Consider the following 72,089-nt stretch of genomic DNA (forward strand, 5'->3'; position numbering starts at 1 on the left):
TTTCTATACATATAATGGGTTGATATTCGGCATTCCAGTAGTATATCCTGCCCACCGTATCCTTCTGGCTTTGCGAGCACGTGGCTAACCCTCTGCCGCCACACACCGTTATCTAGCACAGAGCGAAAGATTACCTTAGCACTCGTCATTCGAAAACTCCAAATATTTGCAAGTGTTCTTTGAGCATGGTTTATGTTTCTTTTTTATAAAGGACCACCTTGTTAGCGTTATGCTCATCTCATTTCCCCGCGCAGAGATATGGAAAATCATGGACGAAAACGGCTTTCCTCGGAAGCTGGCTAGACTGATATTGCTGTGTGCATTCGAAACGCAAATATCAAATGCAGGAACACCAAATGCGGTAAGATTTTCTAACAAGTAACCCGATGTTAGTGGGAGCATTTACATCCTAGGTTGGTGGTGGTTTTGGATATGGTTGCTAGTTTGCCTTTGGTAACACTGTGTTACCGCGTTTGAAGCGCATTTGAGCACCGTTTGCATCTTAAACGCACACAGCAATAAAAGCAACGATATTTTATAAATATTTGTTCAGAATTTTTAGAGCCCACTTGCGCTACCTAGCGAACAAACCTACAACCAACTAGTTCACAATTAGATAGCTCTTGTAGTCTTGATTGTCGAGATACAGAAGTTCAGAATGTTTAGAGCTCACTAGCGCCACCTAACGGATAAACCCATAACCAACTAGTTCACTATCCGTTAGCTCTTGGTGTACTGATCAACTTTGCCAACTTTGTTCAGAATAATTAGTGCCTACTTGCGCCACCTAACGGACAAACATACAATCAACTAGTTCTCTATCGGATAGCTGTTGATGTCCTGATCAACCTTACCGATGACAGAATTCTTCTATGTAGTCGGATTCTCGAGATACAGAGGTTTAATTTTTTTTGGACTCACTAGCGCCTCCTAACGGCTAAGCCCAGAACAAACTAGTTCACTATCGAATAGCTATTGATGTCCTGATCAACCTTGCCGAAGACGAATTTTTTCTATGTAGTCGGATTCTCAAGATGCAGAGGTTTAATTTTTTTAGGACTCACTAACACCACCTAGCGGACAAACCTACAATCAACTAGTTCACTATCGGATAGCTGTTGATGTCCTGATCAACTTTGCCGAAAACAGAATTCTTCTATGCAGTCAGATTCTCGAGAGAAAGAGGTTTATTGTTTTAGAGCCCACTAGCGCCATCTAACGGACAAACCTAGAATCAACTAGTTCACTATCGGATAGCTATTTATGTCCTGATCAACTTTACCGAAGACGAAATTTTTCTATGTAGTCGGATTCTCGAGATACAGAGGTTTAGTTTCATTACGACTCACTAGCGCCACCTAACGGATAAATCTAGAACCAACTAGTTCACTATCGGATAGCTATTGATGTCCTGATCAACCTAGCCGAAGACGAAATTTTTCTATGTAGTCGGATTCTCAAGATACAGAGGTTTAATTTTTTAAGACTCACTAACACCACCTAGTGGACAAACCTTCAATCAACTAGTTTACTATCGGATAGCTGTTGATGTCCTGACCAACTTTGCCAAAAACAGAATTCTTCTATGTAGTCAGATTCTCGAGATAAAGAGGTTTATTTTTTAGAGCCCACTAGCGCCATCTAACGGACAAACCTAGAACCAACTAGTTCACTATAGGATAGCCCTTGATGTTCTGATCAACTTTGCTAAATATATTTGTTTTCTATGTAGTCTGTTTCTCAAGATACGAGGGCGACAGTATTGGCAATGGCTGTTGACGAAACACCTGTCAAAGCACAATGTTTCGTGATCACTAGTGCCACTTACTGGAGCAAATACGTACTAAATTACGTACTATCGAAGAGTCCTTGATCTTCTCAACAACTTTGCTGAAGACACCAGTCTTCCAAAATGCTTCATTTCTCCGCAGTTATCGCAAAAGTTACTGATCTATAAATAGATCACTGGGCGGAAATGGGTTAATCAATCAAGCCCAAATTTGTACCAATGATGCACACATAACAGGTTGACAAACAGTCAAAATTTGAGATTTTTTGATGCGCTCTTTGAAAAGTTATAGCTTGTTGAACTTTTTTGTGAGAGCAAAAAAGATGCCTATCCCAAACATTTTGGCCATCTCCTGTATATTTGTTGACAATGATTGTGTAAAATCGTATTTTATGCCAAATGAAATTACAATTTCGATTTCGTTTCATATAGTCCTCTCCGAACATAAAAGGTGCTAGATACTATCGGTAGGATCGCACAGAATCGGATAGAATCGTAAAGAATCATACGTTCTGAGTGTTGAGCTTCAAGTTCGGTAGCATCGTATATGTGATTTCTTTAGATCGTGAAAACTGTCGATTTACATCGTATATAAATCCGCTAAATCGAGCTGCCTTCCTAGAGGTATGATCGAAATCGGTGCAATCGTATTCAACGATAATAATATTGTATATTGATCGTTTGTGTCATACTTGCGTCGTATACGAAGTGAACGAAATCATAGAAATCGTATATACATATTAAACAGTCGCATATGATTGTTACTGCACTTTAAATAGTCGAATTTCAATCTCGGAAATCGTAAATGGTTTTGTTTACATATTTCGGCACCAACATTTCAAAAGGGCGTAACTGCTTTTTGAAAAAGTGCCTTCTCTCAAAGCTGTGGATCGTATGTTCAATCTTTTGGACAATCTATAAGCACTAAAAGAAAGCTAAAATCCCCCTCTTTCTGATAGTGGGGATGGATTTCATGGGAAATATGAAATACGATCCACAGCTTCAAAAAAAGGCACTGTTTTGAAATGCAGTTACGCCCTTTTGAAATGTAGGTGCCGATTTGTATGATGGAGGAGAGGAAAACTTTTGATTTATCACAAATTTGTTTATTTTTTTTTTGTAGACACATGGCAATTATGGAAACAATAATTTCAACCAAATAGGGTATTGGCTCCCTTATTAAGCATGTGGCTCCCATTTTCATCCTACGAAAAACAAAGGATTGAAGCGCTGTTTGTTTTGTTTCTTATTTTTGTATTTTTTGTTAGAAGTGGGCACCCATGAAAACAACAAGAACGGAATCAATCGGTGCCGTAATCGTTTGTTTTCGAATAGGATGAATATGGGAGCGTGAGATTACTGATGGCACACATACCCTATTTAGGCTTTCATACTATTTACATACAGCAGCTCACTTATAATACATAAGTTTGGATTCCAACAGCGATGTAAATTCCGAACCTCTTGCACGGCACCACTTTTGTTGCCACTCAATGCACAACAACAACGCTCCCACCACAAGTCCCACACCGTATCATGCTAATTTTTATTCGTTTCATCCCATTCACTTTGAACTCTTTACTTCCAACTTGGCAATATAGCCAATCGAGATAACGCGCAGTTCTCAATCAAAGAACCTAAGTTCGATTCCCATCGAACACCAATTGTTTTTTTATTTGAAAATCTTGAGTCGTATATCGGTACACTTAATCATAATAAGATCATGCAAATCGTATATTTAAATGGAGAAAATCGGCGAAATCGTAGAAATTTTTTGAGAAATCCATTGGATTCCTTCTGAAACTGATCCATGGACTCCTTTAGAAGATCCCTTTTGAAAATAAATTCAGAACATCTTCAATAGACTGCTTAAGGAATTCCTCTATACAGGGGATAGACAAAATGATCGGGATAGGCAAAATTTTCATTTTTCAAAAAATGTCCAATTAGCTGTAACTTTTCGAAAAGTGCATAAAATCAAATTTACACTATAAGTTGATCAACTAATTGTGTACCAGTGGACAAAATTTGAAAAAGATTGGGCTATACTGCATGAAGTTATAGGCATTTTAGAAAAAGGTAGAATTATTCGATAGCCATCTTTGAGCTGTTATATCTCCGGATTCAACGAACCGAATGCAATGAAATTTTGTCCATTTATGACTTATATAATGAACTCTGAAAAACGTTTGACACAACTTGAAATTATTTACAATAGAAAAAGTTATAGCGATTTAAATAATTTTATGATTTTTTAGTAAATTGGTCTATTTTTAATAGACCAATTTTCAACAACAACATTTTCAATGAATTGCCGCCTATGTTGTTACTTTACTTTAAAACATATCTGTATTTAAGACAAGGGAATTTAAATGAACTATAATTAACATCTTGAATTTTGAAACGATGTTGAACTTTAAGAAAATTTGGTGTTTTATTAGAAAAATAATCTAATCGTTATAATTTTCTTCCGTGTTGAAAATTTTAAGTTATGTCAAAAGTTTTTCAAAGCTCATTATATAAGTCATAAATGGTCAAAATTCCATTGCATTTGGTTAATTGAACCCGGAGATATAACAGCTCAAAGTTGACTATTGGATAATTCTACCTTTTTCTAAAATGTCTATAACTTCGTGCAGTATGGCCCGATCTTTTTCAAAATTTGTCCACTGATGCACAAATAGTTGATCAACTTACAGTAAAAATTTGAGAATATTCGATGCACTTTTCGAAAAGTTATAGCTATTTGAAAATGTTTTGAAGGGAAAGTTTTGCCTGTCCTGATCATTTTGTCTATCCCCTGTAAATCCCTTCAAAATTTCCTCTGGGGGGGCCTCCAGAAATTTCTCAAAGAATATCTCGAGAAAAGCGTCCATGAGTTTTCTCAGAAATTCCTTCATCAATCAATTCGGAAATCCACACTAGATTCATTTTTGGAAATCATCCACGGATTACTTCAGAAATACTTTTGGGAATTCTTTCAGAAAATCAAAAATTCAGAATTCTTCCTCAAGTTTCTCCAAGCATTTCTTTAGAAAAAATAAAACCGCAGACTCCTTCAGAGATACTTCCTTCCTTCAGATTCCTTCAGATCCTAGATTCCTTCAGATATTGTCCTGGGGATTTCTTCAGAAATTCTTTGTGAGATTTCTCCACAAATTTGTTCGAGTCTTCTATGGATTCCTTCCAAAATTAATCCAAGGTTACCTTCAGAAATTTGGCCTTAAATATATCAAGGTTTATTTCAAAATCATTCTTCCAGGGCTTCTTTCAGATATTCCTTCTAGAACTTTTTACTTCTCTTCTTTCGGATATTCTACTGGGATTTTTTTCAGAAATTCTTTTCAAAATTCTTTCATAAACTGTTCCAGTAGTTTCCTTCGAAAATCTTCCAAAAGAATTCATTCAAAAGTTCGTATATATTTTCTTCAAAAAGTCCACCAATGATTTGTTGAGGAATTGCTCTAGGCATACCCGCTTGGTTTTCTAGGAATTCCTTATGGGATTTATCCAGAAAATTCATTTAGAGATTCCCTCAGGATTTCTTCCAGAATTTTTTGCCGGCATTTAAACTAAGAAAATCTCTAAAAATTTCTCCATGGTATCTCAACGGAAATAATTCCTTCAGAAATATATCTTTTTTTCATTTCTTTTCTTTCTTTTTTGTTTTCCAATTCTCGTCCCCCCATGTCACAATTTTTGTATGAGACCTCTGAAATTTTTGTATGGATCATCATATTTTCCTAAACCAACGTACCCCCCCCCCCCGCCTGCAGCTCCAAGAGCGACGTAATTTATGGCATTCTCTTTGAGGATTTTCCTGAAATCAAATTATCAATAAATTTGGATAAGCTATGAATTTCACTAAGGTTTCCTGAGGTTTGCAGGAGTTCTAAAGGTATTCTTTCAAGAAATATCCCGGGGATTTCTCCAGACATTCCTGTAGAGATTCATAGAAGACTATTTCCTGAGATTTCTAGAGTGTTTCTACTGGAAAATTCTCCAGAAATTTCTGGAGTTAGAATTACATGAATATAGCTCTTGTACAACCAATCACCTGCACTGTCGACACTTCTTTGTGATTTGTGTGCTGATTGGGTTTCGGGAATGGGTGCAAAGACTCCTGCATGGATTTCTTCTGAAATTCATCAGGGATTCCTTCATAATACCTCCAGAGGTCATGATTTTTAAAGAGGAATTCCTTCTGGGGATTTCATTAAGGGATTTGTTTTGACGTTCCTCCACGAAGTTCTTAAGAAATTCCATGAAAATTTCTTTGAAAATCCTACAGAGGTTCCTTCCAAGGGAAGTTCTTTCAAGGGTTCCTCCAAGAGTTCATATTTTTTAGACATTGCTGCAGAAATTCATATAAAGATTATTTAAATTGCTCTTACGATTCCGTCGAATGCATTTCATGGAATTCTTACAGAGATTCATGCAGAAATTCTTTCAGATATTTCTCCAGAAATTGTTCCAGAAGTTTCTCCAGAAACTGCATAAACAATTACTGGAAGAATTATTGAAAGAATCCCTGGAAAAATTTCTAAACGAGTCCCTCAAAAATTGCCTGAAAAAGGTGTCCTAGAAGAACTTCTTGATAGCTTTCTGGAGAGGTTCCTAGGCAAAAATCCCGAAGCACTTTTTGAAGTTATCTCTGGTGGAATTCTTTAATTATTACTGAGAGAATACTTGAAGAAACTGCATAAAATGCCTCCTCAACTCGCAGATAAAAAATCATGAGAAATTTCTGGACGAACTCTGAAAGTAATTCCAAACGAAGAATTGGAGGAATTCCTGAAGAAATCCGTAGAGGAAAATCACAAGTAATCTTTGGAAAAATTATTGAAGCATCACCGGAAAAGTTTCTAATATGTAGAATTCCAGAAGGTACCTTCAAGGGATCTTAGGTCAGAAAAAAAAATCCGAAGCAATCCCTAGAGCAATACCTGTAGAAACTTCTGATGAACTTCCATAAAAATCTATTGAATATTATCTAAAGGAATTCTTAAATAAATGCCTGAGATATCCACTGAATATATAGAAGCAATACCTGAAAAAAATAATACAGCAACAGTTTCTGAAAGAGTTTCTGATGAACTTTCTAAATCTTAGAGGAATCACCTAGAGGAATTTCTAATAGAATCGCATATGAAATATTTCTCATAAAATTGCACCATTGAAGAAATCTTTGGAAGAATTGCTGGAGAAACCCTTGGAAAAATTCATAAAAGATTTTCTTAAGAAAAATGTAGATGAATTCCTGGAGGGAATTTCCTAAAAAATCTCTGAATAAATCCCAAGCAGAATTTCTGAAAGAACCCATGGACTAGTTTCAAAATGTTTTTTTTTTTTTGAGAATTTACATGAGCAACTTCTGAAGAAGACTCCTGAAAATTATGTTGAAAATTCCTGTAGGAATTCCTGAAAGAATCTCTGGAGGATTTTCAAAGAAAGAGATGAACATGAATGCTGTCTAGAGGGATACCTGAAAAAAAATCGAAAAGAAAGTTGATAAATCCTAAAATAATCCCTCGACATTATTCCTGGATGTTATTGTGGAGAAAATTCTAAAAAAAAATGAAAATGAAAACATTTTAAAATGTTTCCTTAGGAAATCTTTTTTTGCTGCACTCAAAAAAAATCCTGCAAGAATGCCCCATCCGATTTAATTGCAGAAAAAAATCATGACATATATTCGCTTTCTCGAATGTTTTGCACCTTAAGACGAGGTCCAGTGACCTGTAGAAATGGGCATATCAATGCACCGAGTGAAAACCTAACAAACCTAACGAAAAATATCGCATCGGAATAAAGAGAAATCTACATGTAGGGAGGTTAAATGAATGCTGATTGAAGGGACCGATGGGGAGAGTTATCGAGATGTAGAACATGGAGCCGTTGTTAGGAACTAAGCTTTGTTTATCTACTCTGAACTACAATCGCCCATGTGTATTTTCTCTACACTGGAACCTCTTTTTATGCACATGGCTGGGACTGCATAAATTAAAAATGTGCATAAATTAAAAAAGGCATAAAAAGAGGGAAATTTATGCATAAATTAAGTTTGGGCTTTAATTAGAAAATCTAGTTTGCAAGAACAGATCTTGCTCCTGGGCAGATGAGGTGGGGCTAAGGGGGTTTCCAGAATGTTCCCAGAGAGCCCAAAAAGGGGGTTCCAAGGGGCTTCAGGGGCGTTTTAAGGGGTTGTTTCGGGGGGTTTGAGGAGCCTTAGAAGGGTGTTCTGTCAAGATTTTTTGGTGTTTTCATGGAATTACGGAGAATTCTGGGGTATTTCAATAGTATTAAGTGGGTTTCAGGGGCGTTCCAAGGGGCTTTAGGGACAATTCAAGGGATCTCAGGAGACATTAAAGGGTGCATGAGGTTTGAAGGCCGATTTAAGGTGTTTCAGAGTCTGCTCTGAAACTTCCTGAAATGCCTCAAAAATCCCCCTTGAACCCCCCGGCGACCCCATGTAACGCACCTGAGAGGCTTCTAAACCCCATAGAACTTCTCCGTAACGCTACCGTAACGCCTCTGCATCCCGCCGAAAATGCTCCGAAACGTCTTGAAATGCCTCCAAAATCCCCCTTAAACCCCCTCGGACCCCATGTAACGCACCTGAGAGGCTCCGAACACCCCAAAAACTCCTCCGTAACGCTTCCGTAACGCCTCTAGATCACGCCGAAAATGGTCTGAAACATTTTGAAATGCCTCCGAAATCCCCCTTAAACCCCCTCGGACCCCATGTAACGCACCTGAGAAGCTCCGAACACCCCGAAAACTCCTCCGTAGCGCATAAGTAACGCCTCTGCATCCCGCCGAAAATGCTCTGAAACGTCTTAAAATGCCTCCAAAATCCCCCTTAAACCCCCTCGGACCCCATGTAACGCACCTGAGAGGCTCCGAACACCCTGAAAACTCCTCCGTAACGCTTTCGTAACGCCTCCAAAGCACGCCGAAAATAGTCTGAAACATTTTGAAATGCCTCCAAAATCCCCCTTAAACCCGCTCGGACCCCATGTAACGCACCTGAGAAGCTCCGAACACCCCGAAAACTCCTCCGTAACGCATAAGTAACGCCTCTGCATCCCGCCGAAAATGTTCTGAAACGTCTTAAAATGCCTCCAAAATCCCCCTTAAACCCCCTCGGACCCCATGTAACGCACCTGAGAGGCTCCGAACACCCTGAAAACTCCTCCGTAACGCTTCCGTAACGCCTCCAAAGCACGTCGAAAATGGTCTGAAACATTTTGAAATGCCTCCAAAATCCCCCTTAAACCCCCTCGGACCCCATGTAACGCACCTGAGAAGCTCCGAACACCCCGAAAACTCCTCCGTAACGCATAAGTAACGCCTCTGCGCCGAAAATGCTCTGAAACGTTTTAAAATGCCTCCAAAATCCCCCTTAAACCTCCTCGGACCCCTTGTAACGCACCTGAGAGGCTCCGAACACCCCGGAAACTCCTCCGTAACGCTTCCGTAACGCCTCTGAATCACGTCGAAAATGCTCTGAAACATTTTGAAATGCCTCCGAAATCCCCCTTAAACCCCCTCGGACCCCATGTAACGCACCTGAGAAGCTCCGAACACCCCGAAAACTCCTCCGTAACGCATAAGTAACGCCTCTGCGCCGAAAAGCTCTGAAACGTTTTAAAATGCCTCCAAAATCCCCCTTAAACCCCCTCGGACCCCATGTAACGCACCTGAGAGGCTCCGAACACCCCGAAAACTCCTCCGTAACGCTTCCGTAACGCCTCTGAATCACGTCGAAAATGCTCTGAAACATTTTGAAATGCCTCCGAAATCCCCCTTAAACCCCCTCGGACCCCATGTAACGCATCTGAGAAGCTCCGAACACCCCGAAAACTCCTCCGTAACGCTTCCGTAACGCCTCTGAATCACGCCGAAAATGATCTGGAACATCTTGAAATGTCTAAAAAAAATCCTCTTAAACCAAAACTCCTAAAAACGCCTCCATAACGGCTTTGAAACCAGCCTAAAATGCTCTGAGACTCCTGAAATGACTCCGAAATCCCCTTAAGACCCACTCGGAGTCCATGTAACGCACATGAGACCTTCGGACACACCCATAAACGAACCTGTAACCTTCCTTTGCTCTCATCTGTAAACACCCCCCGGTCGCCGTTGCAATAGTTCCTGTCATTATTAAATATTCTTATGCACAATATTGGTTCTGAGTAGCTCTCCCTCTTTTTATGCAGGGCATAAAAAAAGGTGCATAAATTAAAAGTGCATAAAAAAAACATGCATAAAAAGAGGTTTTAGTGTATCAATCGATTAAACAAATGAGTGTATGAGATTATGTTATTCAAGTGTCCAATTTAACTTTTTGAGATGATCCCAAGCTGAAATGTGATGTGCCAGGAGATTATTGAAAGGTGGAAGCAGCACAAAGAAACACTTCTTATGTCTAATGATTCATCAAGATTAATATTGATTAATATTGATTCTTCTAGCAATATTTTTTTTCCAAAATTTCATTCATTCATAGAAGTGATTGTTGTTGTTCGGATTTAAACAAACTTCAGTCGTATAATGCGCAAAAAATACAGTTTATTTGTACCATTTATATGACAAAGTACGTGTGTTTTTATTGTGTATTTAAATATTTCGGATTTCATTTATCCAATGTAGGTATGACTCAATTTCGTGACAGACAGACTTCCACCATTTCCACTATTATTTGGTTTTGATTTTTACAAATGATTGCGGCAAATTTCGTTCAACTTTTGCTTCACTAGAAAACAAACACTATGTTCTTTTATGTATTACTTATAGTACTGAGACTTACAACTGCGGTACACATGGGCTTACATACAGTGCGGGATGTTTCTTTCTGTTGATGCTGTGATTTTTTTTCTCTAAACGTTAATCAAGAAAAGGTACATAAGATTTGAACGTAGCTTCTCTAACAAACTAAATTATTCTACATGGGTTTTATCAGCTAGCACACGGTTTTGTATTTGGGGTTGGCGTGGGATGAAATCTACGGCACAGTTGAGTTCTATTGAATCTAGAGAGGTTTGGTACGGATGAAAAATAAGATTTCTGTAAAACTAGGCACCATTACTTGCCCAAGACAATGTAACAATTGATCTGATGAGTAGCTTAAAACAAATTGGCACATGTTCCTTCACCATTGCATTGCTTTTCTTGATTGGTGGTGGCATTCTACAGTCATGGCATATTCGGTTTATCGAAAGAAAGGTTAATTTCAGTGCCTTGAATCGATTTGCCTTTACACGACGTCGGTATCGATGTTTTAAGGGAAAGAGTGTTTTTGTTTTCTATTTTGAACTGTTTGCTGGAATGTTCAGGACAAATCGATTCTTTTAACATTGTTTGCTTTTGTGTTTTTCTTTTTTCTTGTGTGGTTGTCACAACATCAATACCCCTACCGATTTTTGTTCATGTATTTACAGTATTTATTGATCTTATCTTGCATTAGATGAGTATTGTTATCTCCGTACCCGGGGAATAAATTATAGATTTTTTGCTTATTTTGAAACTAAAGTTTTACCAAATCACAACTAGGCTTCACAGAGTATCTTATTAAACTAACAGCGTTCATCATCTAGGATGACTTTTCACAAATATCGACGACATTTTCCAACGATCGTTTCAGACGGGAAAATATAAAACAAAACAAAAACAAAACCGAATCTCTTAAAGATATGGCACATTATTATATCGATTCCTTCTCCTTTTCCTACAATAAATACTTGGGCTGACACTAAAAATGTAAACAAATTCTCAAATAAATAGCACTATTTAATAATTACGTTATGTTCATATGTCAAACTAAAATAAAAACAATTGGCCTACTACTCTTCAGCAACACGTGACTCCAGGAAGCTGAAGATCTCCTTGTACTCCTTGACGCGGGCAATCATCAGCGGTGTCACCTTCTTGTTGTTCGCCGGATTGGTTTTGGCGTGGTATTTGTCAACAAGTAGCTTCACGATGTTGATATGGTTTCGTTGCGTGGCAACGTACAACAGCGAGTTCCCGTAGGCATCCTGTTCGTCCGCGTTGAACTGATAGTGTTCCAGCAGATAGTCCAAGATCTCCTCGTAGTTCTCCTGCACCAGGTACAGCAAGACCGGTGGTTCACTGTTTCGTAACCGTTCCACGCTGGCACCGTTGTTGAGCAAGATTTTCACTATTTCTAGATTATTGCACACGACCGCTTTGATCAGCGATGTTTCACCGTGGAAGTTCAGTTCATCCACGGCACATTTGCTGTCCAACAGCAACTGAACGAAGCGAATGTTTCCCTTCGTTACCGCCAGATGGAGTGGCGTAGTTCCAGAGCGGTTCTTGGCGTTGATGTCCGCTCCGTAGCGGATCAGCTCTCGGGCGATTTCGTATTCGTCCCGATCGGCACAGATATGTAGCGCCGTTTGGCAGAACTCATCCTTGTGGTTGATGTGTTTGGATCCAGCGCCTACTAGGATGCGCACGGCCTCCTTTAATTGAGCGTAGACGGCATTGATGAAGCACTGCGGAGCGCTGTTGACATCGACGTCATGTTTCAACAAAAACTTCAGCATAGTGATGTTTCGATTGAGAACGGCCATGTTGATGGGTTGGAAATCTGAGCTGAGCGGGTAGCTGATCTTGGCTCCATGTTGGAACAGAAGCTTCATCAGCTTGAAATTGTTTGTATACATGGCGAAAGCTAGGGCGTTGAGTCCGTATTCTCCACAGGTGTCGGTGCTGACCTTACGCTTCAATAGCGCTTTTACAAGCGAAATGTAGCCTTCTTTACACGCAATGTTGAGCGGAGTGTTTTTCACTAGATTTGTGTTGTTGACGAGTTTCATCATACCGGGAAGCGAGAGAAGATAGTTCAATATCTGTTCTCGGTTGTAGCTCGATGAAGCATGGATAACGTTGTTACAGTTCGAGTAAATCCTGTAAGGATCGACCTTCTGCTCTTCCACTAAATATCGAACAACGGCCAGATTGTCAAACTCGATTGCCTTGTGAAGTAAGCATAGCTCGCTCGAGAAAGATGTCAACTCTGTGCTTGAGTCGATTGCCAAGCTAATCACTTCTTTGGAATTTTGATACTGTATCAGCCAGAACACGGGAAGCTTCTCGTCTTCGCTCATGAGGTTAACATCTGCGCCCGACTCGATGAGAGCTTTCACAATGTCTATCAGGTTCAATCTACACGCAAAGTTTAAGGCTGAATAGCGTAAACCGGTGGTCGCATTTAAATCAACTCCTTCGATCTTGGTTAGTGTTTGAACCGCTCGGAAATTGCCACTGTTGACGACCTTATGTAGAATGGTCATACCCGCCGAATCGCTCATGTTGAAATCGAAGCTTTGTAACTGGAGGAGAACCTTACTGATGAACTCGTGGTTTTCCGAATTGACAAACAAGTGTAAGTCTTGTTGAGCGTTGTACTTTGCCAGATTTTTGAGAAACGTTTCCACATCTCCCAAAAATACGCAAAGATAGAGTACTAGAATCTTACGATCTTCCGGCGTTAGCTTACAGTATTGTCCAACAATGAAATGTGAATTGACAGTACGTCTTAGTAGATATTCAAGAAGTTGTTTCCTGGATTGATCAATCTCGTCGTAATCTCTATTCAGCATGTCTATCATATCCTTGAAGCTATCTGCAATGGCACAATCGATCAAACTGTATTGACACAGCTCTTTCTGTATTAACGGTCCAAAACGCTTCCCTCGTAAGTCAGATCCGTTTCTCACATTCTCTTTCACCTTCTTCAAATCCCTCTTACGCACCGAGTCATACAGTACTTCTTGCATTTCGAACCACTTCAATCGTTCGTTATACCGATCCTCAATTGGAGCCACCATAGCTGGAGCCTCCTGCATTGTAAAACCTCCTCCGTACAATCGAAATCCGATATCTTTGAAGACCAACGCATTCAAATACACCGAAGCGCTCGACTTAAATACCAGCAGATCCATCACAATTGAATCATCCGTCAGATAGGTTCTTAAGTTCTTTCCACTCAGCACTGGCACGTTTCCTCGAACGATTCCTCCGTTTCCAACCCCTAATCCATTAACGGACAGCAATATCTCGAGCAACTCCAGCAAACTGTACTCCAACGCAATCTGCACGAACGTCGGGAACTCTCCAACGGATTCCAACACTCCATCCACACTGTAGCACTCAAACTTCTCCAACAGGGCAATCACATCGTTCACCTTGGCATCGAACAGCTCCTGTAGCATTTCTTCATCCCTTTCTCGAAACGCGGCAAGTTGCTGCGCATCCACCTGATGTCCACGCTGCCGCAAAAACTCCTGTACCACTTTATACCGATTCTGCAGCAGAAAGATGTTTTCGTAGTACGTCTTTCGTAACCTCTCGTGCAACTTTCCCAATTCCTCCTCATTCAGCTGAACTCCCAGCTCCTGGACGATCTTCTTTGTGAACTGCTGATGCTTCGAGCTTGATTCGACCGCCGCTCTCCTCCTGCGCACCGGGTTGATCCCGAACAGCCTATCGGGGTCCATCAGCTCTTGCAGCTGTTCCAGATGTTTAACGACCGTCAATGTTTCTTCGGTTTCCCCGCCAGCTGTGCTGCTGTAGGGTCGCAGCAGTTCCTTTAGGGCGAGGGTGGAATCGGAGATGGAAATGGATTTGGAAATGTCGTATTTCTGGTAACTTTGATGGAGATAGGAGTGCAGCAGCTTGCGGAGGCTGTTGTAGCAGGGATTTGCCCGTAGCGCTCGGTACACTACGGCAAAGTTGCTGAGCGTAACTCGCAGGCGGGTTTGATGGTACTGCATGTGGTAGAACCGGAAGTGGATGTTTTTCTCGATAAACGAGAGGAGTTTGAGCTCGTTCGACATGCCGATGTACATCTTCTTCAGTTCGTAGATGATGGTGGCGGTTTCGTCTTCGTTGTAGAATACGTGGTCGAACTTTATATGGCTGAGCGTGTGGAGGTTGTGGTCGCCGATGTACTTGGCGTAGGATTTGATCTGGGCGAGGTTCTTGAGACAGTATGCTGTTCCGAGGAACGTTTTGTACGCCTCTATCAGTTGAATGTTGATGACGTACAGGAAGAACCGATACACTGATCGGAGACTGTCCTGCATAAGCTTGTAGTGAGTTATGTCTAGCGATTTGTTGGATAAGTACTTGGCCAGGGAGTATTTTTGAGAAAAGAACTCTCGTATGTCTTTGTTCTTGTCGGAGATTTTCGCCGAACACAGCACATGGGTCAATACATTATCGAGCATCCGTACGAATGCAGGAAGCTGTTGGCAATTGTTCATTGACTCATTGATGAGTTGTAGTACTCTCTTGATCGCCAAACAACTAAGCGATTCATTTGCCAAATCATCCATGTCAATGACGATGGCATTTTCGACGTAGTAGGCGATCTTTTTCACCGTGTACATTTGCTTTATTTGATCTAAGGTGGCTCGCATTCGCCGAAACACGATTCGATTCCGTCGGCTTACTTGGATTTGACTGAGAGATTGAAATTCACGTGAGCTCATTTCCTTCTCGATGAGTTTCATTTTATTTTTACTCAGCTCGCCGGTGGTGCGCGATTTGATTTTGCTCAACTCTTTTCGGCTGGTCACAAACTGCACCTGTCGCCTCCGGAGGCGGAGCTTCGGATGTCGTTGGTGCCAAATCGCTGCGATTGTTGTGCGCTCACATCTCGCTAGATATACGACAAATTCGCCATCCTCTAGCACGCCCTCCCGCAAGGTTTGGAATTCTTTCCGACGAATTTCATCCATTACCAACTGTTGATCAATTTGACACAGTTCACCGGCATTTCGTAACGATGCAATTCTCTCCAATGCGCTGTTGAGTCTCTTTCTTCGTGACAGATACCGCAAAAGACGTTCCTCACGGATGCAGGCAATGAGATCCAGTAACAGCTGCGCCGTCCATTGAAATTGATAGTTTTGCCTCCTTCTATCCCCCACAGTTGCCATTCTCAGTTCTTCACACACGGCTTCCAAGTACGACATAATCATATTTTTATTAATAACAAGCTTATAAATCTCGAACCCGACTTGCTTCTCCAAGATGGCTAAAAATACTCCGATCAAGTAGGTTATCTCCGAAAGGGGCACGTGTTTGTATAGTTTCCGCTCTCTTCTTCGTTCTATATCCTCCAGAAAGTGGCAACACTCACAAATCATTTTCAGCCTCAGAACAAACCTGTCATCGAGATCGTTCAAATCATCTCCGCTGTAATTTTCCTTCAAATATTTGGTATAGCTCAGCATCAGTTCCACTCGTTTCTCAGCCTCTTGATCGCCCTCCTTGTCTTTCCCTTTCCTCGCTCCAAACCTGTAACTGTACTCGACCAACTGATACTCCACAAACACCTTCATCTTTTCCGCGATTCCAACTCCCTTCACATCAAGCTCTTCAACAACTCTTCGGAAAATTTTCATCCGAGTGTGGACATCGATCATTCGCTTTTCCAGATACATCCGTAGAAGATCCACGTGTCCTCGCCGCACCAGACTATACACTGCACGCTCGTCGGTCACTCCTTCAAACTCCTTCCGTATCATGAACTCCGCCACGCTGCGACAGCCGACTTCCATGGCATACTCCGATGCGGTCAGTCCATCGTAGTTTTTCAAATCACAATCGGCACCGCCTACTCCGATCAGCAGTTCGATCAGCTTGGTTCGATTCCGCTTTGCGGTGACAGCCACGTGCAGGGCACTGTTGGCCGTCTTCTCATCCTGGTAGTCGATGTCCACCCCGCTGGACAGTGCCGCTCGAACCGCATCGTATTGGCCATACTGCACCGCCTTGAGAAAGTCCATTGTGTCCTGGAGTCCTCTATTTGGGTGGTATCAATTCATCTTGATTGGTTGTACAGTGCCTTTTGTGGTTGCTTTGATGATTGTTCTAAAAAGAGACAGAGAGAGGACGTGTTAGTTTGCGGTTGGATTGGACTGTAACTTAATTTGCTAAAAATGACAATTCGATTTGTCGGTGTTAAGTCAGTGAAGAACAGAATGTGAATTCTCACAGAAAATAGGGGTACTCACTAAACAGATTAAATTGCTGCGTAAGCCATGATTTTCCGCTTATTTGAAATGTTTCATGATTTTGCGAATGAAATAATCAAAGATTGCCTTGGTGATCGCGACGTTTAATCAGTTTACGCTGTTAAGTGAATCCCCCTAATATTAAACTTTAAACCTGTGTAATTTATAAATGTTTCTGTGAATTTCTGAATGTTCTATCAAAGAAACTTCATCTACTCATCGCCATCATAACTATGCCCATCTCATCATCACAGGAAACCATGCGTCTCCAGTGGTCAAAAATAAACGCACCTCTAGACATTTCGCCCCTCAAAAAACGCATCCATCACTTTCCCTCACCACGCACATTCCCGTCAAATTGCAGTTCGCCGTCAATTTCGCACCAGAGCTCAAATCACAGCCAACTGCTGTGTAACTGTTAAGCTCCCTAATTTCATTCATAAGTCACCATCATGTCGCGGCAGTCAGCAGCGAAGAACATGAACATTTCATTCAACAGTCGTTTGCTAAATTTAACCACTTTCCCTTCGTTTTGCAACTGTAGGGAAAATGACTACGCTCGTTTCGTTCCACGCTGCAATTACAAAACTTAAAATATCAACGAAAAAAGGATCAAAACAAAATATTTCATAACACGCATACAGCGACGGACGCTACGCACAGCCTGCCACAAGTAGGCACCTTCAAGGCAAGAGATTCTTCAACGGGACGAGTAACTGTACCGGTTGTAGTAGGCCGCGCTCAGTGCAGAAGCAAACATCACACCGCACTGCTGCTGCTGCTATGCAACGGTGCAGAATAAATTGCACTTTCCCGACGGACGGACGAACGGACTAGCAAAAATAACTGCTTCAATTGGTGAATGAAAACTGAATGAACTCGCAGTCGCAGTCGCAACGGTTTCGCAGAGCGGATTATGTTGCCAGCCCAGCATCACTCTCTTTCGCTCTTTCTCCGACTCTCCCCGATTATGTTGGGACCATCACCTACCACCACCAGTGGTCCACCACCCCACGATTGCTTTGTTTCTCCTATCATCATAATGGGAGAGTGCGTCGCGTCCTCAGCCTACTACGACGGCGATGCGGAGCACCATTCGCGCTATGTTGTGCAGCACCAGTCAACGAATGCACGTCGATGTCGAAGGCACCCTCAGGGGAGCAAATTGCATGAAATGCGGTCGCTTCTGGTTTTCCAGTTCCATGACAGGGCAACCGTTTTGTGGTTGCTCGCATTTTTCCCAGCAACAACAACAACAATTCAAAAAGAGAAAATCGAACAATGTGAAAAGCGGATGTCGTAGATCACGCGAAGGCGACGCATCTGGCGAACAAAAGTGATTCATGACAGCGCGAGGCTGCGAAGAGTTTTGACCTGCGATATTTCGCGAAACAATATGGGGAGTTTATTCACCTGAAAACGTGACATCTCAAATTAATGTACCGATGAGCTGATTTGAGGTTTGAGTGAAGCCGTATCTATGGAAAATGAGCTCGTTTTTAGGCCAACTCCATGTCATTGTTCAAATGTCAAACTAGTACATACGTTTGATTGTTTTGTTTTTATTAATGTGTATTTTAACATCAAGCTAATTCTACACTTAGTGTATACGGATATTGATCCATTTTTTATTGCACAACGGAAAAGTTGTGTGAGAAACGTCAAAACAGGAACGAATTTGATTCAATTGGGTTTTACTTGGGTTCTACAATGTTTTACTTGTCTTAAATTATTAATGAATTTGTCCACTATGACGTCACACGCCAACTAAAAGCAAAGACGTGAAACGGTAACAGTAGATTGTGTTTTACTAGAATCTGCTCGAATGTTGAATGTTCATGAATGTGTCATTTTTGTATGCAATACTCGCATTTGGAGAAGAAAAAAGAGAACTCAGTAAAAAAGAAGACCGTTGATAAGTTCATGAATGAGTTGCTATGGAAACAACGTTCTTTAACATAGATTTTCTCCGTTCATGGATTTTGTCACAGAAAGTGTTTGGTAAAGTTAGTTTTAATTAGTATTGCGACATTTGCTAAATTCATTATTATCAGCGCGACTCAGCCCAAATTCATTATTATCACAGTCGAATTTCGCACACGACTTTGCAGCGACTAGCGTTCACAAGTTCGACTGAGTTCATGACTGGGGCGTCGCATGCACAACTGGTCATGCAACTGGTAAAACAAAATAAGTTTGATTAATGTGAAATGTCAATGGGAAATGATGATTCAGTGGATTATCAAATTATCACAGTAGTCTTAACATTATTGAGAAACCCAATATTCCATTTTGCACATTTTTTTTATTCTCCAATCACTTAACCTAATTAACAGCTTTTTTGTCCTCTAGCTCTGCATGAGCGATTCCAATTGGCACTTACACTCTGTACAGCACCTAAATGTATTCTATTTATATTCTACTATATCGAACTGGTTGCCTTTGCGCTGCTGTCACTTTTCTACCCTGTCCATGATAGAATGATTAGCACGAGGATGTTGATGTGTGGCTCTTGCTCCTTTTCCAGTCCGATTGGGGGTCAATTATGAGTTGCCGTTAGCCGATATCCAGGTTTCCGGGTCCGTTGGAGCATATGCTCTGAAGTGGGTCAGATGCCAGCGGCTCTCGGGAGGAAGAGAAACTGACGAAAAATTGCAAGTGCCGGTGCTGGGATCGAACCCATGACCATCCAATTATGAAGTGAACGTGTTGCCACTACACTACGGTCCCCGGCCATTTTGCATATTGTATTGCATATTGGATGAATATTGGACTACAATGGCAACTATTTGCACACGTCTAATGGACTTTCAATAACTTCCTGTCTGTTTTCAGCAACGGTCCAGGTAACGCATTCTTCAGGATGACGGATCCACCAGACGGCCTCTTGAGGAACTATGGAAAGCGCTATACATTTCGCCTCCGCAAGAGAGCAACGGTTTTTTGACTTCTTGAGCATCAAGTAACCACACCTCCTCATTTCAGGAATACAGACCAGCTTACCCATATAGCCGAGGCGGTAAACGCACGGGTATTCAGCATGACCATGCTGAGGGTGACGGGTTCGATTCCCGGTCGGTCCAGGATATTTTCGTAAAGGAAATTTCCTTGACTTCCTTGGGCATAGAGTATCTTCGTGCCTGCCACACGATATACACATGCAAAATGGTCTTTGGCAGAGAAAGCTCTCAGTTAAAAACTGTGGAAGTGCTCATTGAATACTAAGCTGAGAAGCAGGCTTTGTCCCAGTGAGGACGTTACGCCACGAAGAGGAGAGGAAACTGAGAGGAACTTCAGGAAATCACTTCAGGAGTCCCTGGAGCAGTCCCTGGAAGAATTCCCGGAGCAATCCTTGGAGGAATATCTAAGAGTAAACCTAGAGGACATTTCTGGAAGGAATCCCAAGAAAATTTTCTGAAGAAATCTTTTGAGGAGTTCCTAGAGGAAATTTTAGAAAAATTCCTGAAGAAATCCTTGGAAGAATTCTTGGAGAAACCCCTGAAGAAATTCCTGGAGGAATCTCTAGAGAGAATCCTGGAGGAATGCCAGAAGGAGATTCTGAACAAATTCCTGGTGTTATCTCTAGGGGAGTTCCTGGATGAATTTTCGAAGCAATCCCTGAAAGAATTCCTGGAGAAATTTCTGGAGAAATCCCGGAGAATTCTGGGAGGAATTCCTGAAGAAATTTCTGAAAAACTCTCTTGAGGAATCTTCGAAGGATTTCCTGGAGGAGTCGCTGGGAAACCCCCTGGACAAACTCGTGGAGAAATCCCTGGAGGAGTCCCTGAAGCAATTCCTGAAGGAATATTTGGAGGAATGCCTGGAGACATCCCTGAAAAATCCCTGAAGAATCTCCAAAGAATTGATTTGATTGATTTGACTTTATTAAAGAGACTTTCAGCCCTTGGCTATCTCCAAAGAAACCTCAAGAGGATTTCTCTGAAAAAAAAATCCTGAAGGATTTTTTTTTACTGTATGTGTAGGTGAGTTCCAGTAATATGTCAAACAAACAATGAGAATAGTTATTTATGTGACGAGTTGCAAAAAGTTGATTTTCAGCACGAGTCGTACATTTATCCAACGAGGCTTGCAGAGTTGGATAAATGCGAAAAGAGCTGAAAAAATCGAATTTTGCAACGAGTTACACACAAAATTTTATGAAATGATTTTTACATAATGCAACTCATTTGAGTTGCATAATATTCATAATACTTCAAATGAGTTGCATTATGAACATTATGCAATTATTTTTGATTATGCAACTCATTTCAGTTGCATAATGAACCTGTTTGGAAAAAATGACCATTATGATACCGAAATGAGTTATATAAAATAGAAATTATGATATTGAATTGCATAAAGAATTTTTAAATAGTTTTTTTCTTATTGAAAAAAAAATTTCTTCATATATTTTTGGAAATTTTGTTAAAATTTAACGAGATCGTCCCTAAAACTCGTCAATATCTTGCATTTCATCAATCTGACAAAAGCTGCATTCAGATAATTGAATGGTTTTATATTCAGCTCCTAATTTATGGAAAAATAAAAATTGGGTAAAAAAGCGCAAGATATTTTTTGAAGCATGGTTCCGAAATCAGCGCTAAATTGTGCTTCAAAAATTCTGGTCTTGACACAAGTTCACGACTTTTGCTTCATTTTGTTAACTAGTGTAATTGATAGTCTACATCTTTTTGTTTCCATTCGATGAGTTGTTGGCAAAGGTAAGATGGAATATCTTTAATTATCGGCTATTTTCCGTCTGATATGACGGGAATTATGGCGAAATAGATTTCTACCCCAATATTTACCATCATGTTTAATTTTGCATTCCAGTTTTTATTCGGGGCGCTAAGTACGCGACAAAATTCCATTAGGCATTTGTCATTTTAACCAAAAGCAGTCACCACATTATTTGCATGTCAGGCAAACTTCTATTCGCAAAGTTAACTGTCACGTGAAACATTGCAGTCACCATCGCCGGTGCACAAGATGCTAAACACGCGAGTTTCAAATAACAAACATCTGTTTTATTTTAACGTTGCCTTTTTGTCAAAAACTGCTTTCCCCTCGCGTAGGCACAGCTTTCGCACTCACTGCATTCTTTTGTCTTATTGCTGGTCGCGAGTCGCGCTCCTGTCATCCCAGACAACAACAGTAGTGGCGGCGGAAAGTCATCTGCCACGCCACCGCCGCCTACTTTACACAACGCCCCCCACGCATTTTCAACGTCTCCGATTGTCGTTGGTTGCGATCGCAAGTAGTAGGCCGTGGAAGCAGCCGACGGCAAATTTGCGAGCGAGCGCGGTTCAAACTTGTTGTTATTAGTGCTGATGATATTGTTGTTGCTTCCCCTCTGCGGGCGTTTGATGCCAACGTGCGCGCTCGGGCTGGTTTTTGTTTGTGTGTTCAAAGTGTTTGTTTGACATTTTAAATATGTTCTTGCGGGAGGACAGCAGAATGGCAGAAAACAATGAACAAAACACAGATCTTCTTTGTTTAGGGCAACAATTGCGGGAGATAGTACCGGCATGTTTAATTACTAAACTATTTTTAAGTTTTTCAGTTGATTTTTTTTTACTAATGTAAATTGACATACGCTAGTTTTTGCAGTCTTGTTCGTTCCAAATCTCATATGGCGAGTTGGACAATTTCTATGTTATTCTACGTTGTACATATAAGGAACAACATCAACTGATCAGGTGGATTTTGAACCTTAATTACTAAAGCTACAAATTTTGAAGTTCGGTATTCCATCCCCTAGCGGTACCACCGAGAAAACGACTACCGAAGGCAGTGCAGCTTCTCTGGCGTGGACTACTACGAAACACCATCTCGATCGACCCGCAACGCAACCAAACCAGCAGGGCGAAACAAGTGTGGCAGTCCGCCGTATGCAAAACGGTCGCTGAGCGGAATCAAAAATAAAACAATAATCGGTACATTGTTTGACGCCGCCGCCGCTGATGCCATTCCGCCTTGCCTGCACTTGCTCCGGTCGGGTCCGGCCGGAATGAGGGATTCGCTTTGTACTTGACTTGGTGGAAATCCATTTCTTTGGTGGTGAACCCCCCTCATCCATAACCGAGGTAAAGTAGGCGACGGCGACGTCGCTATGGCAAAATATATGATTGTTCGAAAGGCGCGGACGACTGACTGCTTGGATTGTGTGTATGCGAGGGAATAATGGAACAGATTGCTTTGATCCGTTGTGAATGGTTTGAGTTGCGCCTGTTTGAGCACCGGATGAGTGCATAAATCAGACCAAGCCGAGTGTAATGTGTAATTCGTATGGGGAAATGGTTCGAAATGTACCCCAAACCGTTCGCTGATCATATTCATCGGCAACCGGAGTTAGGAAATAGGATCACATTAGCAATCCTTGTAAAAATCTAGATCAAGATAAACAATTCCGATTCCTTTGATTTGCCTTAGTGTTTTTACATTTTTCGTTCTAAGCAGAATACCCTCTTCGAATAAGTGTAATCAGTTATTGTACCATTTAATTGACACTGAGAAAGATTCCAAGTGGTAGTCGAAATACGCGTTGTATATCTTATCATTGCGTTTGAAGCAAGTGGAGACGCATGGTTGTTTGTTTAAATCTGGCGTTCGATTAAAGGTGAAACATCAAGAAATCCCATTGTAATATTTCATACAAACTTTAAAGGCACAAATCTGACGAACAAAGCATCGAGCCAAGCCGCACTTGTTTTTCCTGGCTTTGCTCACTTCCAAAAAGAGGCTGCTTTTACAAATTGAGAGCATTTGTTTACAAATTTTGAAGATTGGTGCTCTTAAAAACGTGAGTAGGGGACCAAGTCGGCCATTGTGGCAGCCATGATTGTATTCTCTGAAGTTTCTCCTTAAATAGGTCCTATCAGCATAGGAATCACAGCAAACATATGACCTATTCAAATCGAACGCCAGAAATGCTTCTTATATCAAATGGCATTAAAAAAAAAGTTACATTTGTTCGTAAAAGTTACATTTGTAGTGTAAAAGTTTTTCGGAGTAAAATCAGGAAGAGTTGTAAAAACGATGAAAGTGCCTTATCCAAACAATCAAAAGCTCCTCCTCGTCCATGACACAAGTATAAGTCTCACTAAGTTCAGAACTGAACTTTCTAGCTGCTTAAGATTGTCTTCAGATCTTTTGTGAAAAAAAGTGGCAAAGTAAAATCCTGGAGACCAGAATAGGACATCTGTAAGAATTCGTAGTGAAAGCTGTGTAAAGGACAAACATCTTGAAATGCCTCTTCAACAGTGCATCAGAACTTCAAACGCACAAAATCTCAAGAAGCAAGCTTCAAACAACAGTACATTTATTATTCTGTTCTTGCTTTTCTTGTAATAAACCTAAAATAAGAAGCTCAGGTGCGCTGGTTTTGCTTACGAAAAGATTTGTGCGCTCGAAATAGTGAGTAGGTGCCAAAGTCGGCCATTTTGGGATACTAGCAAGTCTATCCTTAAGAAAATGGTTGTATTCTCGCTACACCCAGTTGAATCCAGACTTTCTGCGACACCCTATTTAGTAATAGTAATAGTGTGGTAGTTTAGCAGACCGCTGAGTAGGCGGTGTGTTAATAACGATCATTATTAGTATAACTGTCAAGAGACAAACACCACATTGGCGACGAGAAACAAGAACCCAGCGAAGGAAATCGAAGCTGATTGGAATCAAGATTAGAATATGACTCGGAATATGAACACGGTACAGTGCGAAAGTGGTAAATATATACTGTCTGATCCCGGCGGATAGTATCTGACCGGGTCAGACGAAAGAGGGAAAAGATGCCTCACCGGCGGATGAAAATCTGGCCGGCGCAGGCGAAAAGGAAAAGCTCACCTCAAAAGGGAGCTGCCGTAGCGACAGATACGATCAGTCGGGTCCGGCGAAAGAATGCTTACATAAAAGGAAGCAACCGTAGCGGCAGTTTCGAACTGTCGGGTCCGGTAGTTGTAAAATGTTAAAAGTTCGCCTCATGAAGGGAACTTGCCTTAGCGGTGGATACGATCCACCGGGTCAGGCTGTCCAAAGATAAAAGTTTACCTCACGAAGGGAACTTGCCTTAGCGGTGGATGCGATCCACCGGGTCAGGCTGTCCAAAGATAAAAGTTCACCCCACGAAGGATCTTAGCGGCGGATGCGATCTACCGGGTCAGGCTACCAGAAGAGAGAAAAGTTTGCCCAAGAGGAAACTTGTCTCAGGTCAACTCACTCTAGAAAGTGAATGATTGTTGCGACAGTTTAGTCTCACCATAGAAGGGTGCCACCGTAGCGACGCGACGGATACGATTCGTTAAGTCCGGTTATAGAAATGTTTACCTTGGGAATTTTGTTAAGAAGTCGGCCCAATTTAAAACAAAAGGAGATATGGCAATTCCGACTCCATCGACTAGGCAGTACGATTTGATTGATCAGAAACTCCACATTTTGAGAAGTTCGCCTCTCGAAGGGAGCTACGGAATTTCAACCCCGTAGTAAGAAATAGCATATAGTTTAGCATTTGGTTTAGCATGCAATAAAACCCAAAGAAACGGAAATACTATACGCACTTCTACCAGTCGCACACATGGAGCCTTACTGTCTCAAAATAAAGTAACTGATGCTGCTGATGCTAAAGTAAACATTTTCCTTTGAAGAAAAGGAGATGTGGTAGTTTAGCAGACCGCTGAGTAGGCGGTGTGTTAATAACGATCATTATTAGTATAACTGTCAAGAGACAAACACCACAGATAGTATTTCTAGTATTCTTCATAACATGGTATGACAGTTCTCAGATCATAACAGTTCTGCATGAAAAATACAAAGACGGCCTTGGTCTAGGCCTTGATTTTTTTCCTTTTTTTACTCATGCATTCCAAACCAGAAAAGAGTTTGCTAGATGAATCCAGGAAAGACCTCCTGAAGAAATACTGGAAACAGTTTCTGAAAGAATTTCAGACGAACTTCCCGGAATACGTTCCAAGAAGAATACTAGTATGAGTTTAAAAGGAATCCCGGAAAAAAAGTTTTCTATGGAAATTCCAAAGCAATTACTGACAGAGGCCCAGAAAAAAATCCCGGAGCTCCCGAAGGAATGCCGGAAGGAGTTCCCGGAAGAATCCTGGAAGTCATTCCTGAAAGAATCCAGGAAAAATCTCGAAGAAGTTTTTGGAAGCATACTTACAGAAGTTCTTGTAAGACCCTCATAGTCATAAAAGTGGTCGCCATGATATTTACTGGACAAACAAATGTAGAGCTTCACACCACTCAACAAAAAAGCTAACTCCCGTAAGAAGCACTATGGGAAAAATGTTCTCAAAAATAAGGTTTGTAAATTAGAAGATTATTTTTGAAAATATTTTAAATTCCCTGAAGGAGGTTAAATAAATATAATCGAAACGACGGATGTATGAGCAAAACAGCCTTTTGCTACCCACTCAGACTGCCAGAGCCGAGAAATTCCTATCAAGTGTAGAATCCACAGTCGTAAAACCACACGTTGATTCCTGGAATGATTGCATAAAGATTTCATCAATAATTCCCAGATGGAACTCCAGGAGGCATCTCGCATAGAATTCCTGGAAGGCATTCCTGAAAGAATTTTGTAAGGAGTTTCTATAGGAAGCTCGGAATGAACTTCTGAAGCAATTCCCGAGAGAGCTCCTAAGGAATCCCGAGAGAAATCCCGGATTTTGTCCGTATGAAACTACACGCGTAATGATAAGGATTGTTCAATTTATAAAACGGAGAACTTTACAAGGGTATAAAAAGAAAAACGCGAAGACAGAGAACAAAAATACTGATTACCCATATTGCATAGTTTTAGAGCCTAAAACTTCTTAGGACAGCCGCCATATTGAATTCTTGGCCACCATCTTGGATATTCTGGTCACTATTTTTGAGCTCCAGACATCTTCTTCATATTACATGTACCCATAGTGCATTATTTTAGAGCCTAAAACTACTTAAACAACTGCCATATTGAATTGTGGGCTGCCATTTTGGATGTTCTGGTCGTCAAATTTGAACTCCGGACATCTTCTCCATTCAAATATACTCATAATATTTTTAGCTTTAAAGCCTAACACTTCTTGGAACATCCTCCTTTTGTATTGTGGGCCACCATCTTAAATTTTGGGTCGGTATCGCGGATTTTCTCGTCTCCATTGATGATTTCCGTTCAAAATTCGTCAACCATGCTAAATGTTACAAAAATCGGCGCTATTTGATGTGCCGCATGATGGGGTTCGGTTCAGTTTCATATATGGCCAGCTCCATCAGTGCTGGTTCGGATCACTAAAAGTGCCATATCTCCGGAATACCTTGATCGATCCGAATCATTTTCATTAGTAAATAATGCGATCGAACTCCGGTTCGATTCGTGCTAAAATCCGTGAAATCGGTCAATGGGAAGTGTTTTAAAAGTAAGTGAACTTTATTTGCGCACAGACATACATACATACACACATACAGACATCATCACAATCCGTCGAACTGAGGATTGGTACATGTGACTTTCATCGAAAATTCTTTTTTTGAGTGAACATATAACCAAGCCATTCAGTACCTTTATGTGTAAGAGAAATGCAAAAACTTCAGAAAACAATCCAAAAGAAACTTTAAAGACAATCTAGGATGAAATTCCTGGAGGATGAAGGAATCTAGGCATTCCAGAAGGTATTCTTTAAGAAATCCCAGAAAAAAATCTCTGGAAAATTTTCGGGAGTACTTTCTGGAGGAATCCTGACAAAAGCTTTCAGGAATCTCAAAAGAAACTGTTGGAAGAATCCCAGTAAATCATCAAGAACTCTCTAGGAATACCACATAAAACTCCCGGAGGAGTCCTGGAACATATTTGTGAAGGAATTCCTGTAGAATCTCAGAAGGACCTCCTGGAGACGCGCCAAAATTCGATTTTTACAGCACTCGTCGTAATTACCCAACTACACAAGCCACTTCCTGCACCTTGTTGCGTAAACTATTATTCAAATCGTTGCAAAACTCATTTTTTTTAAAAACACTCGTGTCGTCTTTTCTAATTGTGTAGTTATGTACATCCAAAGTAGAACTTAGTTTGCCTTAAAGCACAGTTGAACTACTGATTGCTGTTTTACAATAAAAGAATGATTACAATAATCATACCAGAGGTTCACTGTGGCTGATCAATCTGGAAGCTTAGATAAGATATGTAGTAGATTTTTACAGCACTCGTCGTAATTATCCAACTCGGCAAGCCTCGTTGGACAAATGTACGACTTGTGCTGTAAAAATCTACATTCTGCACCTTGTTGCGTACATCGTTATTTGAAATTTCATAAATTACAACTTGAGAATAGTTTTTAACAAAACTTTTTCGTCACACTGAACATTGATGTTCATAGCCATCTTAAGAAAGTCTGATCATAGCAGGTTCTGCTGTGCAGTTGTCAGAAAGCGTTCAGAAAACATCAAGAAGTTGATCAAATCAAAACTAAAAACAGTGCTGTAATGGTTCATTACAGCACTAATATGCGTTGTGTTACAGCACTGCTAATTTGGTATGGAGAAGTAGGCCTTTTCTTGGTAGATTTGCGGAAGGTTAAACAGCCTATTACGATGAAAAATAGCAAAAACTTTATTTTCAATGTGGTTCAGCGACTAAAATGGGTATATAACAAGTTAAACTTAAAAACATCATTATTTACCATCATCACACATGTCTAGTTTTTAAAACAATTAATCCATCATTTCTCTGCGTTCCTTTCATCTTCAATCGACCACACTGCATTCCATTCCACCATATCCACCATCAGCTAAATCGTCGTCTATACTCTAGAAACGATTCAAGGCATCCGTCCACCATTAATATCCATCTGACACCGTCATCTTCATCTCATCGAAAAGCCAACATGAATCACACTTAAGCACCATTTAATCAAACAAGATTGGCATAAAATTACCGTCGGCAAAAATCAATTTCCTCCCCGGATGCACCGAACCATTCTCAGCAGCAGCAGCACATCATCGGCTCATTTTCGTCTGCAGTCCACAGCACATCCGCTCTAATCCATTTACCGGACTGCTCGCTCAGGGTCTCTTCTCCAAAAATATTCTTCACCTAAGAACACCACCTGCACCTGTGTGCTGCAATCTGGATCTGCACTATTCTATGGTGGTCACAGTCGCATCATAACCACTTATCACCACTCTCTTCCCCAAGGAGCATCATATGCTCTGTGCTGTTGGTCACGAACGATTTGATTATCACTCAATCACGACTGATTCGGCTGCATTTATTCCTTCGAAAGCGGAAGTTCCAAATTGTCATCGATACACGAAATGGGCACTTCATGGAACGAATGGATTTTCTGGCTCTTTAACTGGCACTGATGCTCTTCTGTCACTTTACTAGATTAGGGATCATTTGCTTCTTATGAACTGCAACCACCACTGAGAAGATTTTGCAAACTCCGCCGGAACTTTGCACAGCTAACGATTATTTCACTTGTCGCGCGTAGTAGGCCGTTGTGGCGCGAACGACAACTTCAACTCAATTGTACCAAGCAACCAACCAAACGCGAAGAACGATAGATGGAAGACGCAGCGAAAAGACCCAGCCGCCTTTGATATCTATCCGCGAGCACTTCAGCGAGTCGAATGAGCGCAGCATCACAATGCGAGCGCCACAAGAGTCCCCCTTCAAACGCCAGCCAGCAGCCACACACATCGCACACTGCAAGACCCTCGAGTCGATAGATACCTACTCGTGAGAGAAACCAGCATCCAACAACGACAACGGAAAGAAAAGCAGATCTTCTCAAATGGTGCGCCCTTTCCCCCCATTATCCCTGCGTGCGCGGCAAGTGTTCGTTGACACCGCCGCGCGCTGAAGAACGGCGCAAACAAGAGACCAAAGAGCTCTTGCGCGCGTCTCGCGCATCCCCGGAACAATGTGCTCCATTGTGCGCGCGGTTTGCGCGCTCATTACCACATTCTCTCGCGCGATCGCGATCGACTCTCCCGCTCTCAGATGCGCAACCGCCACTGTCACCAAAGCATCGCGCAAACTTGCGCCGCTGCTGAATAATATCGAAAATTATCACCGCATTCTGTTGCATTAAGAAAATACCTATGCATCGGGCAAGAAAGAGACACAACCATCGACACGCTTGACGGTGGTGGTCAATTGGCTAATCCCACAGCTCCATTGCCATCATCAAGTTCTTCGGCTATCTATCAGGGGGTGGTCGATCTGCACATATTAGAAAGAGGGGCAAAATGCGGCGGGGTATATTGAGGGGGAAAAGTGTAATCAAAGAAAGAGAGAGGATGCAAATTTAAGCGCATTGCATGGCACATGCGATTGTTATGGCCATAATAATTTGCTGGGACGGGCGATCGGTCAATATATACTTAAACTTGGAACTACGGGGTAACGTGTGACAAAAGTGCAATAAAATTGAAAAGATACATTGTCAGGTGATCAGTACATTGATAGGGAGCATTCATTCATTTTCAGCTATCGTGCAAAAAAAAAATGACAATGTCACGCATTTGTTGCGACAATCCACCCTACGTGAAATAGTGTTCCAATTTAATATGATGTTGAATACAATGTTTAAGCCTCGCATTGCAAAGAGTACCCGGAGTTGGTAGCAGGCTATGCGCGCGAGCGGCTGCGTTTTCAAAAGTGTCATGCGTTTTCTTTGCTGCGCGTTGTTTTGAGTATTGCCGGCCGAATTAATTGAGAAATGGCTGGTGGTGCTATGCCTTCCGCAAATTTAACCTCGAATAGTGCTGGCAAATTGATTTTCGGTATTCAATATATTTCTCTTACCAGACAATTCAGTAGTGTTGATGATTCATAATGCTACCACCTACGGATTTGCTCGATTTGCTGAATGCTGATGCTTTTGCAAAATACGCAGCAAGTTTACCTCTTTTAGCCGATATTTATCATCACTGATAAGCGTATAAGTGTCTCTAAATTTTCAATATAAATTTCCAAATCTAAAATGCACCTCAGACAAGGCCCATGGAGACGCATGGTTGCTCACTTAAAATCAATTTGTAGTTTGGATGAGAGAGAATTGTTGAATCACCTCTCATCGAATTTTGTTCTGGGCGGAGGAGCTGTCAAGCAGTTGCCCTGTCAAAAAGTGATCAAAAAAACTTTTTGAAATTTATTTTGATTATCAAAATAAAGTTCTAAAAATCTGGAGAAAAACTTATAGTTGTTAAGAAGCAGATACTCTCTCGTATAATATTGAAAAATCTATAACTTTTCCAAAATGTAAAAATCTAATTCTGCGTAATTCAGTTACTAGAAAGGGTCTCTTCAAGACCAACATGTGAATATGGTGTACCAAACGGTACAAACCGTTGCTAATTTCTGCTTCTCCCGTAGCTCCTAGCCGTATTATCAACCAGAACTGCGTAATGTATGTTACATCAGTTGACTACTGATGTTGTATTACCGTCACAGGCACATATCAATCAATATCAAGACGACAATGACAGGCAACGACTTGAAATTGATCCGCACTCTAGATCGCTGTCTTCATAAATAAAAAAAAGACAATTGCAGCTAATGTGATATGTTGCTGGCTTCAGCCAAACATCAAACTTTCTGGTGGCTAATGTACAATGCTTGTTATATGGTACTTGGTACACATCCAATTATCATTTTGGTAAGTATTTATTTCGATTTTTTGAACGAATTTAAAATATGGTTTATCACGCCATTGTAGTTAGGTGACGCGGTGATTCTACAGAGCGCACGCCGACTTGGATCGCAGTAGGCCCATAAAAATCAGCAAGTTACTAAGCATTGATGGTGACATCGCGCAACTCTGTTATGAACTATAGGTCACTGCTTGAAATTCTCTCCATCTCTTCCACTCTTCCAGACATTTTGTAAACAACAAGGCCAAGAAACCTTAAAATCCCATACAAATTCGAAACAGTGCAGTGTAAAAAGTTTATTGAAGTTTAAAGGAAATTACTGCGGAAACCATATCGAAATCGTTCCGGAAAATCTTCTAGAACCACTATTTTGATTGTGATTCCGGAATAAATCAACATTATTTCGGAGATTTTTAAGGATTCCTCTAAAAGTTCCTTCAGGGATTCTTCCAGAAGTTTCTTTTAATATTCATAAAGAGGTTGCATCTACGAATCCGCTAGGATTTTCCTAGAAACTCCTTACGGGAAACTGTGGAAATTTGGCTGATGGTTCTCGATGAGAATTGTCCAGCGCAGCAACCCAAAACGCTGACCGAAAGAAGAGGAAGAGTCGTGGCCTGCTATGATCTCGTCAGCAACTGTCAGTCGATAGCGCAGGCCTAGGACGCAGGCGTTACCCCGGGTGGGAAATCAATTGTCTGTAGACACATTGAGGGACAGCACTCTAAATACACTGAGAGATGTTCATTGTCAGGCATATACCACACAGAAACCTTTCGTGGTTTCTATTATAAATCCTTCCGAGTTTCCTCCAGGGGTTCCGGAAGTCCTCAAGGAATTGAAGAACTATTGCCACGACTATTGAAAGAAATTCAGACGAAACTTTAAGAGGCTGCCTCATAATAAAACTGGAAGAATTTCTTAGGTATTTTATAACACTCTCGTAGAAGAATTCTATACGTAATCCCTAAAGTCTGATGCAGTGAATCAAAATTCAGCCTTCGCGCAACAATTGTGACAATATCGCAACCTGTATTTGTTGTGACAATCCACCCAATGCGACATAAGTTTGTCCCAACTTGAAAATAATACAGTGATAGACATTCGTTTAGCCGAGGCAAAAAAAAAAATCAAAAAAGTGCCAGGAAACTCATACAAAAGATTTTATGATAAAACTTTTTTATCGTAGTGATAGTATATCTAGTACTGTTTTATAAAAATGTGATACATCACACTTACATATACACTGAAACAAAAACGAGGGTAAAAACCCTTCAAATGTCATTTTTTGCCTAGACATTCGTTTAGCCGAATTGTACAATTTTTAGAATTCCATAATAAAAAACTATCAAATTTCGAAAAATATCCAACAAAGTCATTTTGTATGGTCATCTGCATTATAGATCGGCTTGTAAATCATGAATTAGATCGTTTTTGGAAGTGTTGCATATTAATTTTGCATGCATCTCATATAAATATGTCATAATATTTAAATGTTTCTCAATTGAGATTTGATGTAGTTATTTCAATCGGAAGTGTTTCAAAAGAATCTAATAAAAGTTTCATAACCAAAACAGGTTGAAATTTTGCGAAAATCAACGTTTTTAAAAGAAAAAAAAATAACACAAATCATTAAAAAATCACGTATTTAAGCATTGTTTTGATGAAATATGATGGTTTCACTTGCATAAATCACAGCGTTTACTACTATTACGTCTTCTTATTGCTCCCAATATCTTCTAGACTGTATTCTGGCTAAAATTATATACATTGGACGGCTCATATTTCGAGGAATGGCACCGAAATGACACCGCGCCTTCAGATTGAATGAAATAAGCCAATTATTTAACCAAATCTTGCATTTTTGTATGAGCATCTGCTTTTGAATAAACAGGGTACACAAAATCTGACACTTCTTGCAGTTTATTCACTTTGCAGTCTTCTAACTCATTTAGTAATGCTAGTATCAAACAGGTATACTCCACAGGCATTAGGGCAGATATTTATTTCAATGCAGAACTATTTATTTTCGCTTTTATCAATCCCATTTCAAAGTTTAACCAACCAAAAACCAATATACTTATTTTCTTTATGACATTTTATGCAATAATTTGAACATTTCTGACAATAATTCTGTGCCATATTTTCAAAACTGCTAATCTAGCTAACGTTTGAGTGTTTACAGAAATCAGTTTTCTTAAATAAATTTGTTTATCGTCGCTTCTCCTTATCGGGACATTTTTTTATAATATTTCTCTGAATTTCACAAATAAATAAACTTTTAAGGTCAAATATCTTGCTAACACGTCATAAATTAAATGCCTTAGAGTATATTCTCGAAATATACTCACGAAATTGAAAATCTATTGAAAACCAATTTTTCATTTACCTCGGCTAAACGAATGTCTAGGCAAAAAATGAAATTTGAAGGGTTTTTACCCTCGGTTTAATTTCAGTTTATATGTAAGTTTAATGTATCACATTTTTATAAAACTGTACTAGATATACTATTACTACGATAAAAAAGTTTAATCATAAAATCTTTTGTATGAGTTCCCTGACACTTTTTTTGTTTTCGGCTAAACGAATGTCTATCACTGTAGGATAAACATCGTACACCACGAGTTTGGGGATTTTTAAGCTTTGTATTGCGATTTTCGAATGGTAACTTCGAGTCGGTAAACACTGCAACTCTGCTGAAGATCTATCATCAAATAATTTTGACTTTGTTTAGTAATAATTGATTATTCACGAGTTGAAAAGTACGCAACAAATTCAAGTTCCGTTTTGTCTGCAAAAAAAATCGAGATCATGTCATTATCTGTTACCAGTAGGGATAAAGAGTAATCGTCGCGCCTTCTTTGTTGCTTGTTTTGTGCCACTTATGTCTGACAACTCTCTTCACTGGTCTAATACCATAAAGAATTCCCTCAAAAATTGTGATGGAATTCCGTGACAATCTCTTGTAAGATTTCCATTAGGTACATTTGAGAGCATACCAGTAGAATGAACTTCCAGATAAATTTTAGAAGAATCTGCAGGAGCTGCAAACGGAATTCCTGGAGGGCTCCCGGATGAAATTCATGAAGGAATCAGATGAAACTCCTGGACGAAACCTGGGATTCCTAGAGAAGTTCCTACCGAGATCCTACTCATGGATTTACTATCAAAATACCTCCACTTACCGGAAATTTCTATTTTTGAAATTTTTCAAGAAGTTCCTGCAGGGATTTCTCAAGAAGACCTTCTTGAATTCCTCCTTTGGCGGATTCCTTCTTCAGAGATTCCTTCTTGGGGTTTCACTAGGAGTAGGATATCTCTAGGAGTTCTGGGTTTCCTCCAGAATTTTTTCCCAAGATTCCATTGGGAGTTCTCCCTGGGATTCTTTCCGAAATGCTTTCAATTTCATCCGGGTTTATTACAGAAGTTCCACTCAAAATTCCTCAATGAGTTTTTTTTTCTGGAATTTCTCCGGGAATTATCATTGGGATTGACCCAGGAAATCTTTTCGGCATTCATTCAAAGATTCATCCAGCAGTTGCTGAAGGAGCTTTTATTCATGAAATTTATCCAGGAACTCCTTCTACAATTCTTTAGGAGATCTTTTTGAGATTCCTTCTTGAATTTCTCTAGGTGTTCTTTCTGAAATCCTTCTAGGAGTTTCTCCTGAGATCCTTCCGGAATTGCTCCATGAACTCTTACCGAAATGCCTCCTGGAACCCAATCGGGTATTATTCAAGCAACTCTTTCCGGTATTCCTCCACCCCGTAACGTGGGTAGATCACCCGCAAAAGCTTCATGCCGCAAGCCAAAATGTGTAGGATAAAGGACGGGATCATCTTGATGGACGGACGTGAGGTGGTTGAAAGGTGGAAGCAGCACTATGACGTACATATGAGTGGTGCGGGTTGCTCAAACATGGAGGACCAAGGCAAAGGAAGAATTGACTACATACTTCAGTACAGTAAGCAGCAACAACGAGGCAACTCCCTCTTTGAGGGAGGGTAATTCAGGTATAATGTCCAGCAGCTCAACAACAACAAGCCAAAGTTAGCCACTGGCATGCACCGCCTAATAGTCCGGATCTGGGAGACCGAACAGCTACCGGAGGAGTGAAAGGAAGAGGTAATGTGCCCCATCTACAAGAGAGGGTTCAAGTTGGAGTGATAGAACTTCTGAGCGATCACAATTCTGAATGTCGCCCAGAAAGTGCTATCCCAGTAAATGAGTTTGCAGGGAGTTATCAAGCCGGCTTCGTCGATAGCCGCTCGACAACGAACTAGATCAGTGGTGCTCATCCTGCGGCCCGCGGGCCGCATGCGGCCCTCCAAGCCTTAAGATGCGGCCCGCGGAGTACTTTAAGACGAATCGAAATTTTTGGACGATAATTTGAAATAGCTCGTTAAATTTATTAAGAAATCAAACAAACAAAAATTGCTGAGCAATTTCCACAGTGTTAAACACATATTAAATGATAAATGTCAAAAAGAACAATCCGTTCTGGTAAGATTCGAAATCGCAACTCCAAAATATTTCGGCATTTCAGTCACGAAGCCAGCTTATAGTTATTTCTTATAGTGGTACGAATCAAATGAAAGTTTGTTAAAAATGTAATCTTGAATCATTTACAAATTAGTTGCGGTTTTTAAGCGCAGTCAATGTAACGCTGAGCAAGTATTTCTCATTTCGCCTTTCCGAAGAACATAAAAAACAAAGCACGAAGTTTTTGCCTAAATTCTCAAGAAATCTCAACTTGGTTACCAATATTGTTTAATTTTCACTGTTTGTTTAAATTTCTATTATAAGACTCACACACTTTTCGGAACAAAACGTACGAAGTCTATCTCAATTGTAAAAGCGAAACTCCTGAACGATCTTGAAGAAAAAAATCTCAGGCGTCTCCTGTGCTCTTTTTGAGAAACTTTTGGATACATTTTGGTGAAACTCCAGGAAACATAATTGGAGAAAAATTTTAAGCAACTCTAAGCGAAATATATGGAGAAACTCAATTAATCCTGGAGAAAATAAACCTAAGGAAACTCAATGAGAAAGTTTTAGCGATACTGCATGGAAATTATATGAGAATCTCCTAGGAAAAGAGAATTTTCAGGAGTAACTACAAACAAGATTCCAGGACCAACTGTATCACAAAAGATGCCTAGAACGCCAGAGGAAAATTTGAACAATAAATTTGAAGCGACTTATGCAGCAACTTTAGAAGATAATGTTGAAGAAACTTCCGGAAACAATTTTTAAAAATCTAATTTTTGAAGAGATTTTATGATGAAGTATTTCATCAACTTTAGAAGAGACTTATGGAAAGAATTTACTAAAATCTTCAAGGAACTCCTGGAAAATTTTCGGAAAAATCCGGAAGCTATTCTAGGAGAAATTCTTGGAAACGATTAATGAGGAATTCCTGAAGTTACTTCAGGGCAGTTCCAGAGGCAAATCTAAGAGGAGTTCTTGCAGGTGTTCCAAGAGAATTCTAGAGAAACTAAAAGAAACTTCAAGAAATTTCTCGAAAACCTTTTGTTGCTCCACAAGAAATTTCAGGAGAAAATCCTGCAAACCTTTTGGGAGCGATTCAAAAGAAAAACAAGCTGCTCGACAAGTTCTTGAAGTGGCTTCAAGGCAATTCTAGGGGCAACTTCTAAATTGCTTGTTTGAATTTCAATTTGAAGCTCCAACGGTTTTCTCAACCAAACTTATGAATCTAAATTGAACAGTTTAGATTTTTAATAAATATGCTTTACGCACTACCTATTCATCGACTCCAAAGCGTTGCACGACAGTATCGACCGCAGAGAGCTACGGAAAATAATGGACGAGAACGGCTTCTCCTGGAAGTTCACTAGACTGGTTTAAGTGACGATTGACGGTGTAAAAACATCATAAGGGTTTCACTGTCTGGTTCGTTCGAATCTCGCCGGAGACTACAACAACGTGATGACCTCTCATGCCTGCTGTTCAGTATCGACCTGGAAGGAGTTATACGATAAGCTGGGCTCAACAGCTGGGACAAAATTTTCACGAAATCCGGCCAGTTTGTCTGTTTGGCGGATGACATGGCTATTAAAACATTTGGAACGGTGACAGAACTGTACACCCGCGTGAAACATGAAGCAGCTAAGGTCGGACTGATGGTGAACGCATCAAAAACGAAGTATGTATTGTACATGGCAGGTGGAACCACGAACGACAACGACGTTTTCGAGGGGCTATGAAGCGTGCACCATGAGAATGTTGACCACTCCCAGTCAAATATTCAGGTCATTCATTGTGTGACTGTCATTCGTTCGGATCAATTATTGGCAGAGAAATTTCTCTGCTAATAACTGTGGAATAGTGGGCTTCGGGCCGAGTGGTTAGCGGCGTCAGTCGTTTAGGTGTCTCGTAAGCCTCGGAGTGTGGGTTCGATTCCCGCTTCAGTCGAGGAAAACTTTTCGTCAAACGGGAAATTCTCCACTGGGCAATTGGGTGTTATACGTGTTGTCTGTTGTCTAATGTTAGTAATGTTCAGTCTGTGCGGCCTCAGGCCGAAGACGGTGTAGTTTCTTTTTTTTTAATTGCTCATAGAACACTAAGCTGAGAAACAGGCTTTGTCCCAGCTGGACCGTTACACCAAGAGGAAAAGGCAGAAGAAAAGTAGTACCATGTTTCTCTCAAAACAACTCGAATTTCAGGAAAAGATTGTGATTCTAATGGATAGTATTTGGAAGTGCTGTGCCATGTAGTGTAATTTTTTTCTGATCCGCCTCATGTGAAAACTGAGAAAAAACGAAAAGGGTGGTTCACCGCTGAAGATTGAAAGCTGGGCCCATTTCTCACTTTATGGCCCATGCATCTTTCTAATTAGGATAACCGCTTTTTCTCTCGGATTATTTTTTGTCTCCCCCGTCCAATCGTCGCGCGCGCTCCGAAGACTCCAAAGAATCAAACTGGTGCGCATAAAAATAATAAAAACGCCAGCCATGAGATTTGCGCAGGAAAGAAGAGATGGAGCCATAAAAAATAAATACATAAAAATAAACAACAAAAGAGGAATGCGAGGAACGTTTGCAACACGATATGTCGAGGTGTACTTAATTTCTTCCTCACTCCGCAAGGAGGCGCGCAACGCCGCCGGAATAGGGCCTCCGCCACCACACAGACAGCCTGTCCGGAGGCTCCTAGCAGCTTGGGGGCGGGGAGGCAGGTCGCAAGAGCAAAAAATATGTAAACTGCGCTTACAAGACCTGATTTCTGACCGGTTGAAGATGTGTCCAGCTAGCATCATTGGCAGCAGCAACAACAACAGCTCCACCTTCTGCCTGTGAAAAGGTGTACTACTGATGCTGGGTCGCGGTTAGGACGCGCGGGAATGCCACTTGCTACATCCCATACAAACAACAAAAGATTTTTTTTATTGAAATTAACTTCGCTTCGTTTGGTGCTTGTGGATGCACTTCCACTGGCGTTGAAAAGATAGCAGGCCATAAAACAAAAATAAATGATAGCGAGGCATCACAACAGTTGGAAGTTGGACCTGTGGTCACACTGTACCGATCTAAGCAAGCAGTGCTGAGAAGAAAGGACGGAGTTAACCTTTGTCTTGAATGTTAGCTGCAGAAGGCTTGTTGATTGGTCAAAGTAGGCTCACGAGAATGCCCTTGATTTAACTTAACCTAGTGCGACACTCAAAAACTCCCAAAAAAACAAAAACACTTTTCAACGAACATCTTGTTATAGTTGAGAAGCTTGTGATTTTTAAGATCATCAAAGTCACTGTTTTTCAGTGTATCTCCAAGCAAGCTGCATGAGCCTGAAGTGTATCCTTTTCCAAAAGCAAACGATATGAGAAGCCTGCGCATGCAGATTGAAAAGTGTTTCTTGTTTTTGTTTGTATTTTCTCGTATAAATTGTTCATAGGCGTGCACTAAAACTAAAGGACTACCAAAAAATTAGAAAATCCAATGCTTTTGCATTTAAGTATTTGTATGAAACCAACTTTTGCATGTTTCGAAATATCCTTGTTGGGATACGAGTTGAACAATTTATATCTTCTTCTTCTTCTTCTTCTTCTTTATGGCTCTACATCCTTACTGGGACGTGGCCTGCCTCGCTTCAACTTAGTGTTCTTTGGGCAATTCCACAGTTATTGATTGAAGGGCTAACTTTGCCATTGCATGAATTTGTATATTGTAAGGCAAGCACAATGATACACTATGACCAGGGAGTCGAGAAAATTTCCCGACTGGAACGGGAATCAAACCCGCCGTCTCCGGATTGACGATCCCTAGCCTTAACTACTAGGCTTACTGAAGACCCCTAATTGATATCTTTGATATGATGTTGAATAGGGTACTTAAGGACAAAGTCTTGAAATCCCGCCTCAACAGTGCATCATAACTTCAAACGCACAAATCTCAAAAAGAAAGCTTCCAACAATAGTGAATTTTATTATTCTGTTCTTGCTCACTTGTAATAAGCCTAAAATAAGAAGATCAGGTGCGCTGGTTTTCTTTACGAAGAGATTTGTGCCCTCGAAATTGTGAGTAGGTCCAAAGTCGGCCATTGTGGCGGCCATTTTGGGATTTTAACAAGTCTGTCCTTAAGTGGAGGCCATATACGAACATGCTCCCATTTAACCGCGTGTAACCGCGTGTACGCATATAGCATCCTGTTCAACATATATACGATCGTGTGTTTGCTTGGTACCCGAATAAAAAATACAATAGAAAAACATAGAATTCTAATGTAACAGTACCAAGAAAAAGACTTTTTTTCATACTAGTTTTTTTCGCAAAACAGAAGATTCTTATGTAAATGAAATGTTGTTAATACCTAACAGAAAAATCAAATACCGTAGATTTTTATGTATTTGTATTGTTTTTGAACTGTCAAATATGCCGAGAACTGTATGTTTTGAACTGTGATTTTACATTAGAGTCAATGGTTTGGGGAAGGGTTTTCTAATGTAATACAGAAGATTCTTATGTTTTCGAATTGTTTCAAACAGTGAGTTGCACGGTAAACGTATTGTTTTGAGTAGTGATTTAATTTCTGGTTCCACATTAGATTCAATTGTTTTGGAATTGTTTTCTATTGTGAAACAGAAAATTCTGATGTTTGGAAATAGTTTACTTTACTAAAATATATGAATATTTTGGAATGGTTTGATCTACTTCTGCTTTTTGCTTTTGTTACTGTCTCCTAGAAAGAATCCTGAATAATAAGAAACTGAACTATCATTATGCATTTGGAGCTAAAAGCTTGTATATTTTAGGACCCAGATCGAACAATTATCGAATAACTGGAGCACTTATGTTGTAAATCGAGTAATGTTTAATTGTATTGATGGTTGACGCCAGGAATGGGAACACTCACTTTCAAAGAGTTACACTCACTTGATATTTTCTCAGCTCAGAAGCGTGCAATACAGAAATGATGTATGGATGACTTTTGCATTGTGGTTTTGTCCAAAACTTTCCCAAATAGAGTAGGGGTCGCACAAGCATACTGAAGTCGTGAGGGAGCTGCGAAGACAACTCTTCACGAGGTGAATGTAAATTTCACTCACTTCGTGGAGAGTCGCTTTTACAACTCTGTCTCGACTTTGGTATGCGTATGCGAACCCTACTCTATTCGGCAAAGTTTTAGAAAAAACCACAATGCAAAAGTCGTCCATGCATTGTTTCTTCATTGTACGCTTCTGAGCTGAGAAAATCGCAAGTGAGTGTAACTCTTTGAAAGTGAGTGTTCCCATCCCTGGTTGACGCTTATGCTCCCATGCCCCACAGCCAGATAACTGGGTTTAGCAGACTGAGCATTATATGTGGCAACATTATAAGCGGTATGATGCAACCGTGCCGAGCGCGCTAAGTGTAATCAGACCACTACCGTCTTACCCCGTTGGTTCGACACGTTTTAACGTTGAACCATTCGTCATTGAAATCATCGTCATCATCAAACATTTGAAAGCAGTTTTTCCTTCAAATCAAATATTTTTGCAACGAAAATGGATTCACTGCATTCCGCATGAGGAATGTAATACAGTGAATACATTTTCGTGGTCATTGTTTTGATTTACAACGAAAAAACTGCTTTTCTATTACCGAAAAATGATGACGAATGCTTGAGCCTTAATACGACACTTTTTAATTCGTGCCCCACTTATTCGATAAGTGTCGAATTAAAAAGCGTTCAAATGTCACAGCGATGTACACTGTAAATGCAAAACAGTATGATATTGCGCTTAAACTCGCACCCGCAGCAGCTTCTCTTACGGCCGCTAATTCTGGAAGTTTAGAGTTGGTGCTATTCGACACCCAAACCACCTGGACACCAACAGGAATGAACTGAGGTTGGCAAAAATCGTAGAAAAATGAGCTTTTCATTCGCATCACCGCAATATACGTTGAAATTATGTTTCACAACAAATCCGGAAATTAAAACAAAAATAGAGTTGCCAAATTTCAATGAGCTTGGTGGTGTAAGGTGACCAGTTTGTCGAATTAAAAGTTTACCCCGGTTATTCGACAACAGTCGGTGTCGTATTAATGGGGTAATACGGTAATGTAGTTGCATTTAGTGGGTGGTGATGTACATAAGTAACATTACAGCATGCTTAACTATTATTGTAAGTTACAATGTGTAACACTTAAAATACTGGATATACTACAACTTGAACCTATACTTGAAGATCGTTCGAAGCGTTAAAATGCAAAAGTATGCATAGATTAAGTTCGTTAAATGTTGACTATACACAAGCTTCTATATAGCTTGAAAACTATTTCAAATATTCGAATCCCTCATTCTATAGTTTGGGTAACGTCTAATTGCACTAATAGTTGAAGCTTGGGCTCCCATGTCCCACCAGCCAGATAACTGGATTTGGCAAACTAAGCATTATATGTGGAAACACTTTGAACGGCATGATGGAAGTGTGCCAAGTGCGCTTAGTGCCATTAGACTACGTATGTAGTTGCATTTAGTGGGTGATGAGGTACAAAAGTAGCATTACAGCATGCTTAACCATTATTACAGCATTTATAGACACTTGATGAACAGCTTGTGGAATACAGCATACAATTGCGTCGAATTTGATAGTTAATCCATGGGATAACTAAAGAACTTGACTCAAACGCACGCATGTGTTCCAGGCTTAAAGAGCGTTCCTATATTAAAACACCGTCCAAAGCGACCAAATGCAAAAGATGGTTTTAATTCAGCAATATGTTTCAATAAAAGAGAGATGGTAATGAATCGATTGCAATCAAATTAAAAGAAGGGTAAATTTAAATTTTCTTTTTACAATAAAACCATTATTTTACTTTGCCCTCATGCAGCCCTTGCTTAGATTGGCATTTAGCATCCGACCGTACTCATCGCAGTGCTCCTATCCTTTTCACAGGAACCAATCCAGATCGTGCGCCATCATCAGAAACATTCTCCTTCGATTCACTGGCATGACGTTCTTGTGACTGTTGAGGGATGGGGAAGGGTGTTTAATACCGAAACCTGGGTTCTACCTTATAATTTTATGTATGTACATGGCTTCGAACAGTTTATTATGCAGAAAATATAAGATTTAAATAGCTAACATATATTAGAAAATCATTCATAGAATCCATAAACAAAATCTTGCAATAATTTCTAGTTTTTTCCATTATTTTTTTCAAATATTGGTAAAATAAAATAAGCCCTTTTCAAAAGATAGTTTAGAAAACAAAAAAAAAATGATCAAAAACTCTCTCGGATGATTTAATTATATCAGGCCAAACATGTCTAAAGGTCCTATCTGCTTAAGAGAGGCTCCTTTTGATATCTTAGCTGTTTATTTGTATTATGATTGTCTCCTTGCATTGAACGATGGTCAAAACAATCGTCTTTCGATTTGTACTGCAAAAATAGTTAAAAAGTGTACCATTCCTTTGCAACAATTGAAAGAAAAAGTGAACAAAGAGAGCCTCTCTTAAGCAGTTAGGACCTTTAGACATGTTTGGCCAAGAATGATCAATTATATAACAAAAAAGGTCGAACCAACCCTGCGAACTTGCCAGTGAAAGTGTGATTTGCTACCAGCCCTGCCCTGCCAACTGAAATTCCCGTAAAAGTGCAAACAAAACAATACGAACCTGTTAAAAGTTATAATGCACTGCACCACACACTATATTTACTCCCGAGCGGAAAATGCGAAAAATCCACGCAGTTGAGCGTGAGTTTTCCACATTTTCCGCGAACGAAACTGCTCTTGGAAAATGTTCACCGCTGACGACCGAGCTGCGATTACAACAAAACTTGACTGTATCGATCGACACACTGTTACGAAATGACTCAAAAGAAGGATTTTTGTACACTCAGGAAAATTGCTTCATACTTAATGGCAAATATCCATGTGCCAAACCACATCCAATGTATATGCAACCAATACCCGATTACGCAGGCAAATTACCACATGAATAGTATGTGCCCTAAATTGTATGAGTCGCTGCTGTATGGTGCCTCATTAAAAGTATAAGTCGCACTAATGAAAAACATTTGTTTACCCCCATTGCAAAAATCCATGTCCCGAACACATAGAAGAAATGAAGATTTTTTTCCCAGTGTAACCGTCCAAACCATTGAAAAACAATACATTTCAATGTAGCTGATGCATTCAATTGTAAACTAATGGTTTCAACACTGAATTCAAAAGTAGCAATGAATTCAAATGTTAACCTATTATTTGGCTATGTAACCATGAAATCTAATGTAAACCTATTGTAATCATTAGAAAGAATCAGGTTTTAAAAATTCTGTATAATACATTCACAATAGAAAAATTGTTAACATAAAAATCTGTTGTTTTTCCCATAGCCTTAATTGTTCGTTTTTATCCGAGTACTCATCGTTGATTTCTGAGTACGTCACTGGTCATATTAAAAAAATCGAATCCAGATTATTTCTTTGTTATACGGTCATCGCATCGCAAAGATATTGTTGTCTTCCATGCAGTCGGATGACCAACCCGTTTGCTGCAAATAATAATAAAAGAGAAAGAATGGCGAATAATAAAAATAAAGACAGCTAATGAAAAAAAAAACTGCCGACTTCTCGATGAGGACCTGCGGGTGGGTGGGGAAGAAAAAACGCAATCCCTGACATCCGAGAGTGTACAAATGAACGAATCAACAACGGAAGACAGACGGGGGAGAAGCCTCCCCAACATATCAGCGCGAAGGTGGACGAGACAAATGCAATAAAAACAAAAACGCAGCAAACCGATAAATCGATGCCATAAAAAATCAGCAACGGTCCCCAGCGAGGACCGAACGGAGGGAATCGACACCGCATCCAAGTAGGCCCAGTATCTTCCTCTTCGTGGAGCTCGCTTCTGGCTCCCATCTGCGATAGCGCGGATGATGAGAAACAAAGCTTTAATTAAAAATCATTTATACCGTTCGGTGGAGGTGGTTTGTTAAGGCTGGGAGAAAGCTTCCAGTCAGTGCCTACTTTGTATCGGATGACAGCCAGCGAAGGGAACGAGATAAATCCGCGTCATTCTCAGCAGAGCTCTAAGCCAACTGTGATGATGGGACGAAGGGATGGAAGGCGGTTGCGTTCGATGTCAATTGCGTGCAAGACAAATGGGCATCGCAAATGGTTTCTCAAGCCTTGGGGAAGAGCAGCTCGCAGTAATGAGGCACGGCATCACGGCGGAGAGGACAACTTTTCTGCTACGGTAATTTTAGCTGCCTGCTGCCGTGCTGCCAATTGTTTATCGGTTGAGGTTTTAGACACTTTGAATACTAGAAAACCGCATCGGCCGTGGGGAGCTGATCTAAACCACTGCACTGCTGAAGCGTTGTTGGTTGCGTTGCGATGGCGACGGAGACCATAATCAAAGTCTCCTCTGTTACTTTGTTCGAAGCCTTAAAGTGTCCGAGCGTCCACACTGACTGGTCGCATTACGGCGGCGCAACGCGGCGCTGTAATGGGTGAGGGCAGCTTGTTGTTGGTCTCTTGTCGCACGATCCAAGCTAGGCCACGACGAGGCACATAAGCAAGTAGTCTTTCCTAGAGATACGCGCTCAATTAAGCCTATAATTACATATGAATAGCAAAGATCTAAACAACGAAAATTATTGCGTGAAAGAGAAAGTTCACTCCATTTTTTCCGTGTACGTCGGTATATTTAGGTCCAGCGACCGATGGCATAGGGCGGCCAAGTGCGGGGAAGCCCCTTTTTTGCGCGATAAAGACAGTTGTGGTCACACAATTGCAAGGCATTCGAGTCAAAATGAATAGTTTTCTTTTTTCACATTTGTTATTATCCGAATGGTTAAAACGACAAGCTCGACCAAGCAAGCCTTGGAGTGTTTCTATTATTTTTCTCTCTGTTTGAATCCCCATTGCCCATGGCTTGCCATAGCAACGCGGTCAAAGATGGCAGGGGCACACTTGTTTGTGCGTTTGGTCGGTCCTAGTTATCTGTGCAGATATGGACTGAATACGCAATGCTAACTCGATGCTGTCGACAATTTCTATTGCTGGCCTCGATGATGATGGCGATCGCAGATAGCATGCCGTCGTATACAAAAGGTAATACAATGGTATCCACTGAGATTTCCGCTTTTCCAGTGAAATTGCAGTGAAATCAAATTTTCCAGAACTAGTTCCCATGATGCAGCCCGGTCTAACGTCTGTTTTGCTCACAATTACTATTCGGCACGAACGTGGCCAGCTGCGGCAGCCAGCGGTTGGCATCTTTCGCAAATTGCACAATTCTATTCAACAGAGACGTCATCATGCAATTGCTCACGTTACTCCTCGCCATTATTTGAGTTTGCTGGTTTGAAGGAGCAGGCAGCCGCAGGCTACTTGGATTGAAGCAAATTTGTGAAAGAAAAACCTGCTGTTGCAGAGCCACCTTGCCGCTGCTGAGCTGAGTTTGTTGCCACTACAATCAGGTGTATGATGCAATTGTCTCCAAACGGTGGTGCACTGTTGGTAGCTTTTTTCAACCACCATACACATATAGTCTTGCGCTTTCGCCTCGGCGGCATATAAGTTGCTTTGGCTGCATTTGGTTCCACGGTTGGTTTAGTTGTTTGGTTGCAATGTTGCATTTGAGGACACTTTGTGGATTGAGTCAGAGCTGGGCTTTCCAGTTTTGCTGCTGATGATGCTGAATCTGGTCTTGCTGATTGGATTGATGCGGCTACTGCAGCGCATAATAGCTCTATTTGCACTTAAACCGGCACGTTGCAAATAGTTTATCGATCATTAATACCTACTGGCGTCCAATTTCGATCAATCATATGTATGTGCAATGATCAGTTGTCATCGACGACGGTTTCATAGCCTCATTATGCAGAGATACCTGGAGCAAGAAAGTAGTTGAATTGTCATTGTTTACGAGTTCTGAAGTTCTAACAACTTCGATAAATAACAAATTTCTTCTTATGACTGGAAATTCGTATAAGCAAAGCTTCGAACTGATCAATAACTAATGAACGACCTATACTCCAATTACACTTAAGATTCCTGGAGGATTCTTTGTTGGAGGATTCTTTGAAGGAATTCCTGGAAGAACTCCTGGAATAATTGCAGGAGGAATTCCTGGAGAAATCCCCGGAGAAATTCTAGATGAAAACTACGGAGAAATTCCTGAAGAAATCATTAGAAGAACTTCTGAAGAAATCCCCGGAGGAATTTCTGAAGAAATTTCCAAAGGAATTCCAGAAGGAATCCCCAGAGGAAGTCCTGGAAGTATCCTGGAAGGAATTCCTGAAACCTCGGAAGAATTTATGGTGGAATCTTCCAAAGAGTTCCTAGAGGAATCCCCGGAGGAATTCCAGGAGAAATTTCCGGAGGAATTTCTTTAGGAATCCTCGGAGGAATTCCTGGAGGAACCACGGAGGAATTCCTCGAGAAATCCCCGAAGGAATTCCCCGAGAAATCCCCGGATAAATTCCTAGAGGAATACGTGGAGAAATCCGTAAAGGAATCCCTGAAGGAATTCCTGAAGGAATTTCGAGAGGAATTCCTAGAAAAATCCGGGGGGAATTACTGAAGCCCCGGGAGAATTTGTGGAGGAATCTTCGGAGAAATCCTTGGTTGAGTTCCTCAAGGAATCCCCGAAACTATTCATGGAGAAACTCCCGGAAGAATTCCTGGACGAACCCCCAGAGGAATTCTTGGAGAAATCCCCGGGGGAATTCCTGAAGGAAATCCTGGAAGAGTTTTTTTGTAGGGAATTCCTAAAGAAATTCTTGGGAAAATCGCAGAAGAATCTCTCAGAAAGAATCCAAGATGAAACGCCTAGAGGAATTCAAAAAGGAATTTATGAAGGATCACAGGCAATAACAACAGGAACTCCTGGAGGAACCATACCAGGAACTCGTACAAGAATATCAAGATGAATCTCATAAAAAAAAATCTGGAGGAGATCTGAGAAGGGATTCCTAGAGAGACACAGAAGGAATCTCAGCTGAAAGTCCTAAAGGATTCCCGGAGGGAATTTCTGGAGAAGCACAAGAAAAAAATCTTTAATTAATCCAAGAAGGAACTTTTGGAAGAACCCTGGGAAGAATCACAGTGATTCCTAGAGAAGCCCCGAAGGAACTCCTGAAGCAACATCAGGGAAATTCCGGAAGGAACTTCTGGAGGTACTGTAGAAAGAACTCCTGATGGATTAAGAAAAGAAACCCCTGAAACACTTAGGAACTAAATTGCTGTAGAAATCAAAGAAAGAAATCTTGGATAAATCACAAATTGTAATACTGATTTTGGAATCACAGAGGACATTTTTGACAACGGAATCTCCGCAGTCTATCGTTCTTAACCGTTATGAGCTTGAACTTGAGCTTGAGCTTGATTGACCGCCCGCAGTTGCTACTCCAGTATCGCCAGATCAGCTACACTCACACAAGGAACCAATGAGATAGCTGCTTGGGACTAACAGGCATTCTTTAGTGTGTGAGCGTTGGTGGTCTTGTATTTTTAGGCAACAATGGCGCCTGCTGCGTCAGGTTGCTGGTCAATGGGGAAGGGGAGGGAAGTGATGATTGCAATCGCTTGCCCACATCAGGCCGTTGAATCCTCTGCGCCTGCACAAGGTCATACGGATGTTGGTGTGTTGGTGGGAAATGAGTATTATGGTGCCAGGCGTAAAGCGATAGATTGTGTGTGTTAGATATGGTCAATCTTTATTGGAATCGGAACTTAAACTAATTATTACAAAGTAATTTTCATCTACGGTTACTCTGATGATTGTTTGGTCGGTTGCGTAGCACCGACGATTGGACGCCGCAGATCGAGTCGTCGCGTTGAACGCAACACGTCGCCGAAACGCTAGTCGCCGCTCCAGATGCAATACGCCACAGTGTGAAGATTACTGTGAAGCAGCACAGTCCGCCTAGTTGCATAACTTGTAGGCGTAATATGATAGATTGACACTGTGGAAGGGAAACGGCTTTTTTTTCAATCCGTTTCTGGTTCTAGCGATCGCTACGAACATACGAATATACATGAGATGTATATGTAGGAGAGAGAGTGAGAGAGAGAGTAGATAGAAAGATACAAAGTAGGAGGAAAGGGACGAGCCAGGGATTGAACCCAGGACCTTCTGCATATGATTCAGAAGCGGTAGCCACTAGACCACCAAGCTCGTTTCTATCGTTCTTAACCGTTGTGTCCGACAAACTTTTTGCTTTTTTTTACACCGTGCTTTTTAAATGGGCCCTGGGTACCCGGGTACCCTGTTGGCCACATAAGGGTTAAACAAATTCTACACTGCTTTTTCAATGGGGCCTAACTGACATTGTCGTGACATTTATTTCTTTTCGTCGATTTTTCCGTTTCAGCTGCCGGACCGCTCAAGAAATTGTCACAACGAAACCATTTCTTGAGCGTTTCCTGTCCTATCATTTTCCACAGTACTTATCAGGTGTGTACCACTCCTAAGGCCTTGGAAAGATCAACGATTCTTCAACGAATTACATATGCAAAATGATGAAGCTTAGTATAACAATCGAACAGTTTCTTGCCGGATTACAACGAGAAATTTTAGCAGGAATTCTTCCAGCGATTTCTGCGACAGTTCCGTCGCAGATTCCATCAGAGATTGTTGCAAGAATTCCTCTATGGATGCCTTCAGGTATATCTCCTGAAATTCCTTCAGAATTTTTACTGGCATTCCTCTCGAGGTTTTTTCAAGTATTTTTCAATATATTCTCCTGGGATATCTTTCAGAATTATTCCAGAGATTTCTTCAGGCATTTTTTTCTAAATTTTCTCTACGATTCTCTTGAGAATTCCTCTAGAAAATTCTCAAGAGGTTCTTCTAGACTAGAAGCTCCTCTAAGGAGCTTTTAGGAATTGCTTCACATATATCTCAGGATATTCCTTCAGATATTCCTCAATGGATTACTCCTGGATTTTCCAGAGATTACTTCAGAAATTACTCCATGGACTTTACTCAAGGAATCTGATCGATAGCTTGGGAATCAGTACCGGAATTTATCCTGGTTGGTCGATCCTGGAATGCCTGGGATCCAATTCTTAGGTTGCATTGGGATTGGGATTCCGTTGGATATGATTCACTGCCAACTCGGCTTGTTCGGTGTGGCACAAAATACACTCGTTTTCTATTCACAAACGATTCACCATACTCCAGAATAAACTTTATTTAAAATACACAAAACTACAAACTACATTTATTTAGTCTAACTTAAAACTTCTTCTACACAACCGTTCACAACCGTTTTACAAAAGAATTCTTATGTGTACAATAGTTTTAGAATATTCGTGAACGCAGATTCCAGTTGGTAAGCGAGGACCGTAAGCACCAACTATGGGAAACATTTTAGGGTGTCTCCAACAGAATCCTTCCAAAAAGATTTCAAGAATTCCACCTAGGAATCTCCAAAGGTATTTTTGGAGCTCTCTCAGGGATCGCTTAAAAACTTACATGGCATTCCTTAAGAAATTCAAAAAATCCCCCAGTATTTGTTGGTTGAATTTCTAGAATTTCTAAGGAATTTTCTAAAAAAATCTCTGTAGGAATCTTTAGATGTATCCCAGAAAAAAATTGTAACGGAATCGCATGAGAAATTTCAAAAAATACTTTTGTAGAAATTTCTGCAGGAATCCCTGAAGGAACTTCAGGTCACAGGTTATTCGAGATTCCAAAACAAATTCCCAAAAAAATGAAAGATTCCCCAGAGATATTGCTGAAAACATCCCTGAAGAAATTCAAGCAGGAATCCATGGAAGAATTACTAAAAAAAATCCCCCGAGGATTTTTAAAGGAATCCCAGATAGAATTCCTAAAGAAATTGCTGAATGAATAGTAGCGGAAACTTCTTGAAAACGCTTGGTGAAACTCCAAGAGATTTTTTTGGGAAACATTAGAAGAGTTACTTAAGAAATCCTTCAATAGAATATCTGAAGGATGTTCTTTTAATAAGAACCCTGAGGGAATCCGACAAATCTTCTAAAACATGTTCCAATGGAATTGCTGTAGAAAAAACCCTAGAGGTTTCCTTAGAGGAAATCCTGGGAGAATTTCTGATGAATTATACGAAACAATACTACTGGATGTCCTACTTGAATCTCTAAAAGAATTGTTGCGGAAATCTCTGGAGGAATTCACTGGAGGAATCACTGAAAGTATTAATGCAGGAATCCCTGGGATAAATTCTTGCTGGATGTTCTGGATTCATCCCTGAAGTAATTCCTGGAGACATTCCTGCGGATATTTTCCAGCAAACAAAATCTCTAACTGAAATGAATTCTGAAACAATCTTTGAAAGTACTTCTGAATGCGGAGGTGAATCAGTCAAAAGCTGACAATTTCAAGAATTTGAAGAATTAGAAAAAAAAAATAAACCCTGAAGAAAACTATGAAGGAGTCCCTACAGAAACTTTTGATTCCTTCAGAAGGATTTTCCAAAGGACACCATAGAAGAATTTTTGAAGTCATCCCAGGAGAACTTTCGGAAGAAATCCATGGAAAAATTTTTAAGCAAGTGCTTGGTCAGATTTCTTAAGCAACTCTTGAGGGCATATCTGATTGAAGCCCTGGAGCAATTTCTAAAAGATTCCCTGGAAAATTTTTTCTAAAATCCTAGGGAGATTTTATGAAGGGATTCCTTGATTAATTTCTAATAATGTCCATAGTTCAAATTTGGAAGGAATTCAAAGAAGATTTTCTATTCCCTGGATAAATTTTGAAGGAAACTTTGGTGAATTGTTCATGAATTTGGAAGATTATCTTAAGAAATTCCTGCAAAAATCTCAAAAACTTAAAAAGATGTTAAAATGAAATCTTGCGCGAAATTTCAAAAGGAGCTTGGAACTTTTGGTTTTCTAAAAGAAATTGCATGAAGATTTTGAAAGAATCTCGGGAGAGTTTGTGAAAAATCCATGGAACAATTTCTAAGAAATTCATTGAACTCTGGATGAATCTGTAGCAGTGCATGGATGATTAAAAAAAAAAACCCTGAAGAAATCAGTGGAGGATTTCTGAAAGAAATCCCTGGAGGATTTTCTAAAGGAATCCATGAAGGATTTTCTAAAAAAAATCCATGAAAGGATAGTTTTTGGATGAATCTTTGACAAATTTCATAGGAATTATTGAAAGATTCTATTCATTTTCTAAAGAAATATTTAGAATTATCCTTAAAAGAATTCTCAGTGAAATCTTAGCATCCCACTCCCGACAATCTCGAAAAATGTGAGTTCTTCTTTCAGAAGGGAAGTAACGAGTGGGTCCCGAGATGAACTAACTCCGGATTAAAAATCTCATTTAGAGATAAAAAAAATCTCAGAACATATTCCTGGCAGATTCTCTTAAATATCGTGATTCTTTTAGAAATTTTTCCCAGCATTCTTTGAGAGGTTCCTTCTGTGATGCCTCTTAGCATTTTTCCCGGAAATTTTCCTAAGCCCGGATTCCTCCTTCAGATTTTCCCAGATAAACATTTCTTCGTCATTTTTCCTTTAAATTTATTTTAAGGGATTTCTCCCGGATATTTATTTTGGGATTGGTTTCGGGCTAGGATTCCCAAAGAGGATTTTCCAAGATTCCTTCATGGATTACTCCCAGTATTTTTGCCTTTCTCGTACACCAAGGTGTACCGAAAGGCTATATGTTCACTCCGAAAATGAAATTTTGATAGAACCCCCGGAGGGCCAAGTCTTATATACCAATCGACTCAGCTCGACCAGTTGAGATGATGTCTGTGTGTATGTAGCTCGACCAGTTGAGATGATGTCTGTGTGTATGTATGTGTGTGTATGTATGTGTGTATGTATGTGTGTGTGTGTATGTGTGTATGTGTACAAAAATGTCACCTCACTTTTGTATAGTAAATATCATCCGATTTTAACGTTTTTGGTTTCAATCGACGCGGAATATTGTCCCATTGTTTCCTATTGAAAATGGTTTGAATCGGTCCAGCCGTTCCGGAGTTATGGCCATTTAGGTGTTCCGGTCCAGTACCCCAGGAAGGGGCCAGATATGAAATTGCAACAAACACATGCATGCGACCCATCAAACCACGGCATTTTCGATGATCTGATGAACAGTAAGCAGGAAAATAGTCGCAGACTATATCTGAACCGGTACTGTTCTGGAACTGGTTCTGGGTGTCCCGCCGGAAGTGGCCAAATATAAAAGTGAACCAAAACCATGCATGCGACACAGCAAATTGCAGCTTTTTGTATAACCTGATGAACGGTAGACAGGAAAAAAGTCTCGGACCATATCTAAACCGGTAGCATACCGGAACCGGTACCGGGTGTCCCACTGGAAGTGGCCAAATGTAAAAGTGAAACAAACCCATCCACACATCAAATCACCGCTTTTTCTGTAACCTGATGAATGGTTAACAGGAAAATAGTCTCAGACCATATCTGTTCCGGTAGTATTCCGGAACCGGTACCGGGTATCTCACCGGAAGTGGTCAAATATAAAAATGAAACAAACCCATGCATGCCGCTTTTTCTATAACCTGAGGAACGGTAAGCAGGAAAATAGTCTCAGATCATATCTGAACCGGTAGCATCCCGGAACCGGTTTCTGGTGTCTCGCCGGAAGTGGCCTACATGCGATACATCAAATCGTGGCCTTTTCGATAACTTGTACGATTAGCAAGAAAATAAGCTAAGCCCACATTAGAAACTATTGATAGTGTTCCGGAATCGGTTCGAGGTGTTTCGCTGAAAGTGGCCGAATGTAAAAGAGAACCAAAAAAAATATTCGCAACACATCAAATGGGTTTTAAGGTATCCTGATGAACGGTTACCAAGAAAAAATATCTCAGATCATGCTTGGGAAAACTGGTAGTGTCCCACAATCGGTTCCCGGTGTCCCTCTGGATGTGGTCAAATGTAGAAGGGAATCGAACTCCACGCATGCACTTCATCAAATCGCGGTTTTTCTGATAAGCTGATGAAAGGTTTTCAAGAAAATCAGCTCAGATTACGTTAGAGACCACCGATAGTATTCCACAACCGGTTTCAGGTGTCCCGCCGGAATTGGTCAAATGTAAAAATGGACCATGTAAATTTTCCGGAACCGGTTAATCCCACTGGAAGTGGATATACATAAAAGTGAATCAATTTTAGTTCCGGGTAATCTGATTAACAGTTTTCATAAACTCAGATCACATTTAAATATACCGGTAATGTTCCGGAATCATTTCCGGGGGTCTTGTAAGCAATACAAAGTAGACTCAGACTACATAAAAGGCTACCGGTGCTGTTGCAGAAGCATCTTTGGGTGCTTTAGCGGAATTACGAAAGTGAACTAAATAAATGCAAGCGAAGAAATGTGTAAGAGAACCAAAAACCTAAAAAAACTAAAGCGATCTCATCAAATCACACCATTTTAGATTCCTGAGACGTAAATTTGCAGTAGGATGGATCAACGTTGCATGGAAAAATTAAAATTTAAGCGCATCAGCCCGGAACATTCTTTTAAATCTTTATTTGCGTCTAAAATTACTGCGCAAAATTTTGATGCGACTGGAGGGCGAGCTCTGTAATGTGAGTTTTGAATGTGATATAGCATTGGCAATTCAAATTACTACATAACAAATTCTACATGAATTTTGTAACCAACGATAATAAAATATAGCATAAAGTGTGCAGATAAAACTTTGTCGAAGTGATCTGTGAAAAATTTTTATTCATGGCTAGTAATTGTCATCTTGGTATGAATCAGCCTCCAATGATGGTGATCAAGCAGTCAACTCAAAGGACTGATACTTTCAGCTCTGCCCATACGTTGAACATAACGTCGGAATAAGTGCCCCAATTCGATGATGATCTTGATAAAATTCTTGATTTTCTAAATAAAGTATTCTCATGATTCAGAAATTCTTAGGTGGTAGGTCCCAGATTGCTGTTATGAGCATTTCCTCCTTCTCGTCCGTTACCAAAGCACAGAGATTTGGGGCTGATCACTGACTCTAAGGCAAGATTGATTGCGTCGACGGAAAGATCATGAGTACATATTCGACGAGAAAGGCACTATCCCCACTAGGTGGATAAATCTGGGTTTTTTCATTTATAAATACCTCTTGCCCAAAAGACGTAAATAAGCAGCCTGTGCGCGCGAGCGGCTGCATTTTCAAACTGTCATATTATTTGATTAAAAATGTGTATCAATACAGATTTTTCTGTATCGCCGTGTAGGAGGGTATAGCAGATACCGATAGTCCTAGGTTTGTATAGATACTTTTAAAAATTCACTACTTTTTAACTGCTTTTTTTTCTTTTTACTGGTATTAATTTTTCTAAAACATATGTGAAAATGAACATTTTTTCATGTATTCTTTAAAGTTTAAGCAGCAATTTATAATGTTTTCATTAAATTTATTGGAAAGAACTTCAAATGTTATGCTTTCTGAAGAAATCTGTATCATATTTTGAAAATCTGTATTTTTCTGTACTCTGTATCTTGTATAGAAAATCAAAAATCTGTATGATACAGAAAAATCTGTATATCTGGCATCTCTGGTTGGAATTCGTTTTCATTTTCGCGTGATTTGATGATATTGTTGTTGAATGTACGGGAGACGCGAATAGAAGTCAACGATTCCGCGTCAAGAGTACTACAGTTCGTATAACTTGGTGAGCTTGTTCCTGTATCTCGTTTTGGTGCCTAGACGTTGATCAAACGTATCTTTTAGAATACACTCTTCCACTAACAACACCAAAATTCCCATGACACCTAGGCCTGAGTGGACGTAGAGGTATCTATATATCTTTCCTAGATGTCCAACTAACCTTTCCCATCAGTCAGCTGCAGCACTTGCAAGGACGTGGCCAGGACAGTTTTCGACCATTAATATAACCTTTTTCACATATGTCGGATCACTTTGTGTTCTTCGACAAAGTTCTCTGGGATATAGTCACCTACAATAATACCAAAGGGTTTAATTATTGAACGCTTACAGCGCTTACCAGGAGGTAATATTCACATTGGGTCATATTGATCCCAACAGCCTACTAGGGTTGAAACAGTATGTTAGGGGCTGTCCATTCACCACGTGGTGATGAGAGGGGGGGGGGGGTTCGGCCAATGACCATTTTGTATGGACTAATGACCATGCGGGGGGGGGGGGGGTGGTTGTGAAGTCCCAAAAAAATTACCACGTGGTTTATGGACAGCCCCTTATGGTATTGCTTGTTTTTGTTTTTTCTAATTCTACACTTCGGTATTGCTTGTATTTTTTAATACGTTGTGATGTGAAACTTGCGCCATGCTATAACAGTGTTTAGGAAACCAACAGAGATGTTTTTTCCAGTGTAGCATAGAAATTTTCATCAGTCGCCTTGGGGTCCCAATTCCAAAGAAACAGGTGCTTTTGCTACTACGTACAATCCAACAAGCCAACTGCCGCGCTACTTGAGTTAGTCAGTCACTCACTACCTGGCTTCAACGGTTCAAAACTCGAATCCGTCTGCCATCCAGCCATGCTCCACCAGAGTCGCTCCAAGGCATCTCTTGGGTCTCTGCCTTGCATTACGTACCTACGTCGACTGATATTCCACCGAGTTCGAGCGCACGGTAGTGCAAATAAAGCCTACAATAATACGCCTCATTTCGCGTTAAATGCATTTCTTGAGCTTTTAATAATTTTCCGTTCGTTCGCAGCCCAGCGAGGAGGCAGCCTTCCCTTGCAGCAGCTCTCCGCTTGATAGTGGTAATTTTTATTAGTGCACACAGCCGTTCGCTGCAAGGAGCAAATACCCCTCGCGTATTAAAATCTGGCTCAGCCCAAGAGACCCCAAGAGAAGAGATACGATGCGAATTCGAAGCCAGGCAGGGACGAACGATGGATGGCCCAAGTCAGTTGCGTTTGTTGTTCGCATCGGTTTTAATTTTTGCTTTATTTTATTTGTTGTAGCTTGCAAAATCGCACCACACGCTCGCTGTACATTGCGCATTGCGCAGCATCCAATTCTGGTCAGCCACTCAGCTCCTCAGGTATCTACCTCTATAGAAAGGGGGTGGAAAAGTGAGCCACATTACAAGTTGATTTCAAACGCACGCACGGCGGCGCGATTCGACAAGTTGCTTGCCGTGCCGCGCCGCGTCACCCCGCTGCTGTCACACTCACACAGCACGCTACGATGAGATTGCGATGGGTTAGTTGCAGCAGGCTTCTCCCAGTCGGGGCCATCGTCATAGCATGCCATGTCTCTTTCTTCGATACGTGGTATTCTTTGGGGTTTTGCATCGCGCGTTTCACTCCTGACAGGGTTTTAAATTTATGTAAGAAGAACTTGTTTCTATTCACCTAATTCATTTATCTTGCACCGAGAGAGGCTGAGAAAGGTGGTTTTGTATTATCTCTGTCATGGAATATGTTATTTGCAATCGTGAAGCTGTTTGAACCTTTCCATACATGAGAACATACAAACCAATAACTGAGGCAACATAACCTCAAAATGCTTGTCTGGTAATTTTCATAGTAGGCATAGGGGACCAATGCAGCGTCAAAGCTTTGCTCCTGCTAATTTTTATGGGTTCTGCACTAGCCATTAAGGTGAAACATAAATTCACAGTTAGATCCCTTCATGTATTCATCTGCAAAGCAGGAACTCCAACCAGTCGAACAACGAGGCGAAGGTCCCAAGCTTGAAAATGATTTTTCCATAATTTTTCATATTATTATTATTGCACTTGCTCTGACCATTCGCCATCTCCACGGGTCCTCAAAATGATTCGTCGTTATGATGATTGCCGTTGTATTTTGTTGTTGCTATTTTTCCATCGTATGGCATAGGAGACTTATCTCAACTTGGCGAAACCACCTCGCGTTCGTCGCTTCGCGTAGTCTTGGAAACCACCGTGAACGACAAGACACAGCGCTGCGCTGGCTGCTGTTTGTTACAGCATCCACACTACGGCCTACTACGTGCATGGCAATCTACGCATGACAACGGATTCAATCACGGAAAACGGGAGGAAAAGAGCAGTGGCGGAACGGGACGAAAATATTACAAACGCACATTTTCTTCGCGAACATACCACCGTTCATAACATGTACGTGTATGTTGTATGGCGGGTGGGAACATAATACAAATCTAGATCTTATCTGTCCGCGCGCTGCTGATGGAAAAATAACGTAGCCACTCACTACCGATGGGCTCTCTGGGTACACGTTACACGGGACCGTTTGGCGAAAACAAGTGACCCGTCGAGAGTTGCGAGGGAAATCCAGTTGATGAATATTCTGCACATTTTGTTGCAAAACGGCTGATGCCAAAACCTACAGAAATGGTGTTTTCAACCTCAAATTGATAGAGAGAAATCTATTACAATATAGTCTCTTGAGTTACTTTCATCAAAATATAAGTAGTTTATCTAAGGTCCCTTTCACATGACAAATATTTGACCAAATAAGCGCAACAGAAGGCCAATCCAATACAAATCATAGTAGCCTGGGTTTGAAGTCGGGCTCAAAGCATTAGCATTAGCATTAAGCAAGTCACACAAATTTGTAGGTGGTGCAGTTCCAGACCGCTGTTATGAAAATTGCCTGCTTCTCGTTCGTATCCAAAGTACAGAGATTTGGGGTTAATCACTTCAACCCTTTGAAGCCGGAATTTTTCCAAGCGTTCTTCTGGAGGTTTTTCTACTTTTTTCTGTAGTTTTGGTATTCAATAGTATAAAAACGGTAGAATATTATGCGGAATATTTTTTCTGGATTTGTAATCTATCATGTCCAGTAAGTCTTCTGAACATTCAGTAGACAGTATCAGATCATTCGGGATATCCTAGATCATCCAAACTGTTCTTGAGTTTGAATCCTAAAGTTTACGAGTGTAACGGTAGCTTCTGCCATTAAAAGCTATGATTTGTAATCTATCATGTCCAACAAGTCTTCTAAAAGCTACAGTGGTTGTTTTTATCAACTAAGCTTCATAACAGTAAGGAGCCCATAACATCCCAAAAATATACATATAACAACGCGTATTGTCCCTCTAACTGTTTTCGTAAGTACAGTGGATTGTGTAACACCTTAACGTAGTGGCAAAAGCTATTATCACAAGTGTAGACCTGAAGCTATGGTCTCCGGAGTAGTGATGTTGATCTGGAATATCTTAAAACTATCATTACAGATTACAGTCTAAAGATCATTATGAGACTAACTACTGTTACTATCAAGAGCTAAACTTCAGGATAGTTTGGACGACCCTCAATGTCCCAGAGGTTCATAAAAATATATAGTAGACTTGAAGTTGATCCAGTCACCGCTATTGATTATGAAACGTTACTCAGTACGTCAGATATAAGTAGCTGATGTTACGAGTGTAGACCTGAAGTTCTGAACTCATAGATAGTTTGGCTGACCTGGAACATTCCCATAGTGTCTCTAAATGACATTTGAGATTTCAAGAGCTTCACGGATCACAGCAGATCCTATGCTAATATTTATGGTGAAAACACAAAGTTTTTCTTGTAGATTTGAAGGACTTCATTATAGAACAGTTTGGACGACCGTGAATGTCTCAAAGGGTTATAATAAAAAAGTAGACTTCAGATTGCTCCAGTAACTACGGTTGATTATGCAGTTTTACTCAGTATAACAGATATGGATACTGTTACGAGTGTAGACCTGAGGTCCTGAACTCCAAGGAAGTTTGGCTGACCATGAATATCCCTGTAATGTCTCTAAATGTCATTTCAGATTTCAAGAGCTTCGCGAATCCCAGCAGGTTATGCAATACTATTATTTATGACGAAAACACATACAGTTATTCTTGTGGATTTGCAGGACTTCATTATAGAACAGTTTGGACGAACCTGAATGTCCAGAAGGTTTATAATAAAAAATAGACTTCAGATTGGTCCAGTAACTGCAGATGATTATGTAGCGTTTCTCAGTACAACAGATATGGATAATGTTACGAGTGTAGACCTGAAGTCCTGAACTCCAAGGTAGTTTGGCTGGCCTGGAATATCCCTGTAGTGTCTCTGAATGACATTTGAGATTTCGAGAGCTTCGCGCACCCCAGTAGATTATACAATACTATTATATATGATGAAAACACATAAAATTATTCTTGTAGATTTGAAGAACTTTATTATAGAACAATTTGGACGACCCTAGATGTCCCAAAGGTTTATAATAAGCTCTTAGACTTCAGATTGCTCCAGTAACTGCGATTGGTTATGTAGCGTTTCTCAGTTTAACAGATTTGGAGACTTTTACGAGTGTAGACCTGAAGTCCTGAACTTCAAGGTAGTTTGGCTGACCTGGGATATCCCTATAGCGTCTATAAATGACATTGTTAATGTCAAGAGTTTTACGGATCCCAGTATCTTATGCAATGCTATTAGTTGTGGCGGAAATACATAAAGTTATTCTTGTAGATTTGAAGGAATTCACTACAGGACAGTTTGGAACACCTAGAACATCCCAGAATATAAAACACTTTTTGATACATATAAACGAAACCCACATCCAAGTTTAGCTTTTAGAACAACTGGTATGTCAATTATTTCAAGAGCACCAATCTTAAAAATTCATAAACAAATGCGCTCGATTTGGAAAAGCTGCCTCTTTTTGCGGTTCCCAACCTTTTTGACGTGGCGGCCCCCTTCAAAAATTGTCAAAACATCTGCGGCCCAATGACAGTTTTTAGAAAAGAATATGAATTAAATGAACGAAACCGAGTTTTTTGGGCACAGTGACCTAGAGTAACTTACTGTGGGAGGGATTTTCGACGATCAATAATACGTTTTTTTATTCGACACTCACATTTCGTAAGCAATAATGTACATTCAGTTTCAGTCGTAGCTGAAAAAATAGCGACGCAGCCGAAATTTTTTTCTTCTGAAGGCGTTTTATACTGAAAATTTGTTCCTAAAATTGTGGCTTCTGGGGGTGGCGGTATACAAAATTTATTTGCACAACATAGAAAAAAAAAATAACAATTGTTTTGGTAACATCGCGACCCCCCTGGACTGGCGGACCACCGGTTGGGAACCCGTGCCTTAAGTCAAAATGGTAGCGCTGAGCGGGTTGCTCGAATAATAGCCGCCATTACGGTTGCTCTTAGTTTATCTGGGATAACACTTCAAAGCATACAGAATTACTTTAATGACAAAAAATCCCAACGCACTATGAACATTTATGTTTACTTCCGTTTTTTATAAAGAATCAGTGACAAGCACTGGGTTGCGGTCATCCGAACGCGCTGCGGACTGTTTTTTTTTTGTCGCCAAGAGACAATTACAAGGGTGCGGTCATCCGGATGCGCTGTGGACTGTTTTTTTTTTTTTTGTTGTTGTCCCCAAGAGACATTTACTAAGGTGCGGTCATCCTGACGCGCTGTGGACTGTTTTTTTTTGTCGCCAAGAGACAATTACATGGGTGCGATCATCCGGGCACGCTGTGGACTGTTTTTTTTTTGTCGTTATGAGACAAATACAAGGGTTTTTTTTTGTTAATGTCACCAAGAGACATTTACTAAGGTGCGTTCATCCGGACGCGCTGTGGACTGTTTTTTTTTTGTTGTTGCCATGAGACAATTGCAATATTGTGGTCATTGGTTGCTATTGGTATTTAAAGTGTTTCAACGAGATAACATTTCCATCGAACGCATGGAAAGAAAACATTAAAAGCAACAGATAAACGAAACAATGTGTGGAAACCAGTTTCTCCATTCCTTTTTTGTAAAGCCCAGAGCTTGTAACTTGCTGACATTCCAATGCGATTTTTAAATTTTGAAAAAAATATTGATTTTTTTAACTATACGAAAGAGCACCTTTTTTTCTGAGCCACTATGATTATTTCCTAATTAATAGATCTTTATTTTGATACTTAAAATCAATTCCAAATTGATTTTTTCGGCTATTTCTTACTACAGACTGTAAAGTGAAAATTGAACAATAATGTTGCCAATAACACAAAGTTTTTTAAAGGGCAAATAAAAATACTGTTATGCCCAGATAAAACTTCTCTACCACCGTATCGCCCATTTAGACATTAAACATACTGGAAAAACTTGTAATTAGAAGGCACGAAATGTTGCTAATTGGCAAAATGAGAGATGAAATTTGTGAAAAAACCCGCGTTCTGGTGGGATTCGAACCCACGACTCCGTATTCGCTAGACCGTAGGTAGTGGGCACAAACAGGAGTGTGTTGTGGATTGGCATGTAAGCCGAAAAGAGAGATGAGTTTGTGAAATAGGAGTGTTCACGGTGCGGCTTCGGAGTCAGTTTGGCTTTCTATTCCGCAGAACCATTACCTGTTCTGTGGCTTAGTTGGTTAAAGCGCCGGTCTAGCGAATACGGAGTCGTGGGTTCGAATCCCACCAGAACGCGATTTTTTTCACAAATTTCATCTCTCAATTTGCCAATTAGCAACATTTCGTGCCTTCTAATTACAAGTTTTTCCAGTATGTTTCAGACATACCAGCTAACCTGGTAAAATGCCAGTAAAATGGGCAATATGTATCATTGTACATTAAACATAATTGGGCGATGAAAACTAAGGAAAACCTTTCCAATACTTTGAAACACCGAACGATTTTAACATTGTTTTCAGAAAACGTAGTTGTGATGGCGGCAGCACTCCTCGGCGGTCAAATCAAGTGGAGATAAGAAAACAAAGAACTCAGCAAATTCTGCAGGTCACACACCCTTTAGTACATCCTACCTTCCGGAACTTCCAAGAAGTATGATTAGATTGGTGAAACTCACTCAACTGATTGCACTACAACTTCGTTTGGATGAAGATTACCCCCAATTTCACATTCACTTATTTCCCAATGCCCCCGCTTGTCCACATCTAACAACACTAGGTTCACTAATTATCTAATCCGGCAGGATCGCCAAATGTGCGCTTTAGAATCGTTGCGAGCAAGCAGGAGCTATTGGGAATGTTTTTTGACTTTTGCACTTTGATGATGTTGTGACGGTGACGACGTCGCGGGTGGCTGAAATGCCATGCCTACTTTGATTGCTTGATGCGTTGTGGGTCGTTGCTGACCGAGCGGTATCATAGCATACATCTACTGTCACACATAGTCAGTAACAAGATTGACGTAATCCTCCAACGATCGAAAGCCGGCTAGGGCAGGCCACATCTTTGTGACAGCTGAGGAATGGGAAAGGAAGATTAGTTCGGTATCTAAAAAAGGTATGAAGAGGTCTCTACGTCCTCATCCTCTTAGGCCTAGGTGTCACAAGATCACAAAACAAGCGCAAATTATCCGAAGATCAATTTGCAAGCACTGTTCGACTGTAAATCCAGATATAACGGCAATTTTTTATAAGCTCTATCGAAGTTTCTCACTAGTTTCTTCATTTTTAGATATAACTAACTGTCCCGGCAAACTTTGTTTTGCCAAGCTTGTGGTGGTTTGGCAGCTTTTGAGCTGATGTGCGTAGCACTCTGGATTGGTTTCATTTCGATCGTGTTGATTTTCTTTCCAGCTCGTAAAAAATCGGCACTTTTTTAATTTTCCAACTTTTTTAGTCGATTTTCGTAACTTTTTCTACTTATTAACACAGCCACCATGAATACGAATCGAACTGCGCAAGAGTCATGCTAATCGGTTTATCCGTACGTGAGTTTTGTTGCCTCAAATAAACTTCACACTCATTTTAAAATATATAGATAGGTATGTACATTTTGAAGAGTTTTGGGTGTTTACCTGTAGATACCACATGACTCGAACTTTTGCCCCATTATGGGTAAAATATGATTTCCAAAGTTATATTGCAAAAAGTTATACATGCCTCGGCTTCCTCAAAATATACCTAGTTACGCCCCAAAATAATTTAAAAAAACTGAATTACATTTCCAATCCATCGCCAATTACATTTTTTTTAACAAAAACCAACATTTAGTAATAATTTTTCGAAATATTATGCAATTTTCACAATTTTTGGAGTGAAAGACTTTAATTCAAAAAGGCTTCGAACAACCTTAGCACCCGAAAGAAATACTTTGAATTGAGTTCAAAAACTTCAGAAGAAACTCTAGCCCCATTTAAACCTTAGCCCCACTTTACTTGTCTGTTTTTGTAAAAAGTTTACATATAAGTAGAAACAAAAGAAAAAGGCACATTATTATACTGAACATCTGAAAAACAATAACCGGACCTACTAATATTCCTCTTCCCTCTCTAATGCAGTGCACGGTACAAAAGCATTCCATAAGTGATGCTTTCGTTTCCCCCGTCGTGTCTTTCATTAATACGTTTCAATTATGCTTCCTAGCCCTTGATAGTCTCCCCGTGTCTCTCGACTCTCGACCCGATTGTAGTGTGTGCTTGCAAGCAAAGTGGCTCATCGCTTAACGAGCTCTGGAAAGCAGGCAATAAACAAGTTCTCATTAGCCCAAGACTCATCCTACTCAGCACAGAGCCTCGGCAACAATTGCTGGCTGCATTCCTTCTTATGCCTCGCGCCTTGTCTCATCTTCACATGCAAGCCAAGCTTCCTTCCTTCAACACATTTAAATGTTGCGAAATGAGTTCAACGAAATCTGCATGTTGCGCTGGGCTGGCTGCGGCCACGCGGAGAAGAACGGCGCGCAAAACCTGCCCCAACAACGCCGTTTATCCGAGCCCAGGATCTAATCCATCGTCTTGTCATGGAGAATAATCCCGTTCACAGAGCGAAATGATTATCTATTTATAAAAGCAGAAAAATGCATTTTCTGTTCGGTTGTTGTTTGTCCGTTTGTCCGTTTCTCCAGTCCGCCAACCTAATCCGTGTGGCAGTGCCGCAGCAGAGGAGTGCACCGGACCTGGTCAAAGAAAAAAGAGGTAGACTTCACCTGCTCAAGGAGGTTCATGAAACAAGCGGAACAGCTATAGCAGGCCGTGGAGTCTTTTATCTTTCGCACTCAATTTTCGCTACGACGGAATACATCAACAACAGCAGTTGAAGCAAGCACTGCCGTTGCTATGACACTCTTCGCGTTCCGACTGACTTGGGACCGGCATGCGAGTGCGTGAGTAGTTAAATACAAAAAAGTATAACTGTTTGGGTGTTGGTGATCCTTTACAATACCTTAAACTGTATGTTTAAAGTTCAAGTTCCTCCATCGTTAGACATCTGTTTAAAATTCAAAGTTCTTGGGTAAAGCTAAAATCTTTAAAGTTTATAGTTTTAAAACCTAAAACATTAAAAGACTACCAAATCAAAGTACAAATTAGCAAACTCCATCCATAGAATTTTTAGCGCCCACGTCCCTACTCCTTATCATACACTTTGGATGGGTCATCTTAAATTTGTGTGGATTGTTGAATTCTTCAATAAATTTCTTCAAGCATGTGGAATCTCTCCAGAAAATCCTGCAGAAACTCATGTAGACATTGCTTCCGTAGTTTCTCCATCATGAGTTTTTCTGGAAATTCCTCAAGAATTTCTTCCAATGATGTCTTTGGAAGTTTTTACTTGTTTTTTTTTTTTTAATATCTAGAAATTTCTCCAGAAGCAATCCCTACAAACATCTACAGAAGTTCCTGGATTTTTTTTATTATACTTTACAGTAGTTTAAGTGCTTCTCCAGAAATTCTTTCAGCGATTCCCAAAAATAAACTTCCTCCGGGTATTCTTTTGGAATATCCATGAATTTGAATAAGGGACTTCTCCAGGAATTCCTCTAAGTATTTCTTAATCAATCGTTATGGCAATTCCACCATTGGTTTCTCTAGGAGTTTTTCCAGGTATTTCTCAAGGAATTTCTTCGACAATTTTTTCTAGAACTCCATCCAGAATTTTCCTGGGATTCTTTCTGATAATCCTCCAGGGATTCTTAAGGAATATCTCCAGAGATGTCTATAGGAATTTGCTAGCAGTATTTATTTATTTGACAACATCTTCGGCTGAATGCCGAATAGACTTAATTCTATTCTTAAACACTAATTCACTTATACTAAAATCAAACGAGTCACAGACAACGTTAAACAACCTACAACACGAATCAAACAGGCTGAAAGGTAATCTGAAAGGTGAATGGGAATCCACAGCAATCTTGAATTACGAAGCCGCAAGTTGCTTAGAAGACAGCTGCAATCGATTTTGCCGGTGACCATAAAGTGCTCAAAGAACACTAAGTTGAAGCAAGGTAGGTCAAGTCCCAGAGGGGACGTAGAACCATAAAGAAGAAGAAGTGCTGGAAAATTAGAGTATTCTGAGAGTGAATATCATTGAAAATTCTAGAACTTTTGGCACACCTGTTGGAGGAAACCCAGAACTCCTGGAGGAATTCCTCTGCTGAAGAAGTCCTTCAAGAAATTGTTGAAGGAATTCTTCAAGTAAGTCTTGTATGAAATTAATAGGAAAGTTATAATAGAATCTCACACGGAACACCTGCAGTAATTCGATAAGGTATTATAATAAAAACTCCTGCAGGAATTCAATAATAAACTCATAAAAGATTTACATTAGAAAAATCTGAGTGAATTTCTCCATGAACTTACTTACTTATTGTGCAAATATTACAGAAAGAAATTCTTTAGGAATCACAGACAAAGTTCTTGGAGAAATATCGCAAGAATTGTTTGGAGGAATTCCGGAAGGATTTCTTGGACGAGTTCCACAGAGAATTCTTGGAGAAATCCTAGAAAAAAAATCTCAATTGGAATTTCCGTCTCAATCCTGAAGGAATGCTGAAAGGAATCCAGGAACGTATTACTAAAGAAATCTCGAACTTAATTGCTGAAGCAATCTAGGAAAGAACTTCTGAAAGAAACGCGAGTGAAATCTCAAGGAAGAATTCCTCAGGAGAAAATCTTCGAGGACATAGGAAGATCTCCTGGAGGAACCTTAGAATAAGAAATCCTCAAAATAAGGCATCCTAGAAGGATCTTCTTGAGAAATTCCAGAAGCAAATCCAAGAGGAGTCCAAAAGGAAGTCCAGAGAATTCTTAGAAGAGAATTCTGAGGAAGGCCAGAAAGAACTCCGTAAATAACCCGCGAAGGAACTCCTGGAGGAATCCTCAGAAGGAGAAATTGCTGAAGGAATTCCTTGAGGAATCCCAGCAGGGACGCCTGAAATAATCGCAGAAAGAACACGTAAAGTACTCCAGGAAAAAATTTCCTGAGGAAAGCTAGGCAGAACTCTTGGATGAATCACTTAAGAAATATCTGGAAGGATCCCGACTGGATTTCGTGGATGAATCTTATAAAGAATTCCTGGAGAAATCCCAAAAGAAACTCCTGAAGGAATTTTCGATCAAATTCCAGGGGAAATCCCGAAATCTGAAGGAATCTCTTCAAAAAATCCTGGGGGAAACCTGGCCTCTGGGATTTCTAAGGGAGTTTTAATTTAGGATCCCCCAATTCTGGAGTTCCTCCAGGAGTACCTTGTAAGATTACTCAAAGTGCTGTTTCCGAGATTCCTTCAGGAGTTTCTTCTTCTTTACTTCACTACTTCACGAACGTCAAAGTGTAAACACAAGTTACTTCCTGAAGGCACCCGCTTGTCCACAATAATTTCAAGCTTCACAAGTTCCTTCTCAGATTCCTCTATAAGTTCCTTCTGGGACTCCTGAAGGAGTTCTACTTCCTTCGGCTGAGATTCCTTGCCTAGCTGGGAGTTCTGCAAAAGTTCCTTGCAGAACTCATCCAAGAGTTCCTTCACGGAAAGGCTTTCCTGGATGAATCTCGGAACTCGTGGAGGAATCCGGGATGAATCTTAGGAAGAATTTTGGGGGGGATCTTAGAAGGAATTCCGGAGGGAATAATGGAACGAATACCAGGAAGAATCTCGTAATGTAACCTTGAAGGAATTTTAGAACGAATTCTTAGAGTAATCTCAGAACGAAATGCAACGCTCCAGAGGAATCTTGGAGCTTCCGGGAAAATCCCTGAAGCAATTCATGGAAAACTTTGGAAAGAAATCTTTGGACAACTTCCCGAAGGAGTGCCAGGAGGAACTCTGGATTGAACATACTAAGGAATCTCAGAAGAAACTCTTGGAAGAATCCCAGGAATAGCTCCCTGAGGAAGCCCAGAGCCAATTTCTGAGGATTCTCGGAACAAACTCCTGGAGAAACTTCTCGGAAGGTATCTCTGGACTTGGAGTTTGGAGGAATCCTGAAAATAATCCCTGTGGATTCCTGGAAGAAATTACAGGAGAAACCGAGAAAGAATTTCCTGGAAAAATCTCAGGAAGAATGCCTGGAGGAATCCCAGAAGGAGCTGCTGTGGGAACCCCACCTGCAACTCATGAATTAGTTCACCTTTCAACACACGCTAATCAATATTTGCGATTCATTCACACTGGATCAACTCAATTCAGTTCATAATTTGTTCATAACCCAGCTTAGTTCGGTTGCATGAAGAATCATAATGCAATTGTTTGTAATATTGTTCGAAATACAGGTATCAACAGTAAGAGCTTATAAAACTATGACGTTTATAGCATGGCTAACTAGATCCAAATTCTACGTCTGCAATGACACCGCGAAGTTTGACGACACGGATGGAAATAATAATATTTCAGTGAATATTTATTGTTATTGACAAAAATGTTGGATGCAACTCGTTGCAAAACTTTGCAAAACGTTTCAGATCTATATTTGCTCCAATTTCTTCTTGTCCTTCTGTGCATTTTTCTCTTCAATATCATTGAACAGTTCAACAAAATACCAATCTACGGTACTATGTTAAGGACGAGGTATTTGAAGTACACAGCTAAAATTTTCTCGAGCACAAATCTAGAGAATCGTCAAACGGATCTGGCTGAAAAGGTAACTCAAAGTTTACTGTGCAGAAGCAAGCATCAAGTTACATTTTCAGCCAGATACGCTTGACGGTTCTTTAGATTTGTGCTCGAGGAAATTAGAGCTATGTTCTCTAAATACCATTTCCTTAAAAATTTCTTCTAATTAAAGTCACATAAAAGCTAATGAAAAGCTGACCAACTATTCTAATTTATATAAAATGTAATAGTTGTCTAACTATGATATAAGAAAAATTAAATCTATAGTGTGGTTTGATGTGAATACAATGTACTCAACATTATTATATTTATTTGCATGCAATATCAATATGCATTAAAAACTAAATGCGATGAGTACCAATCAATGAGGCTTTCTAATTAGGATAACTAGCTTCGATTGCCTATGGTATCGTGCACTTCAATTGATCCCTAACCTCTCCGAACCATCTCATTCTCATCAAACGCACTATTCACATGGGTTCACTGTTCAGTGGTGCATGGCGGTAAACATGAAACGGATCGGTTCCCATAGGCAATTATAAGTGTTTAAAAATTAATCCTATCAATTCCATTCTTTTGCGCAGTCCTGCTCCTCCGATCGGTCGCTCAGTGCACAGCAGCAGCAGCGCGGCAGAGCAATCAATTCGTTTCACTCCATTCACTCACTCACTTGCTTGGATTGTCCCCAGAGCCTACTGCCACCACTATCTTTCCAGAACACACAAAGGAAGCCGCCGCTATCCGAGGATTTGCGCGGATTTGGTTCGAAGGTGATTGTCAACTCGGATCGATTCTTGTGACTTCAAGAAGTCCTACCCCTGGCGGCACGGTGTGGTAGACTGACCCCTCCTCAGCGACCGGCGTTGCAGATGACCATCTTCGTCGGATAGACAATAAACAATGTACTTGCGCGGGACTTAAGGGCCTCTTAAATCGCTCAAACCGCGAGACCCTTACTGTGGCGTGACGTCACTTGGGAAACAGTCGCTCCAACACTTTTCAGAGGCTCACCAAAAAAAAAAACAGGCCATAACAATAATTCAAGTCTTTGTCATACCGAAAGCAAAATTGACCGCCTTCGCGAGTGCGCAAATAAACAACAAACACATGCGGAATCAGTTCCTGGAGCGAAAGTCACGCTCCCAAACAAGTAGGCCCAGTGTTGTACTACATACTCACTCATATGCGAGCTCGCGAGCGGCCTCCGGAAAGAGTAAAAACAGAAAAGATTTGCCGCCGCACCTCGCGAAGACAGCTCACGGGACACATTCACAATACACCCTTGCCGCGCCGCGTCGCCTTACGCCGCGCATCGTGTCGCGGCCTGCTTTGACTGAGGGGGTGGTGGGAAAACACACAGAGACCCTTTTTGTAATAATAGCAGCCGCCTAATGGACATGTGTATAGCCATAAAACATTGATACATCATGTTTTCAATTATACAAAAAGGTAAATTATAATAAAAACAAACAATACAATGCATTCATCATTCAATAATTGAATTGAATTTAATTGAAGTAAATAAAAATCTGCTGCCAGCACCGGCACCCACAACCGCCCCGGGGTCTGAGAGGCAGACCGCCAAACGAAGATTCATTGGTCCCAACACTGGCAACCCGATGCGATGGAAGACAGAGTGAGAGAGAAAAGCTGAGCTGAACAAAAGACTCGAAAAATCTCGTTGTGGACGGATATGAAAAAAGTCAGGAAATATTGGGAGATCAGGGTAAAGTGCCTATCTAAACATAAAGTATAGAAATCAACATTATTGAGGTTTAAAAGTTTCCCTCATATGCCTGAAACCGTTCAAGAACAGTTTCGCTTAAACGGTGCATTTCACCCGGACTCCCCTTTATGCGCGCGCTCAAAACATAAGAAATCAAACGATATGCTCCCTTAATTCAAGCGGGAAAACCGATCTCTGCGGAAAAAAAAGAAAACATCAAAGAGATTCCCATTCGGAAGCCGCCCGCAATAAAGGCTTCCGCACACAAGTTCACTCGTCACCGGCTCGCCGCCATGACACTTGCTGCCGCCGCATTCTATGAACTCGCCTGGTTTGCAGTTGCGCGATTATGGATTTTTAAACACTGACTGGGTTCCAGTCGGGTATGCAAATGACTTCCCCGGTGTACAGGAGCTAGGCTGGGTGACACCACAGGTTACCTTCTTTGGAGTTGTGGGGTGACGGATGAATTGGGATGTCCCTCGAGAATCTCAGATTCGTAGGATCTGTGAATAGAGCTTAGCGAAATTTTCCCTATAATTGCGGAACGAAAACTGTTCTGGTTTCGTTGGATGCACAATGCAGATCCAGGTGCACCAGTCACATTTCTCCATCTGGAACTGGCATTCTACTATCTTGCGTGGATTGCCATCAGTGCCAATTTATATAAGAGCTGGAGTTGGCAGATGACAGTTGAATGATCCTCGAATTGATAGCCGTTCTAATGGCTAGATTCAGTTGCTGATTGAAAGTTGAAATCAATATTATTATTACTATTATCATTTTTTATCACACTTTACTTAAAAGTCGACATTCGTTTCGAAAAATGAATACAATGCTGCTTTTTGTCTAGTTGATGGAATAAAACTTAAAACTGGATATAAACGGGAATCCATTACAACCAGCACGGCTTAGAAATAAAAACTGTGTTAAGGATAAACGTCTTAAAATCCCCCTTCAACAGTGCATCAAAACGTCAGACACACAAATCTCAAAAATCAAGTTTCAAACAATATAGTGCATTTCATTATTCTGTTCTTGCTCACTTATAATAAGATTAAAATAATAAGCTCAGGTGTGCTTGTTTGTGCGCTCAAAATCGTGAGTAGCTGCCAAAGTTGGCCATTGCTCCGGCCATTTTGGGAATCTGACAAGTCTGTCCTCAAGCTAAACCGTACAAAATATAGAATGACAAAATTTTGAATAAGAAAACGAGGAATGCAGTAAGAAATAGTAACGTACCTTTAAAGATTGGCGTTGAAATCTGAAACGAGAAAATAATATCAAATGTTAATTTTAGGGCTTCGTTCGATGATATATGTTGAACTAGGCTAAGGCACAAAACGTCAAAAAACAAAACATCATATTCGAATGAGTGTAATCAGTTTTGTACCTTTTAATTCCGCCCTATGTTGCTTATTCTTTGACAGATACGCGTATTTCGACTACCACTTGTAATCTGTCAAAGGACAAGCAACATAGGGCGGAATTAAAAGGTACGAAACTGATTACACTCATTCGAAGAGGGTATTCTGCTTAGAGGGTTCGAAAAGTCGGTACAAGAAAACATCATATGCCAAAACGTCAAATACCAATGTTGTCCGTTGTCCGTTCAGTCTGAGCAACCTCTGGTTGCAGACGGTGTAGTTTCTAAACTAAACTAACGTTAGCGCAGTTACGATATAC

General features: G+C 40.5%; 1 protein-coding gene across 2 annotated transcripts; it reads right to left on the reverse strand.

The window, feature by feature from the left end:
• Window positions 1–10,431: 10,431 nt before the first annotated feature.
• Window positions 10,432–29,808, reverse strand: LOC109416812 (uncharacterized). 2 transcript variants are annotated; one of them, XM_029872164.2, is made up of 2 exons: window positions 28,770–29,808; window positions 10,432–16,702 (listed from the first exon to the last, which is right to left on the reverse strand). In XM_029872164.2, exon 2 carries the CDS (start codon window positions 16,615–16,617, stop codon window positions 11,635–11,637), a length of 4,983 nt encoding a protein of 1,660 aa, XP_029728024.2. In that variant the 5' UTR covers window positions 16,618–16,702; window positions 28,770–29,808; the 3' UTR covers window positions 10,432–11,634. The 2 variants fall into 2 exon arrangements, with proteins under 2 accessions (XP_029728024.2, XP_062704965.1); XM_062848981.1 differs by lacking the exon at window positions 28,770–29,808 and adding an exon at window positions 17,568–17,733.
• Window positions 29,809–72,089: the final 42,281 nt, after the last annotated feature.

The sequence above is a fragment of the Aedes albopictus genome, chromosome 2 (genome assembly GCF_035046485.1).
Source record: "Aedes albopictus strain Foshan chromosome 2, AalbF5, whole genome shotgun sequence".
NCBI classification, from domain to species: Eukaryota; Metazoa; Arthropoda; class Insecta; order Diptera; family Culicidae; genus Aedes; species Aedes albopictus.

Coding starts and splice junctions, on each gene's coding strand:
- LOC109416812 (XM_029872164.2), bottom strand. CDS start 16,617: ATGGACTTTCTCAAGGCGGTGCAGTATGGCCAATACGATGCGGTTCGA.